This window comes from Coffea arabica, chromosome 11c (assembly GCF_036785885.1).
Source record: "Coffea arabica cultivar ET-39 chromosome 11c, Coffea Arabica ET-39 HiFi, whole genome shotgun sequence".
Lineage (NCBI taxonomy): Eukaryota > Viridiplantae > Streptophyta > Magnoliopsida > Gentianales > Rubiaceae > Coffea > Coffea arabica.
In genome coordinates, this window is record NC_092330.1 from 34,056,170 (window position 1) to 34,127,838 (window position 71,669).

General features: G+C 35.4%; 5 protein-coding genes and 1 long non-coding RNA gene across 7 annotated transcripts in view; 1 reads left to right on the forward strand and 5 right to left on the reverse strand.

Moving 5' to 3' along the window:
* Window positions 1–1,444: 1,444 nt before the first annotated feature.
* On the reverse strand, window positions 1,445–3,457 carry LOC113719715 (UDP-glycosyltransferase 83A1-like). The gene is made up of 2 exons (XM_027245004.2): window positions 2,835–3,457; window positions 1,445–2,502 (listed from the first exon to the last, which is right to left on the reverse strand). The coding sequence occupies exons 1-2, from the start codon at window positions 3,313–3,315 to the stop codon at window positions 1,616–1,618; spliced, it is 1,368 nt and encodes a 455-aa protein (XP_027100805.2). The 5' UTR covers window positions 3,316–3,457; the 3' UTR covers window positions 1,445–1,615.
* A 7,968-nt stretch (window positions 3,458–11,425) lies between these two features.
* Window positions 11,426–13,810, forward strand: LOC140016409 (uncharacterized). Its single transcript, XR_011822807.1, has 3 exons — window positions 11,426–11,690; window positions 12,999–13,090; window positions 13,743–13,810. It is a non-coding gene; the product is annotated as an uncharacterized lncRNA (long non-coding RNA).
* A 12,194-nt stretch (window positions 13,811–26,004) lies between these two features.
* Window positions 26,005–27,778, reverse strand: LOC113716078 (UDP-glycosyltransferase 83A1-like). Its single transcript, XM_072070108.1, has 2 exons — window positions 27,340–27,778; window positions 26,005–27,008 (listed from the first exon to the last, which is right to left on the reverse strand). Exons 1-2 carry the CDS (start codon window positions 27,776–27,778, stop codon window positions 26,734–26,736), a joined length of 714 nt encoding a protein of 237 aa, XP_071926209.1. The 3' UTR covers window positions 26,005–26,733.
* Window positions 26,122–26,595, reverse strand: LOC140016560 (UDP-glycosyltransferase 83A1-like). Its single transcript, XM_072070107.1, has one exon. The coding sequence runs from the start codon at window positions 26,593–26,595 to the stop codon at window positions 26,122–26,124; it is 474 nt and encodes a 157-aa protein (XP_071926208.1).
* Window positions 27,779–44,884: 17,106 nt separating the features above from the next.
* On the reverse strand, window positions 44,885–55,490 carry LOC113717005 (IAA-alanine resistance protein 1-like). Its single transcript, XM_027241619.2, has 11 exons — window positions 54,549–55,490; window positions 51,628–51,711; window positions 51,480–51,529; window positions 50,852–50,903; window positions 48,887–49,015; window positions 47,536–47,816; window positions 46,632–46,808; window positions 46,374–46,481; window positions 45,419–45,520; window positions 45,231–45,275; window positions 44,885–45,143 (listed from the first exon to the last, which is right to left on the reverse strand). Exons 1-11 carry the CDS (start codon window positions 54,931–54,933, stop codon window positions 44,991–44,993), a joined length of 1,566 nt encoding a protein of 521 aa, XP_027097420.1. The 5' UTR covers window positions 54,934–55,490; the 3' UTR covers window positions 44,885–44,990.
* Window positions 55,491–64,838: 9,348 nt separating this feature from the next.
* LOC113716344 (65-kDa microtubule-associated protein 6-like) overlaps window positions 64,839–71,669 on the reverse strand; it is a 7,044-nt gene continuing 213 nt past the window's right edge. The window contains exons 1-13 of one of the 2 annotated variants that reach the window (XR_003454126.2): window positions 70,847–71,068; window positions 70,107–70,310; window positions 68,703–68,966; window positions 67,860–68,075; window positions 67,633–67,788; window positions 67,373–67,532; window positions 67,138–67,289; window positions 66,921–67,008; window positions 66,759–66,832; window positions 66,592–66,666; window positions 65,919–66,270; window positions 65,348–65,449; window positions 64,996–65,216 (exon numbers count right to left, since the gene is read on the reverse strand). Coding sequence is in view for 1 of the 2 variants with exons in the window: in XM_027240641.2 (XP_027096442.1) it covers window positions 65,935–66,270; window positions 66,592–66,666; window positions 66,759–66,832; window positions 66,921–67,008; window positions 67,138–67,289; window positions 67,373–67,532; window positions 67,633–67,788; window positions 67,860–68,075; window positions 68,703–68,966; window positions 70,107–70,310; window positions 70,847–70,927 (1,806 nt within the window). In the remaining variant the exon portion in view is untranslated. Of the gene's footprint in view, window positions 65,217–65,347; window positions 65,450–65,918; window positions 66,271–66,591; window positions 66,667–66,758; window positions 66,833–66,920; window positions 67,009–67,137; window positions 67,290–67,372; window positions 67,533–67,632; window positions 67,789–67,859; window positions 68,076–68,702; window positions 68,967–70,106; window positions 70,311–70,846 lie in introns of both variants that reach the window. The other variant, XM_027240641.2, reaches the window with a different exon arrangement.

The window sequence follows — 71,669 nt, forward strand, 5'->3', positions numbered from 1 at the left end:
TAATTGTAATATGCACGATAAAGTTTTAATTGTTTTGTATATAATAAACATTTTGTACAACTCGCAATTGTTTAATTTTGTTTATTATATGGCTTCTTTGTCAACATTATACCAACAATTTAGTTTAAATATGATAATATTCCATTTTCGAAGTTTTTATAAATGTAGAATGCATAATAAACTTCTAATTACTTTGTATACAATAAATGCATTGTACAATTACCAATTGCTTAATTTTATTCATCATATAGTTTCTCAGTTTATATTCATAACAACAATCAAAGTTTTTCACAGAAATTTAATTTATTAAAGGTTTTATATCTTGAAAAGATGTATTCACGTGCAAAACACGTGACCTATTACTAGTATTAATAAAGTTGCAGAGCAACAACAAATTTTATTTAACTAACTACTTCCAAAATAGTTAGCCACCAAGAGAGATTAAATGCTTTATTTGGGTGTAGGTCAAGGGATCAAATCTTTGGTTTACATTCTAATATTCGGACTTTCCTGAAAATATTTTGCAAGCGCATGCAAGGTCTGGACCAGTGGTGATTCACTAGGTTTCTTTTGATTTCTTCAGGTCCCCCTCTTCTAATGTAGAGTATTCTAGTTGTTTCTCTTGTTCTCTTTAGATCCCTCCTCTTCTAGCGTGGAGTATTCTAGTTGTAACATAGAATTTATCGTGTCAAAAAAAGTAAATTTTTTTTTTTACATCAAACGCAATCACCATTGAACAAAAGCAAAATGTACGGTAAACTCATAGAGGTCCCACATCGGCTGTCCCGGGTTCATTCGGTGGCCCTCGTGACAGGCCCCTCATCGACCACTCTGGCTCTCCCTACCTCACCCTGATAGCCCAATCGCCATGGCGCACCTGGTCTCTAGTCACTAATTTCAGTCAGCCAGTAACGTGAACCACATCGGTCTTGGGGGGATTGGGGTTTGGGTAGTTAAGTCCCTGGGACATGCTCAAGAGTTGCTGGCTTTTGAGTATTGTTCTGGGATTAGGTTTAATTGTTCAAGTTCTCGTTTCCGTAAGAAGTAACGTGAACCAAATTCTACTTGGCCTGACAGAGACATTAACCCGTCCATTGATGTTGGGTGCCAAAGGCATATACCTTGAGAGGGGGAGATGCTTGAACAGAGGACTTGCGTTTACTAGGAGTGATTATATTTCAAGATCTCTCAGCAGAACCTTTCAATTTAGCAGCTAAAATTAGAGCAAACGTTGATGAGTATTCATGTATTGTGTTACCATTCTATCTCATATCCATTTGACTTGCAACTAGATGGGCAAAAAAATATCATGGAACATTGCTGCTGTATAGTATTTTTGTTTGAAAGGACTATTTCTACACTCGTGGGGTTACACATGAATACCAATGCAATCACTAGTTTAGAGAGTCATCACTGCAAAGTGCGAAGCACAAATAGGAGAAACTTGTTAAAGGAAGAAATTGAAATAGGAAATAAAAGCAGAAAATAATAGTTAGTCCTGCGAAGAAAAGAATACAAGAGGGGACAGGTCAGAGACCGAGGCTTAGCTAAGAAAAATTCCGGGTTGATTGAAGGAAATCACATATGAAATATGCTAATGTAGCAATAAGTTGTTCTAATCATCCTTAATCAACTTGACTAAGTTGTTGAAATTCTTGCCAGAACATCCATCTTCTTTAAGGCTATTCATAACCTTTGCTTTTAAATCCAAGGACCTCTCCCTGTAGCCTTTAACAGTGACTAGCTGCTCAATTTTGTTCTTAACTTCTCCTTGTGCAATGATTCCATTTTCATCTTTTTCCAATCCTAATCCAACCTTCCAAACATCACATACGTAGCTTCTGTTAGTGAACTGGTCAGTAAAGTAAGGCCAGCATAGGAAAGGGACTCCATTGCTTACACCTTCCATTGTAGAATTCCAGCCACAGTGGCTGAGGAAGCAGGCAACTGAAGGATGGCTCAGGACCTGTTGTTGAGGTGCCCAACTGGCTAATTTTCCTCGTCCTTGTATTCGATCTCTGAAACCTTTTGGATATGCATTATCTTTTCCTGCAGTTAAATTGTGCCTCACAACCCAAAGGAATGGCATATTCGTGCGTTCAAGTCCCAGAGCCAGTTCTTGGAACTGTGTGTGGTCAAAAACTGTGGTGCTCCCAAATGCAACATAAATGACTGATTGGACTGGCTGTTTATCAAGCCACGCCAAGCAATCCGAGTCTGCAGGCCAGTAGGAACCAACTGATTTTCCAAGCCGGTTGCTAGCTAGAAGAGGGCCAATAGGTAACATTTCTGGGAACGAGTTGAAGACTGATGTCTCTAACTCATTACTTGAGTTGCAGATAATCCAATCAGCCAATTTTAGTGTTCTGTTATTTTTTAATATAACATCAAAAAGAATTCCCTGTGTGGTCGGATCACCAATACAGGCCCAAACAAGGTGTGCAGAGTCCACGGCTAATATGGTGGATGATAACTGGACCATCTGCTTCTTCAAGACACTTCCTGCCACAAAATTTGCCTTAACAAAGGTCAAATTTGATAATCATTGTTCTGGCAAAGCATTTTTTTTTCCTTTGCTGCAAAAATTTCGTTGCACTGATAAAAATTTAATTCACTTGGACATGCTTTTCAACTTTCAACCTATTTTGCCACAACCAAATTTCACCACCCTGTTTCCTATGAGTTTGATACTTTGCTTGCATTATGATTTTAACTTCATAGGTTCCAATTCTAAATTAACTTTGTATTGTTTTACTGTTTTATGACTACAAAGAAGTAAGTGCTTATACGAAAATGATGAAACTGTAGAAGTATTATGCTGAGATGAGTCTTACCAGAGCTGTCTATGATTCCATCGTCTATGAGCTTTGGAATATTGAGTTTCAGAGCGATTTGAGCTGCTGCTGCGGGCCAGAAGGCTACTGTCCTAACTTTCATTTTCTTCGCGACCTCCAGTGCCCAACCCACGTTCTCATCAGCAATAAGGCATGTGATTTTGTCACTTTCAGATTGATTTATCTTCTCAATTAGAGCCTCCAGCTTTGCCGGCATAACACGAAAAATCGCCTTCATTAACTTCCCCGCATCATTTCTATCTTCCCACGATTCCAGGCCATCTGGGACAGATACCAGATGCATCATGTCAGGCACATTTTCTTCACCAGATAATGATTCAATGACTCGTTTGTGATCAAATTCTGTGTTCACAAATGTAACTTTGATACCATGCTTCACTAGGCACAAGGCAAGTTCCATCAGGGGAAGTACATGACCTTGTGCTGGATAAGGTATGGCTAGAACATGTGGACTGCCCATATTGTTTCTACAACACTATACTACCATTAATCTCCATATATATGTCCCTCTTTATATGGCACAATTCATTTGTTTTCTTATTAAGGAGAGAACCCATGGCACATTAAATGGCTAATCACTAATATGTGGTCAAGTTTTCCAGAGCCTGAAAGAGGCACCGTTCTTTGTCTTGATTTTGGTATCTGTCAACGTTTTTCACAATCTTGGAATTGTTGCTAACCAATACTTTTAGATTGAAATGAAAACAGAAGATGGATTGCAAGGGACAGATTGAGATTGGAGACTATTTTATTATTTTAATTTTCTCCATAATAAATGAAAGGTATGTTTCATTTTTGTAACTTCGTTACCATGATTAATAATTTGAGTAAATCTTTCCTGCACTTACAGGGTATACACTATCATTGTTACATTCATGACATGTGTGCAAAAATTGAATTTCAAATTCAAATTTTATATAGTTGTCATTCATCCAATGCTGATAGTGGATACACTGTCAGTGTAGGAAAGATTACTCCTTGATATTTTGAGTTAAACTTTATGCCTCGGGAGAATCTATGACCGAATTCTATTGAAACTCTAAAAAAGCTCATGATATTTTAAAACAGAGAATAAATTTTCGTTCTTTGAAATGTTTGGATGCATATACCTTTAATTTGAAGGGGCAAGCTTCATACAAATTTGAATGTTGTAACTAATGGAAACTCTTAAAAAAAGTTTATGTGATCCAAACTTTTGATAGGAAAGAAGTCTCAATATATTACGGGGAGTAGTCAATTTTCTAGAACTTGACTGCCCCTCATTGCCCTTTAAAAATTTTGTGAGATCAAAACTTTTCTATTTATAAAATCTTCGAAAAATCTTGCGAGATCATAACTTTTTATATCTAAAGAATGAATCCGAGCAGACAATTTTTTAGGACTTGTCTACTCTCTCGCTGCTCTATAGATTCGTTCATGATCCTTGATATATCACGTGATTTTGTTTTATGATTTTCACTTATCATACAACTCAAATTCTATTCTATTCTCACGTAACTATCTTTGAAAAAAAAAAAAATAGTCAGGAGATATTAGACATGATTTAAAGGGTCTTTTTTTATTTATTAGAATGATCTGGAAAAGCAAATTTTGGTGTTCTTGCCTTTAGTTGATAAGCAGTTTAGGTTAAGAGATATAATCTCTATTCACGTAACTCCCTTTAAAAATTAGACATGATTGAAAGGGTCTTTTTTTAATTTATTAGAAATTTGGAAAAGCACATTTTGCTAATCTTGCCTTTAGTGGATAAGCAGTTTAGCTTAAGAGATATAATCTCTATTTTCACGTAACTACCTTAAAAAAATTAATAATAAGGAGATATTAGACATGATTTAAAGGGTCTTTTTTTTCATTTTTTAGAACAATCTGGAAAAACAAATTTTGCTAATCTTGCCTTTAGTTGATAACTAGTGGACGAAATTAGAACCACGTAGCACCTATCCCTTCTTTTTTTTTTTTTTTTTTTTTTGTCAACCCAGGAATATCCCAACTTTGTCGGACTAATTTCCTGAACCTGGAGTACCCCGTCCCCCAAGAGCACCCAGGCGATATGTGAAGCCAGACTCGAACCGCGTCCCACGAGGATTACCCCGAGGATTCACCGGCTGAGCTGACCCTGACACTCCACCTGCCCCTTATTCACTATGTCCAAAATATAGCCCCTGTCCCTTATTCTTTTTTATTGGTGGGGGGGGTGGGGGGGGGAATGATCGGAATTTTTATTGTAGAATCAAAACTGTCCCTTATGCGCAATTATTGCACTAAACATCGTTACTAACAAGCACAATTATTGCACCAAATCGGATGAAAGTTCAACCAAACGTCCCTTATTATTATTATTTTTTTCAACAGACGTCCCTGTCCCTTGTTCACATGTCCAAAGTTCAACCCAATCGGAAAACATTCGTGTTAGGTTTGCAGTAATATACGAGGAGATTATTTCGTTTTGGCTTACGGTGGAAAGCGAACGCATGAGAAAGCCAATAAGTGCTTGGTGGGGCCGGGTAGAGGGAGGAAGCATGCAATTCACGTGGCTAAAAAAAAACTTTTGATATCATAGGGGAGCCCTTTTGCAAATTTAGTCAGGATTTGGGGCAGGGACGGTCATACTGATGACCGTCCCTGCACGGTTCATGGTCCAGATTGGACCATGAAAAAATGTGCGGCTCACATAACAAGTGGTAATTCGATTTTCGCGTCAAGTGTGGGGCCCACCACTATGTGTTGTGAAAATACAATCTGTGAAAAAAAAGTTACACGGTGAACAAAAGAAGTTACGCGCTGTTGATGAAGAGGGAATTTGCCCTGCAACCGTCCCTGCCCTGAGTCCATTTAGTCATCATAAAATGGTCCAATAATTAGAGATATTTTTGGAAACTCTCCTGATAGGTTGTCAGTATCTGTGTAATAATAAAAATAAGTCTAATTGCCAATTAAAGTAACCAGAACCCGATTCTAAATACTGGAGCAGGAACTCTAGATGTGTAATAGATTACTTGATTCACCATATTCCCGAAAAGTTTGCTTGATCCGATGTACCCGAATGGGTGGCTTTTTCACAAGTACTTATTAATCTGTAAATAGGGCAAGTAGGGTCGTATCCTCAGAGATTGAGGATAATTGTCTCTTTTTGATGTTCAAAGTAACAATGGAGGATTTTTTTTATAGCAATGACAATAAGTAAATGGTTCGAATAAAAATAAATAGTCAACAAAAGATTAAATGGCAAATTACTAAAATCAGAGTAATAATAACTAAAGGTCTAGCCAAGAAATAACTTCAGCAATGGTTCAACTAATTGATCATCGATGCAGAGATAATTCCAATTATTAACTAATAAATAGATTATAACTCTTAAACAAGCGATGACAGTCAGCTCTTGCTTACTGTGTCGATGACTGAGGTACGCTCGTCAATCACTACCATAATTGAGAAATAATTTTAGGTACACCCATAAGATTTAATTCCCCAATTGCCTTACGTATTAGAGGGACCTTATTCTAACCAAATAACACACTACCAGGGTTATTTTAAATTAGCCTGTGTATTCTCCTGACACAAATCTAATCATGTCAGTTGTCACTATTTTAGAGCAATTAAACAATTACGGATTTAACGCTCTAATCGACATCAGGTTACTAAATTAATTTAATGTCCAGGCCTAGGATATTTAATTAACAAAACAACCATAAACATTACAAATAGAGAAAATGCAAATACGAATAAGAGAAATAAATAAAATTAATCCGATTTCATAAATTTTAGATGAACCAAAACCTCCGTTATTCCTTGATTAGAAAAAAAAGGATTTAGTTCATCCCATTGAGGAGAAACCACGCAAAATTACAGAATTAATTGTTGCATACATCGTCTCTCCTTTAAGATGACCAGTCCGTTGGAATAAGGAAAAGAAAAGCAAAAACTACAAAGAATGGCTAATTGTTCCTTCTTGAGTCTCTGCCCATACGATGGAAAAGAAAGCTACCAAAAAAGTGTAAAAGTCAATAGCCCAGGAGCCGTCAAAATTGACGGCTATTTTCTCTTTTTATTTCCTATCTCATCTGCACTTCCTATTCGGCTACCAAGAAGGAGTAAAAGGAAGACTCCTAGTCTCCCTTGACTTCCTCCGCTGCTGGCTCTCCAAAAGCTACCAAAAAGATAGGAGTCCTGATACCAATTTGACTCCTTTCTTTGCACTTCCAAATGAGAGTCAGAGTGTTGTGTGTCTTTCCTGAACCTTCTGCACATGTTGAGATCTGGGTTGACGCGACCACGCCAAGCAGTATTTGCAATACAATTTTTGTATTTTTTTATCACATTTTACTCCAACTCCCTGTGATAAGCACAAATACCAAATATAAGTAAGATTTGACAATTAATTCACGTATGATAAAGTAACGGGGGAAATTAATTATAAAATAAATAACAAAATTACGACCTATCATCTCCAGATATGTGGGCCCCAACAAAAATGAAAATAAAAAAGTGAATGGTACCAAAGAAACATGAAAGAAAAAGAGGACTGGGTATTAAGAAAACGGTGGACTTTTCAAATATAGTGTTGCAATTTTGCACTTGAAACAAGAAAAAATAATGCCTCATAAGTATTGTAGAAGGATAAGTTAATTAAGTGGAGTGTAAAGATAATTGGAAGAACTGGAAATTTAGATGTGATTATATTATATGACAATTAGCAAAAGTAGTAAATGTTAGTATTGTTCGGTAAAAGTCAATTCAGACTGTCGAAAAAAAAGACATCGGCTTCTGTGGGGGAGTGAGGGTTCGAATAAGTTCGGCTGAAAGAGTCCGTGTCAGCGGGTTCAAAAGAGTCCGAGGGCAGGCTCCCTTGTGGAGGTTTGATATCCCACATCGGGGGTTGGGGTTGGGGTTTGTTGGGTTATAAGTCCCTGGGACATGCTCAAGAGTTGCCGGCTTTTGAGTACTGTTCTGGGATTAGGTTTATAATTTCGGTAAAAGTCAATTCAGACTGTCGAAAAAAAAAAAAAACAAAAGTGTAATTAAAAATTGGATGAAAATTAGATTTTTGCATATGCGCATGTTGGAGTTGAAGTCCCTGCATATTGTTTAAACGTAAGTAATAATATTTTATTGTAATAAAAATTAAAACATATTATGTTAGTAAATAAATTTTTTATCCAAATAAACGGAAAAAGAAAAGAATCAAAGAAAATTCGTACCATGACACAATGATGATTGTGACAAGTGTCAACTAATGAAATATTAGCCCCGGTTGTTAAATGAATTTTTTTGAGTGTTTGTCTAAAGTTTTATTGTAATTTAATGTAGAAGTTGTAAGAAAAATTTTTGAAGTGTGTAAATTTTTGGGTATTTTGAAGTGTATAGTTTAAAAATTTTGAGAAGTTTTTTGAGATGACTGTGTAGTTAAAGTTGTTAAAAAACTTGTAGAAGACAAACTTGGCCAAAAACTTGTTTGCCAAACATTGGAGTTAAAAAAAAGATTTAGGTATTAACATGAGAATTAGTTAGGCAACAACTGAAAATTTTGCTTGAATTTTCGGAATAAGTAGAGAGAATGAGAAGGACAAAAAAGCAAAAGAAAGTTAGTGGATTCGCTTAAGGATTAATATTCTATATTTTATATACTGACAACGTACACACTGTCAATTTTGGATAAATGACAACTATGCAAAATTTATATTTGGAATCGAACTTTTACACGTACGTCATAAATCCAACAGCAACGATGTATACATTGTCAGTGAGTATAGAATTTATTCTTCACTTAACAACCCATGAATATTTTAGTTCCAATCTGGATTTAGATTTAAATGAGTCATTCGAATCCATCAAATCAAAACTCGCTAAATAAATAAGTCTAAGTAGCAATGTATAAGCATAACAAATAATCCAAAATTGAATTTAGCTTGAAAAAAATACACGTGACATGCATTTGGACTAGTATATCTACTTTCAATAAAGAAAATATTAAACCTTTTTTGTACTATCTATACAATAGATAAAGTTAAAGATTAGGAGGATTATCATGTAGTGTTTGCACACGCTTAATATTTTCTAAACTTTCATTTATACCTTTATTATTAACAGTATTTAATTTTTCTTTAGATAAAAAATTATGATTTCAAGGGTAGTTGTGTCAATTAATTAATTACACTCCCTCCTGTTTTAAAATATGAACTTAAATTATGTTAGTAATTGGCCAATTGAAATTAATTACCAAAAAAATCACCATATCATAAATATCCTTGACAAAAACTAATTTTCATGAATAATATTTTTAGAAAAAAACCATAATTTTGATTACTTGTGCACACCTAGAAAGTGTCTTACGCACTAATATGATATTAAGTACCAATTGTTCGTTGACTTTTCTTTTTCTTTACTTGCAATTGATCATTGATTCATTTTGCATACTCTCAAAACATTAAGGTTAAAAAAAAATTAGTCATAGTTTGAGGATTGCATCACATATTTCTTGAATTTTCACAAAAAATTTATCTACACAAATTTTACCATCAACCAAGTTTAGCATAAGTCAATTTATTTCATGTACTTAGAAGGCATTCGGTAAGTTGGTTCCTTAAGGAATGAGTTTCAAAATTGGGGGGAGGGTCGGGTTGGATGGTACGGGGGGAGGGAGTGTAAGTGAGAGGTCTCGGATTCGAGTCCTCCTGCTTACACTAAAAATATATATATATAAAAAACAAAAAAAAAGAGTTTCAAAATTATTCATAGTGATACTTATCATTTGATTAAAGTTAACTAGAATGACTTAATAGATATCGTAGGCTCATTTTGTGATTGACTATTATTTTAATAAGGAATCAATATTTATTCACCAATGTAATTGATATTTTTCATTAAAAATAAAAAGTTAACAAATACTAGAAGAAATTAAGAGAGTAAAGAAAATTTAGAAAAAAAAGATTAGGAAAAAGAAAAAAATGTAGACCTATATGTATATTTTTAGTTATAAAACACTCGATGGGTTTCAACAAGAAAATCCATTACTATTAACTAATAAATAATACTTAGTGAATGTAGGTGCATTGTTATTATAATATAATACTTAAGAAAGTTTACGTGACAATAAATCATTAGGTGTTTAAAAAGCGTTAAATCAAGGTGAACTTGATATACTTTAAACTCTTTAGAGAAATAGATAGAAGACATACACTTCATGATAATGTGGAACAAATGGGATCTAACACTAGATTAAACTAAGTTAATGAATTTTGTACATGCTAAATAAAAATGTCTTCCGAGTTCCCAAAAGGATAAAGATGCCACAATAAAATAATTGGGAATGTTGCATTGGGTCAAGAAGATCTCACGGATGTTAGAACCGAAGACAGCAAAGTGGCATCTTTATTCCTTCTCCATAACAGGCTCTATTTTAGGGAAGTTCCAAAAAATAAAAATTGGTGGCTACCGCCAAAGCATTAAATCTTGATGGGGTTGCCTCCCACCAATTTGTCATAATTAAGTGTGGCCTTGTTTAAAAAATTCAGGCGGGTATTTAGTGTACCCGTTTGATCCGGTGATGGTTCAGTCCCCTTCGAATTATCTTTGGATCTCTTCAGGTTCTTCCCCTCCAGTGTAGTAAGCTATGTATTGACAAAAAAAACAAAAAAAAAAAAAAGAAAGAAGACAGGCCCTATTTTAGGGAAGTTCCAAAAAACAAAACTGTGGGCCCCTTGCTCATTACCGATTCTAGCCTGTCTAGAACTTCCTCTATTACAGAGAAATTGACATAAAGAGCACTTTGCCCGAGCTACAATTTTCATTTTTGTCTATCATTTGCCCACTTAGTTGTGTTGTTCTATTCCTGTTACTTTTTCCCACCGTGCAAAGATGACTCAGCTTTGCACCATAGAAGCAATTATTTATTGGTGGGACGATTTTTTTCTTTTTCTTTTTGTATTTAAATATCAAAAGAAAAAAAGAAACCTAGGGCTGTTTCTCCAAATTAGCCTCTGTCATTGAAAACAAAGGTTAAAGGGATAAATAAACATGTGAAGTTATCTTCTCTTTTCATTGTGTTTTAGTTGTAGTAAATAAAATCTAATGTGAAAGAATCCATTGCTTTCTTAGTGATTATCATTGAATAAAACACTTGGAATAGCTAAGGGCATTCTTAGTTCTGCGTTGAACTGGTAGAAGAGATGCAAGAAACTGGAAGCATAAAGATACTGCATGCTACTGTATTTCTTTCAGCATGCAGCATGTGTGAGACCTGAAAATTATTTTATATTTTTTTTTATTTTTGAAAAAATTAATTTATATTTTTTATTTTAAGTCAAGATTAAGTCAAGATTTTTCTCTTTGTTCTTTTATAATTTGGTGCATGTTAAGTTTCGTAGAATATTATGATAGATTGACTGATTAGTGAGGTGTGCGTATTATATTTGGTGGACAAAAATGAGCGTGGTGCTAGAGGAACTATGTGATTAGAATTGTTAATAGTGTATTAGATGAATACAAGGTAGATTGGTTATTAGAGACACAAGAAAAACAAAGATATAGGAATGGAACCATACAGTGCCAAGTGTCAACGCTTGAAGCTTTCATAGACGAAGACTTTTCTCTAGTCTTTCTCTTGCATTTTAACAAAAAATTTCTTCATTTTTTCTTGCTCTTGGTCGAAATTAAGAGAGGGAAATAGGAGAGAAAAACTTCCAAAGTTCATCTTGATTTCCTTGCTTGATTTGTGAAGAATCCAAAGACCAACCTTAATTCACTCCAATAAACCTTTAGTTAAGCTTGGAGGTGAGCCTTTGATGGAGTTATTTGATGAAGAGAACTCTTGAGTTGCTTGTCACTTGGGATTTTGAGGTAAATTTTCTAGATAACATCTCTTTTTACTTGTTTCTTGAGATTTATGCAAGATATGTTATGATTGAAGTTAAAGGAAGTATGTTTATGGTAATTTCATGGTTTTGCTAGGGTTTGATGAAGTTGTTGCTAGGGTTTGGTCAATTTCCAACTTTAATGTTCCATTTTCTAACTTTGAGATAAATTTCCAGCTTTCATAAGAGATATCCTAGCTTTGATATAAAATTTTAAATTTTGATATGTGAATTTTAGTCTTGGTATGCAAATTTCCAGTTTTGAGAGGTAAAATTCCAACCTTGATGTAGTTACTTGACGCTTTATATATATGTGGAGTTGTGATGGATTTTCTTGCCAAGAATATATGTCATAAGCCTCATGACATGTTAGTTGTAAGATATAGTGCATTTGCCATGGAATTAAGTAAGCAAGTTGGGAATTTTGAAGGAGATTTTTGCTGGAAAATTTCTGTTGTGGCTGGCCAAGAAGGAGAGAAGGAATTGCAGCTTTCTTTTCAGAAATTTTGTGGTAATTTTGATATAGTCTTGTTCAAGACATTTGTTAAAACCTTGCTCTTCATATGTATGTTGATTTTGAGCCAAAACAAAGAGGTTTAAAAGGAGAAAAACCTCAAACTATTTGCTTGCCAGAATTTTCACAGGAGGCTCTGCGCAATTTTGGAAAATTTGCTATAACTTCATTAGAAAAGTTAGAATTGAATTCCATTTGTTACGAAACTAGACTCATAGATCTTCCAACAGTATAAAATTCAGGGTTTGGTTCAATTTCTCTAAATACTAGCGAATCAACAAAGTTTCTTAAAAATCATGATTGTTCTATTTCTGCACTTGTGATAGTAGTGAGTTTTAAACTGAAATTTGACTAATCTATGAGGTGAATTTCATGAAGGTGTCTTCTAAAGTCTGTTAGTGCTTCGAGTCTATTTTCTAACAGTGTAAGTTTTATGATTTTTTGACTTACAGAACTCAAATTATATCTTTTCAAAGAATATCACTAAAGTTGGGAATTTTATCAAATGGATTGAGTGGGACTTGAAAAACTTTAGAAAAACTTTTCTGGGTTTTAAACCTGACATTCTTTGGTTAAATCCTGTATATTTTCATTTGAAATATTTAGTCTGTTAACCTTAGCATGCATGAATATTTCACTTGATTTGAACTTGATAAGAACTTGATTTAAATAAGGAACCATGGCCCTTCTGGTCTTTTAATATTAGGGTTAAACCTGTAACTTCTGTGGTTGCTAAGTGAAGTTTCGAATCTCATATTTTCTCATCATCTTGACTTTAAGTGACTAAACTCTTGATGGATTACATGATCACATGACTTGAAAGTGTCCAAGAGGACGAACCAAGGTTGAAGTGAAACGATGGTGATCAAGTGGTAAGTGTTCCTTGCATGTTTGTGCTTTAAATGACTAAGTGGAATGTTGTGTATGTGTTTGAGTATTAAATGCTTTCCAATGATTGTTAAATGGATTTTTAATGGGTGAGTGTATACTTTATCGCACTTGACCTAAGTAAAAATGGGTTTTCAATGATCAACTGATTGAACATTATTTATGCATGAATGTAAGTCATGCGGTACTGTACTGTACCGTACCGTATTGATTGGATTAAACCCTTGCCCTTCGTCGCTAGCCTATTCGAGCCAGAAGCAGATTCGGTCGGGTAGGTTGGTGACCTTGGGCCACTGTTTTGGTATACTCGAGCATGACCATGAAGTCTGGTGGAGTACTGGCTAGTGAATGAAATGACTGACTGAATGAAATGATCACTGTTAGAGTTTTATTTTCAAATATTTTCACATGTCGGAGGTATAAGGGAGAAATAGTTGGAGACTGAATGACTAAATAAATGAATGACTCCAAATAAGCACGTATCCTTCTACTGAATGTGTTATTATTATTTGAATGCTTCAAATGTTTTCCTTGGTTGGTTATTGCTAAATGTAATATGTTCGTGATTTATTGCTTGAATGCTTGTTTGGAAATCTCATTGGACTTTTAGCTCATTTTTGTTTATTTTCCTTACAGGAGTGGAGGTTCAGAACAAATAAGCATGAACTAGAGTGTATAACCCTCTTGTACTTGTACTTTGGTAGATAAAATATATTTTAAATATTTGATGTTGTATCTTACATTTCACTTTTGGTTTGTAATTAAACTTGAATCAATGGTTGAATTATAAAACTTAAATGTTATTTTGGATGTCTGAACGGTTATTTTGATAATTGATTGAAGTGAATGTAGTGAGTCCTGGCGAGAATTGGGCAGGAATTCTGCCAAACCATTGGATACACCATAGGGGAAGGTGGGATCGTCACAGCATACAAATGAAGGAGCAAAGTGAGGAAGTAAATATTAATTGTTTTCCAGCATTGAATTTGTCTACAACTACAATTTTGGCTGTGCTGTAATGACAATGAGCTACCCACTTCAGGGGTTAGGAGCCTTTCCAATTACTACGATGAGGGTCTACAATCAGTGGAGACAACGACAGACACAAAAGGGGTGGCCAGGGCAGCCATCTTCAAAATTTTCCAAAATGCTATATGGAGCATTAGATTTAAGTTTTTTTTTAAGATTAGTTAACACATCTACCTCCTTTAATTTCTCTTTGAAAACATGTTTTGTAATACCTCACTATAGTTTCCTTATATATATATATATATTAAATTTCATTATAACTTTAATGTATTTAGTATATCCTTACATTAGTTTGTTAGGGTGGTTATTTATATTTAACCTTTGGTGAAAACCATCACAGATTAAACCCAAAATCAATACGGCAATTATTAAGAAATAAATTACTGATAAAATTGCGGAAGCGTACCTGGATTCATATCGACAAACTGATATATGAATCTCTAAGGGTATTGGGGTGGTCTTCCAGGTCTACACGTATTCGCCGATCCTTGAGAGACTCCTTTAGTATCTCTCTGGTATTTTTCCTGACGATGGGATATCAGGAAATGGCCAATTTTGTGATACTAGAAAATACGATAAAATAAAAATACGTGTGACCTGGGGACCATGACCCTATTTATAGGTAACATTCTTGTTATCCTTTGGAACCCTATTTCAGCCCATCATAGAAATAGAAACCCTTAAGTCTCTACACATTAAAGGCCCACACCCTATTAGACACATTAAGTCCAAACTATATTTGATCACTTTAATTGGGTTTAATCTTAATTGACAATTTGCAATAAATAATTATTTACATATAAGTCCAATGTTGGATTAAGGATCCAACATAGTTAAGGTAAGAAAACAAATAATTGATAAATAAAAGGAAATTCAACCATGTTTAGAATTATATTTATATGTAATCAACTTGATGCACTAGTCAAAAACCAATACCCAATGATTCAATCAGGTCAAAAAGTAACATCCAAAGGAACAAGCAAGTATTTATCTTTCCTTCAAGAAAAGTCTAATTTTTTCTCCTTTACAATTGTATTATATTTTGATTCACAATCATTAATTTATGACTTAGATTTTTTTTATGATTATTAATTTATCAGCTGTTCTTATCTTAAATTTGTATCTTTGAATTTTTGTGTTAATTTGTATAGGGTTAATGTCTATTCATTGAATTTAGTTAATATTTATGTGATTTTGTTTCATAAGTTAGTTTTCGTGTTTTACTTTATGCTTTTGTCTCTTATTATTAAAAACATTTAGTTGTTAGTTATCGTTTATTAAACTTTAGTTTTAAGACTTTGATTTCAAGTTAGTATTCATCATTTGTTTTGATAATATTTTGTTACTTAGTGTTTGATCATTTGCTTCCTTTAAACCAAAATTCTGTGTGCGTCCCTGAGTGGAGTCATGACTTATTGCTTATAAACTTAATATGATGTTATTAATATACAAAGTAGAAACTTTATTTACGATTACGTTTTTTTTATTGCGAGTATTCTTTTGCATTTAAATTTTAAGTCATTTTAGTAGTAACTAAGTTTGTGTTGTAATAGCTCCAAAATAATTGTATCATAGTAGAGACATCTAGAAGGTAATGTGAGGTAAGTTGGGAATTTATCATAATATCGAGGGCAATGTTAAAGGAAAAAGACATTTTCTAAATTTCAGGGGAGACAACTATAATTAAATTTGTAAAAATTTGTAACTGTTTTTCCACCTAATCTTTAAAATTTGCAAAGTTGAACGGGGCAGTTGTCAACTCTCGCAAAGCATGGCTCCGTCCTTATCTACAATACGTATGCTACAACAAAAAATGTACACTCTAGTGACAAACGTTTGGCACTTACTTGAATCATTCCTATATAAAAAGTATGACGAGACTTGCTAACAGGAAGTGTGAGAATGTGAGCATATTTTGATCTTAGTTTTTGCAACTAAATTACCCTTATATTCTTTAATTAGAGTTATTACACACCTTTTAATGAGAGTTATTGCATTTTAATCATGATACTAATAAGAAAAAAATAAAAAAAAATTACATCTCAAAAATGTTGGTAATTAAGATTAAAAACTACCCATCTACAACTATATTCACCAATCATATCCCTCATTTCCAATTATTGTATGTATTAAAATTATCTCCAATTATTATATAATTAAGTATGATAATTAAAGTTAACTATATTTTATATATGTATTGGTTTAGAAGAAAATTATGATTAATGAGAAGACAAAATGTCATAAACAATCAATGGAAAAATAAAATGTTAATTGATGATTAAATTCACTACATTATATCATATTAATTAAGAAAACTCCCAAAAAAATTTATTGATAATTATAAAAAATTACAACATAAAAGGCTTACAACTACTGAAATTGATAAAAATTTGTTGTATCCAAATCAGAATGTTTTAGTAACTATTTTGCTCAAGTTTTGTTGCATGCACTGGTTTGAGATGGCATAGAGAATTTCCCCTGTTTACTGTCACAATCCAAATAAAATATGCAACAACTTAATTTAGATACGATAATATTCCATTTTAAGAGTTTTCATAATTGTAATATGCACAATAAAGTTTTAATTGCTTTGTATATAATAAGCATTTTGTGCAACTGGCAATTGCTTAATTTGTTTATTATATGGCTTCTTAGTCAATATTATACCAGCAATTTAGTTTAAATATGATAATCTTCCATTTTCTAAGTTTTAATAAATGTAGAATGCACAATAAACTTCTAATTACTTTGTATACAATAAATGCATTGTACAACTACCAATTGCTTAATTTTATTCAATATATAGTTTCTCAGTTTATATTCATAACAACAATCAAAGTTTTACACAGAAATTTAGTCTATTAAAGGTTTTATATCTTGAAAAGATGTATTTAAGTGCAAAACACGTGAGTTATTACTAGTATTAATAAAGTTGTAGAGCATCAACAAATTTTACTTAACTAACTACTCCTAAAATGGTCAGCCACCAAGAGAGATTTAAAGCTCTATTTGGGTGTAGGTCAAAAGATCAAATCACTTGGTTTGCATTCTAATATCCAGACTTTCCTGAAAATATTTCGCCACGCGCGTAGTCTTGACATGTGGTGGTTCACCAGGTTTCTCTTGACTTCTTCAGGTCCCCCTTCTCCTAATGTAGAGTATTCTAGTTGTTTCCCTTGGTCTCTTTAGATCCCTCATCCTTTAGCGCCTCCTCTTTTAGCATAGAGTACTCTAGTTGTAAAATAGAATTTATCGTGTCGAAAAAAAATAAATTCTATTTATTTTTTTAGAAAATTATGTTATCAAACGCAAGTAAAATAATTTATTTCACAAATTTCAATCACTTTTTATCTTTCCAATCACTTTTTCATCTCACATAAATTACATCACAAAAAGTGCTACAATAATTATCTCAAATAAATCATCCAAATAAACTCATATCCAAACAAACTCAATACTATTGAACAAAAGTAAAATGTACGGTAAACTCATAGAGGCCCCACATCGGCTGTCCCCGAGTTCACCCGGTAGCCCTCATGACAGGCCCTCATCGACCTCTCCGGCTCTCCCCACCTCACCCTGATAGCCCAATTGCCATGGCGCACCTGGTCTCTAGTCACTAATTTCAGTCAGCCTGTAACATGAACCAAATTCTACTTGGCCTGACAGAGACATTTACCCTTCCATTGATGTTGGGTGCCAAAGGCATATACCTTGAGAGGGGAAGATGCTTGAACCAAGGACTTGCACTTACTAGGAGTGATTCTATTTCAAGATCTCTCAGAAGAACCTTTCAATTTAGCAGCTAAAATTACAGCAAACATTGATGAGTGAAGAGGTGACTTTCGGATCAACCGGCGGTACCAAAAGGCGGGAATGATCTCCTGGTGTGTGTACGGCCTCACGGAAGTCGCCTGCTCAAATTATCAGAGGTGGGGCTGGATCTCCCGATTTTCCGCTGACGATCTAGTTAGTTTTGATTGGGATGGAAATTAGCAAGAATTTCCAGAGAGTAGTTCTTACCAGGTATCTTTTCTTGTGTGTTTTCTGACTGAAATTCCCGTATTTACACGGGACAATTGGGAGGAATGAACAATTGGGAGGAATGACAGTAAGATTCAACTTTCTAGGACCTGACAGATTGAGCATGTCAGTCTGTCTTGATGGATCCGTGTTAGGACAGGCCTTTTCAGACGTCCCGTCTCTCTGCAGATGTCAGTCTGTGATCTGATTTCAACGGTCCCATCAGGCACAGTAGAACTTCATGATAGTCACCGTGGTGGCCGAGGTGATCGAGATGAATAGTGGAAACTCAGGTGTGCGACTCACCTCGGTATGGTAGGCCGAGGTGAGAACAAGCAAAGCCTTGTTATTGAGAGGGAGCCGGCTTAAAGGAGCCGAGGCATTTAAGCTGAGCTGAAATGACCACCTTCAATGAGTATTCATGTCTTGTGGTACCATTCTATCTTGTATCCATTTGATTTGCAACTAGATGGGCAAAAAAATATCATGGAACATTGCTGCTGTATAGTGAAGAGGTGATTTCTGTGTTGCTGAGGTGAGCCCTTCGAACTGGAGAAATGTTCTGGACGTGGCGATCACCTCAGCTAAGTCACCTGCTAAAGTTATGAGGGGGGTCTGAATCCCCCGGTATAACTCCGACGCTTAAGTCAGTTCGGCTATAGAGTAGCAAAAAAGTAATGGGTGAAGTTAGAGTGGTTTTACCAGAAATTGATCATCCCCCCTCTTGGTAGATACGCTGGGTATTTATAGGGGATTTGTTGGGAAGAGGGACTGGCAGCACGGGTCCCTAGAGATCGGAGATGGTCAGTGCATCTGGTGGATTTGACTGGCCTTTATGAAAAGGTTTGATTGGACACGCCGCCAGGTTCAGGCGGCGTGTGTCAGACCAGCTGTCCATCATACGTCAGGCATATCAGGAATCATTTCCTATCTTTTGTAGGTGTCCATTAGTCAGCTGTCACCTCAGCTAATGGCCTAGAGATTACAGCCGAGGTGGCACGCAGGGTACGATCACCTCGATAAGTAACGGGCCGAGGTGGAGCCTCAGGAGGTATCAAAGTATGAGGCCTCGGATTATCTGGGCTGAAATGATCATCCTCACCAAGCCCCCCAAGCCTCGAGAAGGGCGAGGTCGTGGTTTCCCGAGGCCGTTCCTTCCCGAAGCTAACGTCGTATAGAACACGCAACACAGCAAGGACACGTCAGGACTATATGGATGGGACTGAGAGAGGGGTGAAATGATGGCTGTCAGTTATAACGTCGGATCCGTAAAATCAACTGTCAGATGAACAGTATCTTCATTAATAAGGAGAGAGAGGGGTGCTCTAGGGAAGCTCAAAGGTGCCGCCTTTTCGGTTTCCCCCAGTTGCCTATAAATAGGGGCCCTTTTAACCGTCTCATTCTTCACCAAAAATCTTGAATCACCTCAGAGCCCTGTTCCTGCGCTTTTTCACTTCGGCAATTTCTAAAACAGTTTATTCAAACTAAGTTTACTTCTTTTTCTTTTGCAATAATGGTTAGAACGGCTCGTACACACAAGGAGACGGTAAGGCCCGACTTTACCGAGGCAGAGAGGCCTGACCCCTCTGAAGAGAAGACGGCTTCCGACGTCGGGGAAGGAGGTGCGGAGACATCTCACCGAGCTGGGACATCTGCGGGGCAGCCTGAGGAGATCGAGGCCGAGATCCTGTACAAAGATGACCTCGGGAATGAGATCCGTATGGATGAGGGCGTACAAGAGCCGTCTACTCCTCCGAACGTTGATGCTCTTAATTATGGCCAGATGCCAGCCTTCAGCAGTGTCATGGAGCAAGCATCGGTAGCCGAGGTGGTGCGCAAATATCCCTGGAGAAGGGACTACAGCATTTATCTGCCCCGGCCACACCAGTCAGCCGCGCTACCACCGAAGGGCAGGGTAGCCATTTACGTGGACCAACTGGAGGCCGGGTTCAGAGTACCAACGACAAGATTTCTTCGAGACTGCTTGAGGTATTGGGGGGTGAGAATCACCCAGCTCACCCCTAATGCAATTCGAGTCCTCGTCGATTTTCAGTTGCTCTGCCGACACCAAAAGATAGAGCCGACTGTCAACCTCTTCCGCCGATGCTACTCGCTGAAGAACAGCGGGAGCGAGAAGGGTTGGTTCTACTTCGGGAACAAAGTCCCGAAGTTGGTGGTGGATGCTCCGAGCTCAATAAATGAGTGGAAAAGAAATTTCTTCTTCGTTCCGGCAGAGGACTTTCCCAGGGAATTCTGGTGGAGACCACCCACCTCGGTCAAAGAGACGTCCCCGGGCAAGTTGGAGGAGCGCAACTTTCAGAAATTAACGGGGTCAGGTCTCAGAATTAACTGTTGGGACTTTTCCGAAGTTGTGCTTGTAAAAGACGGGATCAGCCGAGCACTGATCAGCTCGAATCACCCCGTTTTCTTCTCTACTAGGCTCCAAAAACCTTGTACTTTTCCATTTCCCCTTTTTTGTTTTTCCTTCTTAAATTCTAACTAACTTTTCTTCATCCTTTGCAGTAGTGAAGGTTTCTGACTTGATAATTTCGGGAAACGTCGAAGTGGTGAAGAGGGCAACCAAAAAGCGTAAGGATGCTGTTGAGCCCTCTACCAGGCCGACCAAGAAGACCACCGCAGCGACGGGCGACCGCGAACCTGCCGTGGTGATCGTGGGCGAGAGCTCACACACCTCGGTCACTCCAGGAGGTTCCCGAGCCTCGGCGATTTCTGTGAGAATCCCTTCTCGTGGGGTCACGATTGCCACTCCACCTCGGGGTCAGGGCGTGACCGTATTCCTGGATAACCCCGTCACGGGGTCATCTTTGTTCAACCTCCACCACGTGCCTTCCAAAGCGGCCGAGGAGGACAAAAGGCACCCCGGAGCGCATTGGTGTCCGGAGTGGGAAATTAACGTCAACGACCGCTGCATGAACCCTCTGGTCGCTCAGGAACTTTTGGTGCATTCGGTGTTGCCGCGAGATAGCACTTATGCCAGAAAGCTCACCCCAGGGGAGCTAATGCAAAGTGCCTCGATCTCATGGGCTTCCACCACGGCCTTCTTTGCCGAGATGATCCAACGTTATGGAAAACTCATGGAAAACTATGAGCCTCCTGCTGAGCTCCAGAAGAAAATTGCCGACCTGGAAGAAAAGCTGAAGGCAACCGAGCTGAAGCGCGACAAGGCCGAGGCGGCTAAGAAGAAGGCCGAAGTCGCGAACAATTCCCTGGTGACTGCTCTTGATGAGGAGAGAGAAAGAATGGCCTAGGAAGAACAGTCGACCAAGGAGGCCATAGACAAGGCCGGGGTCACTGCCGTGGAAGCCTTCCGGACGTCGGAGTCTTCCACCCATGACCTCGGCGAGCTCACCCTGCCGAGTTTCATGTTCGGCTATACGTCGGCCATTAACGATGCGACGTCCTTTCTTTCTTCTGAGCAGCTGGGGTCCCTTCAAAGCGCTCCACACTATAATGAGGATGCCAAGGAACTGTGCGACCGGATGGTTGAGGGTATCCAAGCTGGAAAAGACCTAGCCGATATCCGTGCCGAATTCAACAAGTGGTTCCAGGAGTTTGAGTTGGATGGTGACAGCGCTGAAGGGGGCCACGCCGGCGGAGGAGCTGAAGGGCAGCAGGAAGCCGAGGCGGGCGGAGGAACTACGGGAGGGCAGGGCTCCGGGGCAGGGAATGCTTAGAAGCATCCCTTTTTTGTAATTAGGGCCGAGGTCATGGGTAGCCGACCTCGGTCCTCCATCTTCCGTACTTCAATAAAATTGATTTCATATTTTTGCATTCTTTCTAATTGAGTTCAGTTTTCTTCTCTTGACTACTGTTTTGTCCCCTTATTTTTCGCTTGTAATGGAATGAAACTAAGTGAGAAATAACTTAAAACTTAGGATTGAAAGTACGTACCCTTCAAGGGTAATACAATTTGAGATTTTCGGCATGTCAAATTCGGGGCACCCGAGACCCATCTCGGTAGGCCAATTTACAATATCCATTTTGGCTGGACTCGACAACACGGTAGGTCCCTCCCACTTGGGATTTAATTTTCCCTGAGGTTCAGCTCAGCTGACTGAGTTCTTCCGGAGAACAAGGTTTTTCGGATTGAATCGCAAGTGCTTGACCCGGGCATTGTAGTAGCCAGCTAAGATATTTTATAAATGGCGACCTTGGCTGCGGCCATATCGCGCTTCTTTTCGGCAAGGTCGAGGTTAACTCGCCGTTCCTCTTCGTTGATCTCGGCAGTGTATGCAGCCATTCGTGGGCTGGGAGTGATGAATTCGGTGGGGACGACAGCCTCGGACCCATAAGTTAAGGAAAACGGGGTCTCTTGGGTTGCTGACCTCGGCGTAGTCCGGTAGGACCACAGCACGCTGGGGAGCTCTTCCATCCAGGATAATCCTGCCTGGTCTTGAGGCCATGGAGGAGAGTTCGGTTGAAGTTTTCAGCTTGTCCATTTGCCTGAGGGTGTCCAATCGAGGTGAAATGCTGCTTAATCCCCAAGTTTTCACACCATGCCTTGAAAAGATTATCCGCGAACTGCCTGCCATTATTCGAGATGACCACCCGGGGCAGGCCGAAACGACAGACCACACTTTTTCAAAAGAATTTTTGAACAGCCGCCCCGGTGATGCTTCTCAGAGGCTCGGCCTCAACCCATTTGGTGAAATAGTCCACGGCCACCACCACGTAAGCATAATTACCTGGAACCCTGGGGAATGAGCCAATGATATCAGTTCCCCGCTGCTCGAAGGGTCATGGCGAGGTGATAGGGATCATAAGATTGGTCGGTTGGTGGTGCTCGGGGGTATGATACTGGCAAGAGGGACAGCTAAGGACCATGACCTGGGCATCTACCCTCATGGTGGGTCAGAAATATCCGAGCAGTAAGGCTTTTTTAACTAGCATCCTATAGCCAACGTGAGCACCACAAAATCCTTCATGAATGTCTTGCAGGATCCTCTCACCTTCTTTCGGCGTAATACACCGAAGCCAAGGGCCGAGGTATGACCTCTTGTACAGATAGTTGTCCCGAACAGCATACCGAGCTGCCTTACGTGGCAGTTTCTTGGACTCAGCTCGGTCCTCTGGAAGTTCACCCCGGCTAAAAAATCGAACCAGCGGTCCCATCCAGGTGTCCCCTGGGTAGATGGGGTATACGACCTCCCCAATATATCCCGATTCGACCAAGACTTCCACGAGAACCGTCTTGTTCAAATCAGAAAACGAAGTGGACGCAAGCCGGGAGAGGGCATCAGCCCTTCTGTTCTGAGACCGCGGTATCCTTTGGATTTCGAAGGACTCGAAATGCGTCACCAACTGGAGGACTTTAGAGAGGTAGCGGTGTATCACCTCTTCTCTGGCCTCGTATTCACCCAGTATTTGGCACACAACGAGTTGGGAGTCGCTATAGACCAAGATATGCGCGGCCCCGAGCTTACGAGCTAGCTGCAGGCCGCCGATGATCGCTTCGTATTCGGCCTCATTATTAGAGGCAGCGAAGTCAAATCTTAAGGCATATGAGCACACTTCTCCTTGGGGGTTTTCAAGGAGCAAGCCTGCTCCACTATCCTCACTATTGGACGAGCCGTCTACATGCAAGACCCATCGTTGCAGTTCGGCGGGAGCTAGAGTAGTATCTTGAGTGGTCTTATTCACCTCATCGAAGGTGAGTTCGGCTAGGAAGTCTGCAAGAGCCTGAGCTTTAATTACCGTGCGAGGTTCAAAAGATAGGTCATACTCTCCCAGTTCAATGGCCCACTTAGTGAGGCGTCCAGAAGTCTCAGGCCGTGATAAGACTTGCCGGAGTGGTTGGTCAGTTCTTAGGCAAACGTGGTGGGCTAAGAAGTTGGGCTTGAGCCTTTGAGCTGCATGGATTAAGGCCAGCACGAGCTTCTCCGCCGGAGTGTATCTGGTCTCTGGACTTCGGAGGACTCGGTTGACATAGTAGACAGGCATTTGTACTCCTTCCTCCCTTATTAGCACGGCACTTATAGTTTCGACCGCAGCAGATAAGTACAAGAATAACTTGTCCCCTGGACGATGTGAGGTGAGTGTTGGGAGGTGGTGAAGGTATTCCTTCAATTGTTCGAAGGCCTGTTGGCATTTCTCAATCCAAGAGAAGCTATCTGCCTTCTTTAGTACCTTGAAGAAGGGCAACGCCTTAGAAGCTGACTGCGATAAAAATCGGTTCAGGGCTGCTAACCGCCCGATGAGCCTCTGGACATCACGGATGCACCGAGGTGGAGACATCTCTTGAATTGCTCTCACCTTATCCGGGTTCGCTTCTATGCCCCGCCGGGAGATGAGGTAGCCCAAAAATTTCCCCGAAATGACCCCAAAGACACATTTCTTGGGGTTCAACATCATTCGCGTCTTCCGGAGGACCTCGAGGACCTCTTTTAGGTCGGAAAGAAACGTGGAGGTCGTTAGGATTTTAAGAAGGATATCATCTACATAGGCCTCAACATTTCTGTCGATCTGAGATTTGAATGCTTGGTTGACCAAGCGTTGATACGTGACTCCGACATTCTTTAGTCCGAAAGGCATGGTAGTGTAGCAATAAGTGCCTTTGTCAGTGTAGAAGGCCGTCTTTTCTTGGTTTTCCTGACTCATTCCAATCTGATGATACCCCTTGAAGGCGTCAAAGAAACAGAGGATCTCATAACCCATTGCTGCCATGTTCCGTGCTCTACACGCTTGTTAGCCTCGAGAAGTGACGACCTCTAGAGACCACAACCTCGCTCTTCCCGAAGCTTGGGGGGCTCAGTGAGGATGGCCATTTCAGCTCTGCCAGTCCGAGGTCCTATCCTGTGGAGTCTCCTGAAGCCTCACATCGGCACGTTGAATACCAACGTGAATGCAACCTATTTATCACTTCGGCTAAGAACCTCGGATCGTACGCCGAGGTGACACCGGAATAATAAACAATTACTGAAAGCGGGAAAGGGCGTCTGACACAGGTCATTGGAATGGTATAAAGCTGCTCTGACACCCGCCGTCCGTATCTGACCACTGCCCTTGCACAGCTTTCCACACTGACCAGTCAGATCAACCTGATACGATGTCCTTGTCAAATCTCTGAGGACCTGTGTTGACAGTCCCTCTCTCCAAGTTGTACCTTATAAATACCCAACACCTCCATTGAGGAAGGGGATGGTCAATTTCTGGTAAAACACTCTAACTTCACCCATTACTTTCTTGCTATTCTATAACCGAACTAACTTAAGTTTCGGAGTTACAACGGGGGATTCAGACCCCTCTCATAACTTTAGCAGGTGACTTAGCTGCGGTGACCACCACGTCCAGAACGTTTCTCCAGTTCGAAGGGCTCACCCCAACAAGATAGAAATCACCTCTTCATATAGCATTTTCGTTTGAAAGGATTATTTCTACACTCGTGGGGTTACACTTGATTATCAATACCAATGCAATCACTAGTTTAGAGAGTCATCACTGCAAGTACGAAGCACAAATAGGAGAAACTTGTTAATACCATTCTTTCTTGTATCCATTTGATTTGCAACTAGATGGGCAAAAACATATCATGGAACATTGCTGCTGTATAGCATTTTCGTTTGAAAGGACTATTTCTACACTCGTGGGGTTACACTTGATTACCAATACCAATGCAATCACTAGTTTAGAGAGTCATCACTGCAAGTACGAAGCACAAATAGGAGAAACTTGTTAAAGGAAGAAATTGAAATAGGTAATAAAAGCAGATAATATTAGTAGTCAGTCCTGCTAAGAAAAGAATACAAGAGGGGACAGGTCATAGACGGAGGCTTAGCTAAGAAAAATTCCGTGTTGATTGAAGGAAAATCACATATGAAATATGCTAACATACCAATAAGATGACATAGTTTTGACAGTAGCCGTATAGACTATTATTCCTGTGTTCTGAAATACAACAATAAGCCGTACACACATAGTTGTGCTCAGAGCACACATAGTTGTTCTAATCATCCTTAATCCACTTGACTAAGTTGTCGAAATTCTTGTCAGAACATCCATCTTCTTTAAGACTATTCATAACCTTTGCTTTTAAATCCAAGGCCCTCTCCCTGTAGCCTTTAACAGTGACTAGCTGCTCAATTTTGTTCTCAAGTTCTCCTTGTGCAATGATTCCATTTTCATCTTTTTCTAATCCTAATCCAACCTTCCAAATATCACATATGTAGCTTTTGTTAGCGAACTGGTCTCCAAAGCAAGGCCAGCAGACAAAAGGGACACCATTGCTCATGCCTTCCATTGTAGAATTCCAGCCACAGTGGCTGAGGAAGCAGGCAACTGACGGATGGCTCAGGACCTGTTGTTGAGGTGCCCAACTGGCTAATCTTCCTCGTCCTTGTATTCGATCTCTGAAACCTTTTGGATATGCACAATCTGTTTCTGCAGTTAAATTACATCTCACAACCCAAAGGAATGGCATATTGGTGAGTTCAAGTCCCAAAGCCAGTTCTTGGAACTGTGTGTGGTCAAAAACTGTTAAGCTCCCAAATGCAACATAAATGACTGATTGGACTGGTTGTTTATCAAGCCACTCCAAGCAATCCGAGTCTTCGGACCACTAGGAACCAACTGGTTTTCCAAGCCGGTTACTGGCTAGAAGAGGGCCAATAGGCAACATTTCTAGGAATGAGGTGAAGACTGATGCCTCTAACTCATTACTTGAGTTGCCGATAATCCTATCAGCCAATTTAAATGTTCTGTTATTTATTGCCATAGCATAAAAAACAATACCCCGTGTGGTCGCATCACCGACACTTGCCCAAGCAAAGTGTTCAGAGTCCATGGCTAATGTGGCGGGTGATAACTGAACCATCTGCTTCTTCATGATAGTTCCTGCCACAAAATTTGCCTTGACAAATGTCAAATTTGATAATCATTGATCTGGCAAAGCTTTTTTTTTTTCGTTTGCTGCAAAAATTTCCTTGCATTGATGAAAACTAATTCACTTGATATGTTTTTCAACTTTCAACTTATTTTGAAGCATCCAAAATTGCACCACCCTGTTCCTATGAGTTTGTTACTTTGCTTGCATTTTGATTTTTACCTTCATAGGTTCCAATTCTAATAAACTTTTTATTGTTTTACCATTTTATGATTACAAAGAAGTAAGTGCTTATATGAAAATGATGAAACTATAAAAGTATTATGCTGACATGAATCTTACCAGAGCTGTCTATGATTCCATCATCAATGAGCTTTGGAATATTGAGTTTCAGAGCATATAGAGCTGCTGCTACAGGCGAGAAGGATACTACCCTAACTCCTATTTTCTTCGCAACCTCCAGTGCCAAACCCAAGAACTCATCAACAATAATGCATGTGATTTTGTCACTTTCAGATTGATTTATCTTCTCAATTAGAGCCTCCAGCTTTGTAGGGATTACACGAAAAATCGCCTTCATTGACTTCGCCGCATCATTTCTGTCTTCCCACGATTCCAGGCCATCTAATCTTCCCCAGGTTTCCCCCCTCTCTCCTCTCTTTCTTTGGTTTCCTTTCTTCCTCCCTTCTCCCTTCCTCTCTCTCTCTCTCTCTCTCTCTTCCTTCGCTATCCCCAGAAACCCTTTTTCCTGTTTTCCCCGAAGCTCTCCCTCTCTTTCCATCTTTCTTGTTTTTTGTCTTCTGATCTCCACCACCCCCTCTCAATCTCTCCTCCCTCTCTCAGTTATTTCTCTTCCTTGTTTCTCCTTTCCCTTCAGCCGTTACCTCCTCTCCCGGTTTCTTTTTTCTTGTCCGAAGCCTTCTTGACCGCAGCTCCCTTTTCCTTTCTTGCTTGTTCCAGATTTTTCCCTCATCTTTCTACACCTGTCTTGCCACCTAGCCCCTTGCATGTGTTGTGCAAAAAACCAAGACGCATGTCTAATGCTCACCTAATACACTTAGCTACCATGTATGCCTTCCACCTATTTTGTTTTTTTTTTTTGTTTTTCAAAAAAAAATTTAAGGTAAACAAAATATTAATTCCTAATTGAGATTGCCTTGCAAAAATTTTATTTTATTTGGAATAAATTGAATTTGAAAAGACTAAAAATAAATTTTTTCTGAGAATTTTCCTTTTTTCAGAAATTTAATGCAAAAAATATTTCAAAAATGATGAACCTAATTCAATAACAATAGGTAATTATCATTTTGTGAATTTTGATTAACTAAAAATAAAATCAAATTAAAATCGAATTAAGAAGAATTGAAATTTTGGTGTCTACAAGTATAAAGAAAACAGTGAACCTTTCAAATATAGTGTTGCAATTTTGTACTTGAAACAAGAAAAAATAATGCTGGATAAGTTAATTAAGTAGAGTATAAAGATAAATGGAAGAACTGGAAATTTAGATGTGATTATATTAAATGGCAATTAGCAAAAGTAGTATATGTTAGTATTGTGAACAAAAATGTAATTAAAAATTAGATGAAAATTAGATTTTTGCATATGCGCATGTTGGAGCTGAAGTCCCTGCATATTGTTTAATCATAACTAATAGTATTTTGTTGTAATAAAAATAAAAACATGTTATGTTCGTAAATAAATTTTTTATCAAAATAAAAGGAAAAAGAAAAGAATCAAAGAAAATTCGTACCATGACACAAATGATGATTGTGACAAGTGTCAACTAATGAAATATTAGCCTCGTTTGGTAAATGATTTTTTTTTTTGGTATTTGTCTAAAACTTTACTGTAATTTAATGTAGAAGTTGTAGGAAAAATTTTTGAAATATGTAAATTTTTGGGTATTTTGAAGTGTATAGTGTAAAAATTTTGAAAATTTTTTTGAGATGACTGTAGTTAAAGTTGTTAAAAAACATGTAGAAGATAAACTTGGCCAAAAACTTGTTTGTTAAGCAAAGTCACTACTGGAGTTAAAAAAATTTTAGGTATTAACATGAGAATTAGTTAGGCAACAATTGAAAATTTTGCTTGAATATTTGGAATAAGGAGAAAGAATGAGAAGGACAAAAAAGTAAAAGAAAGTGGATTTGCTTAAGGATTGATATTCTATATTTTATATACTGACAACATACACACTGTCAGTTTTTGATAAATGACAACTATACAAAATTTATATTTGGAATCGAACTTTTACACGTACGTCATAAATCCAACAGCAACAATGTATACATTGCCTGCGTATAGAATTTACTCTTCACTTAACCACCTATGAATATTTTAGTTTCAATATGGATTTAGATTTAAATGAGTCATTCGAATCCATCAAATCAAAACTCGCTAAATAAATAAGTCCAAGTAGCAATGTATAAGCATAACAAATAATCCAAAATTGAATTTAGCTTGAAAAAAAATACACGTGACATGCATTTGGACTAGTATATCTACTTTCAATAAAGAAAATATTAAGCCTTTTTTTTACTATCTATACAATAGATAAAGTTAAAGATTAGAAGCATTATCATGTAGTGTTTACACACGCTTAATATTTTCTAAACTTTCATTTATACCTTTATTATTAAGAGTATTTAATTTTTCTTCAGATAAAAAATTATGATTTCAAGGGTAGTTGTGTTAATTAATTAATTACACTCCCTCCTGTTTTAAAATATGAACTTAAATTATGTTAGTAATTGGCCAATTGAAATTAATTCCCAAAAAGATCACCATATCATAAATATCCTTGACAAAAACTAATTTTCATGAATAATATTTTTACAAAAAACCATAATTTTGATTACTTGTGCACACCTAGAAAGTGTCTTACGCACTAATATGACATTAAGTACCAATTGTTCGTTGACTTTTTTTTTTCTTTACTTGCAATTGATCATTGATTCATTTTGCATACTCTCAAAACCTTAAGGTTAAAAAAAATTACTCATAGTTTGAGGATTGCATCACATATTTCATGAATTTTCACAAAAATTTATCTACACAAATTTTACCATCAATCAAGTTTAGCATAAGTCAATTTATTTCATGTACTTAAAAGGCATTCAGTAAGTTGGTCCCTTAAGGAATGAGTTTCAAAATTATTCATAGTGATGCTTATCATTTGATTAAGGTTAATTGGAATGAGTTAATAGATATCGTAGGCTCATTTTGTGATTGACTATTATTTTAATAAGGAATCAATATTTATTCACCAATGTAATTGATATTTTTAATTAAAAATAAAAAGTTAACAAATACTAGAAGAAATTAAGAGAATAAAGAAAATTTAGAAAAAAAAAGAGCAGGAAAAAGAAAAAAATGTAGACCTATTTCTATATTTTTTGTTATAAAACACTCTATGGGTTTCAAAAAAAAAATCCATTACTATTAACTAATAAATAATACTTAGTGAATGTAGGTGCATTGTTATTATAATAGAATACTTAAGAAAGTTTACGTGACAATAAATAATTAGGTGTTTAAAAAGTGTTAAATCAAGATGAACTTGATATACTTTAAACTCTTTAGAGAAATAGATCGAAGACACTCACTTCATGATAATGTGGAACAAATGGGATCTAACACTAGATTAAACTGAGTTAATGAATTTTGTACATGCTAAATAAAAATGTCGTCCGAGTTCCCAAAATGATAAAGATGCCACTTTAAAATAATTGGGAACGATGCATTGGGTCAAGAAGATCTCATGGATGCTAGAACCGAAGACAGGAAGGTGGCATCTTTATTCCTTCTCCATAACAGGCTCTATTTTTGGGAAGTTCCAAAAAACAAAAATTGGTGGCCACCACCAAAGTATTAAATCTTGATGGGGTGGGAGGCAGTTTGCCACAATTGAATGTGGCCTTGTTTAAAAAATCCAGACGGGTGCACTGGTGGTTCAGTCTCTTTCGAGTTACCTTTGGACCTCTTCAGGTTTTTCCCCTTCCTCATAATATAGGAAGCTCGACAAAAAAAAAAAAAAAGAAGATAGGCTCTATTTTAGGGAAGTTCCAAGAAACAAAACTGTGGGCCCCTTGTTCATTACCTTTTCTAGCCTGTCTGGGACTTCCTTTATTACAGAGAAATTGACATAAAGAGTGCTTTGCCCAAGCTACAATTTTCCTTTTTGTCTATCATTTAGCCCACTTGTTGTGTTGTCCTATTCCTGTTACTTCTTCCCACCGTGCAAAGATGACTCAACTTTGCACCATAGAAGCAATTATTCGTTGGTGGGACGATTTTTTTTCTTTTTTCTTTTTGTATTTAAATGGCAAAAGAAAAAAAAGTAACCTAGGGCTATTTCTCAAAATTAGCTTCTATCACTGAAATAAAAGGTTAAAGGGATAAAAACATGTGAAGTTATCTTCTCTTTTCATTGTGTTTTATTTGTAGTAAATAAAGTCTAATGTGAAAGAATCCATTGCTTTCTTAGTGATTATCATTGAATAAAACACTTGGAATAGCTAAGGGCATTCTTAGTTCTACGTTGAACTGGTATAAGAGATGCCATAAACTGGAAGCATAAAGATACTGCATGCTGCTGTATTTCTTTCAGCATGCAGCATGTGTGAGAACCCAAAAATTATTTTATATTTTCTCTTATTTTTGAAAAAGTTAATTTATATTTTCTTTTATTTTAATTTATATTTTCTCTTTTCCCTTTTATAATTTGGTGCATGTTAAGTTTCGTAGAGTATTATGATAGTTTGACTGATTAGTGAGGTGTGTGTATTATATTTGGTGGACAAGAACAGGTGTGGTGCTAGAGAAATTATGTGATTAGAATTATTAAGAGTGTATTAGAAGAATACAAGATAAATTGGTTATTGAGACGAAAGAGAGACAAAGAGATAGGAATGGAATCATGTTGTGCCATGTGTCAATGCTTGAAACTTCCATTGACCAAGACTTTTCTCTAGTCTTTCTCTTACATTTTAACAAAAAATTTCTTCATTTTTTCTTGCTCTTCGCTGAAATTAAGAGAGGGAAATAGGAGAGAAAAACTTCCACAGTTCATCTTGATTTCCTTGCTTGATTTGTGAAGAATCCAAAGGCCACCCTTAATCCACTCCAATAAACCTTGAGTTAAGCTTGGGAGGTGAGCCTTTGATGGAGTTATTTGAGGAAGAGAACTCTTTAGTTGCTTGTCATTTTGGGATTTTGAGGTAAATTTTCTACATAACATCTCTTTTTTACTTGTCTCTTGAGATTTATGCAAGATATGTTATGATTGAAGTTAAAGGAAGCATGTTCATGGTAATTTATGGTTTTGCTAGGGTTTGGTCAATTTCCAGCTTTAATGTTCAATTTTCTAACTTTGAGATGAATTTTCAACTTTCATAAGAGATGTTTTAGCTTTGATATGTGAATTTTAAGCTTGGTATGCAAATTTCCAGCTTTGAAAGGTAAAATTCCAGCCTTGATGTAGTTACTTGAAGCTTTATATATATGGAGTTGTGATGGATTTTCTTGCCAAGAATATATTCATAAGCCTCATGACATGTTAGTTATAAGATATAATACATTTGCCATGGAATTAAGTAAGAAAGTTGGGAATTTTGATGGAAAATTTCTGTTATGGCTGGCCGAGAGGGAAAGAAGGAATTTCAGCTTTCTTTTCAGAAATTTTGTGGTGATTTTGATATACTCTTGTTCAAGACATTTGTGAAAACCTTGCTCTTCATATATATGTTGATTTTGAGCCAAAACAAAGAGGTATAAGAGGGGAAAAACCTAGTTTTCCAAACTATTTGCTTGCTAGAAATTTTCGAAGGAGGCTCTGCACAGTTTTGAGAAATTTGCTATAACTTCGTATAGAAAAGTTAGAATTGAGTTTCATTTGTTGCTTTTGAAACTAGACTCATAGATCTTCCAACGATATAAAATCCAGGGTTTGGTTCAATTTCTATAAATACCAGCGAATCGGCAAAATTCTCTTAAAAATCATAACTGTTCTGTTTCTGCACTTATGATAGCAGTAAGTTTTAAACTGAAATTTGACTAATTTATGAGCTGAATTTCATGAAGGTGTCTTCTAAAGCTTGTGTGTAAGTTTTGTGATTTTTCGACCTACGGAACTTGAATTATACGTTTTCAAAGAATGTCACTAAAGTTGGGAATTTTATCAAATGGATTGAGTAGGACTTGAAAAACTTTAAAAAACTTTTTTGGGTTTTAAACCTAACTTTCTTTGGTTAAATCCTGTATATTTTGATTTGAAATACTTAGTGTGTTAACCTTAGCATGCATGAATGCTTCACTTGATCTGAACTCAATAAGAACTTGATTTAAATAAGGAACCGTGGCCTTTTTGGTCTTCTAATATTAGGGTTAAACCTGTGGCTTTTGTGGTTGCTAAGTGAAGTTTTGAATCTTATATTTTCTCATCATCTCGACTTTAAGTGACTAGACTCTTGATGTATTACATGATCACAAGACTTAAAAGTGTCCAAGAGGACGAACCAAGGTTGAAGTGAAACGATTATGATCAAGTGGTGAGTGTTCCTTGCATGTTTGTGCTTTAAATGACTAAGTGGAATGTTGTGTATGTTTGTTTGAGTGTTAAATGCTTTCCAACGATTGTTAAATGGATTTTCAATGGACGAGTGTGTACTTTATCGCACTTGACCTAAGTGAAAGTGGGTTTTCAATGATCAACTGATTGAACATTACTTGTGCATGAATGTAAACCATCTGGCACTGTACTGTACCGCATTGGTTGAATTGGGCCCTTGCCCTTCGTCGCCAGCCTATTCGAGCCAGAAGCGGATTCAATCGAGTAGGTTGATGACCTTGGGCCACTATTTTGATACACTCAAGTATAACCATGAAATCTGGTGGAGTACTGGCCAGTGAATGAAATGATTACTGTTGGAGTTTTATTTTCAAATGTTTTCACATGTCGGAAATATAAGGGAGAAATGGTCGGAGACTGAATGACTCCAAGTAAGCACGTATTCTTCTACTGAATGTGCTATTGTTATTTGAATGCTTCAAATGTTTTCCTTGGCTGGTTGTTGCTACATGTAATATGCCCGTGATTTATTGCTTGAATGCTTGTTTGGAAACCTTACTGGGCTTTTAGCTTATTCTTTTAGTTTGTTTTCTTTACAAAAGTGGATGGTCAGAGCAAATAAGCGTGAATTAGGGTGTATAACCCTCTTGTACTTGTACTTTGGTAGATAGAATATATTTTGGATATTTGATGTTGTATCTTACATTTCATTTTTGGTTTGTAATTAAACTTGAATCATTGGTTGAATTATAAAACTTAAATGTTATTTTGGAGGTCTGAACGGTTATTTTGATAATTGATTGAAGTAAATGTAGTAAGTCTTGACCAGAGTTGGACAGACGATCTGCCAAACCCTTGAGTACGCCCTAGGGTAGAAGAGATGCTAGAGATGGACGCATAAAGATACTGCATGCAAATAGGAGTAGAGTGAGGAAGTAAATATTGTCTACAAATACAAATTTGGCTGTGCTGTAATGACAATGAGCCACCCACTTCAGGGGTTAGGAGCCTTCCCAATTACTACGATGAGAGTCTTCAATCAGTGGAGACAATGACAGACACAAAGGGGTTGGCCAGGGCAGCCATCTCCAAATTTTCCAGAATGCTATATAGAGTATTAGATTTAAGTTTTATTTTAAGATTAGTTAATATGTCTACCTCCTTTAATTTCTCTTTGAAAACATGTTTTGTAATACCTCACTCCAGTTTCCTCTTATATATATATTAAATTTCATTATAACTTTAATGTATTTAGTATATCCTTACATTAGTTAAGGTAAGGAAACAAATAATTGATAAATAAAAGGAAATTCAACCATGTTTAGAATTATATTTAAGTTTTTTTTAAGATTAGTTAACATGTCTACCTCCTTTGATTTCTCTTTGAAAACATGTCTGGTAATACCTCACTCTAGTTTCCTTATATATATATATATATATATTAAATTTCATTATAACTTTAATGTATTTAGTATATCCTTACATTAGTTAAGGTAAGGAAACAAATAATTGATAAATAAAAGGAAATTCAACCATGTTTAGAATTATATTTATATGTAATCAACTTGATGCATTAGTCAAAACCCAATACCCAATGATTCAATCAAGTCAAAAACTAACATCCAAAGGAACAAGCAAGTATTGATCTTTCCTTCAAGAAAAGTCTAATTTTTTCTCCTTTACAATCCTATTATATTTTGATTCACAATCATTAATTTATGACTTAGATTTTTTTATGATTATTAATTTGTCAGCTGTTTTATCTTAAATTTGTATCTTTGAATTTTTGTGTTAATTTGTATAGGTTTAATGTCTATTCATTGAATTTAGTTAATATTTATGTGGTTCATGAGTTAATTTTCGTGTTTTTAAAAACATTTAGTTGTTAGTTATCGTTTATTAAACTTTGGTTTTAAGACTTTGATTTCAAGTTAGAATTCAATATTTGTTTTGATAATTTTTTATTACTCATTGTTTGATCATTTGCTTCCTTTAAACCAAAATTCTGCGTGCGTCCCTGAGTGGAGTCATGACTTATTGCTAGTGGAAATTGGATTGTAAACTTAATATGATGTTATTAATATACAAAGTAGAAACTTTATTTAAGATTACGTTTTTTTATTACGAGTATTCTTTTGCATTTAAATCTTAAGTCATTTTAGTAGTAACTAAGTTTGTGTTGTAATAGCTCCAAAATAATTGTATCATAGTAGAGACATCTAGAAGGTAATGTGAGGTAAGTTGGGAATTTATCATAATATCGAGGGCAATGTTAAAGGAAAAAGACATTTTCTAAATTTTAGGGGAGACAACTATAATTAAATTTTAAAAATTTGTAACTGTTTTTCCACCTAATCTTTAAAATTTGCAAAGTTGAACGGGCCAATTGTCAGATCCCGCAAAGCATGGCTCCGTCCTTATCAACAATACGTATGCTACAACAAAAAATGTACACTCTAGTGACAAACGTTTGGCACTTACTTGAATCATTCCTATATAAAAAGTATGACGAGACTTGCTAATAGGGAGTGTAAGAATGTAAGCATAGTTTGATCTTAGATTTTGTGACTAAATTACCCTCATGTCCTTTAATTAGAGTTATTATACGCCTTTTAATGAGAGTTATTGCATTTTAATCATGATACTAATAAGAAAAAAATAAAAAATTTCAATAAATTACATCTCAAAAATGTTGGTAATTAAGATTAAAATCTACCCATCTACGACTATATTCACCAATCATATCCATCATCTCCAATTATTGTATGTGTTAAAATTATCTCCAATTATTATATAATTAAATATGATAATTAAAGTTAACTATATTTTATATACGTATTGGTTTAGAAGAAAATTATGATTAATAAGAACACAAAATGTCATAAACAATCAATGGAAAAATAAAATGTTAAATTGATGATTAAATTCACTACATTATATCATATTAATTAAGAAAACTCCCAAAAAAAATTATCGATAATTATAAAAAATTACAACATAAAAGGTTTACAACTGCTGAAATTGATAAAAATTTGTTGTATCCAAATCAAAATGTTTTAATATATATTTTGCTCAAGTTTTGTTGCATGCACAGTTCTGAGATAGCATAGAGAATTTCCCTTGTTTACTGTCGCAATCCAAATAAAATACGCAACAACTTAATTTTGATACGATAATATTCTATTTTAAGAGTTTTTGTAATTGTAATATGCACGATAAAGTTTTAATTGTTTTGTATATAATAAACATTTCGTACAACTAGCAATTGTTTAATTTTGTTTATTATATGGCTTCTTAGTCAACATTATACCAACAATTTAGTTTAAATATGATAATATTTCATTTTCAAAGTTTTAATAAATGTAGAATGCACAATAGACTTCTAATTACTTTGTATACAATAAATGCATTGTACAATTACCAATTGCTTAATTTTATTTATTATATAGTTTCTCAGTTTATATTCATAACAACAATCAAAGTTTTACACAGAAATTTGGTTTATTAAAGGTTTTATATCTTGAAAAGATGTATTCACGTGCAAAACACGTGACCTATTACTAGTATTAATAAAGTTTGCCGAGCAACAACAAATTTTATTTAACTAACTACTCCCAAAATAGTTAGTCACCAAGAGAGATTTAAAACTCTATTTGAGTGTAGGTCAAGGGATCAAATCCTTAGTTTACATTCTAATATTCAGACTTTTCTGAAAATATTTCGCTAGCGCGTGCAAAGTCTGGACCGGTGGTGATTCACTAGGTTTCTCTTGACTTCTTTAAGTCCCCCTCTTTTAATGTAAAGTATTCTAGTTGTTTCTCTTGTTCTCTTTAGATTCCTCCGCTTCTAGCTTAGAGTATTTTAGTTGTAACATAGAATTTATGGTGTCAAAAAAAGTAAATATTTTTTTTTCTTTTTTTTTTACATCAAACGCAATCGCCATTGAACAAAAGCAAAATGTACGGTAAACTCATAGCGGTCCCACATCGGCTGTCCCGGGTTCATTCGGTGGCCCTCATGACAGGCCCCTCATCGACGTCTCCGGCTCTCCCTACCTCACCCTGATAGCCCAATCGCCATGGCGCACCTGGTCTCTAGTCACTAATTTCAGTCAGCCAGTAACGTGAACCAAATTCTACTTGGCCTGACAGAGACATTAACCCGTCCATTGATGTTGGGTGCCAAAGGCATATACCTTGAGAGGGGAAGATGGTTGAACAGAGGACTTGCGTTTACTAGGAGTGATTATATTTCAAGATCTCTCAGCAGAACCTTTCAATTTAGCAGCTAAAATTACAGCAAACGTTGATGAGTATTCATGTATTGTGTTACCATTCTATCTCATATCCATTTGACTTGCAACTAGATGGGCAAAAAAATATCATGGAACATTGCTGCTGTATAGTATTTTTGTTTGAAAGGACTATTTCTACACTCGTGGGGTTACACATGAATACCAATGCAATCACTAGTTTAGAGAGTCATCACTGCAAAGTGCGAAGCACAAATAGGAGAAACTTGTTAAAGGAAGAAATTGAAATAGGAAATAAAAGCAGAAAATAATAGTTAGTCCTGCGAAGAAAAGAATACAAGAGGGGACAGGTCAGAGACCGAGGCTTATCATAAATTAAATGTTTGAAAATAAAATATCCATAAAGAGCCGATACTTTAAATAGGTAATGCGTACTGCATATAGTTTAACATGCAAATAGTTTATTAATTAGTTAGTTAATTAATTAGTTAATTAGTTAAGCAGTTAATTAGTTTAACATGCAAATAGTTTGTTAGTTTCGGACAGACAATAGCTTTAGTTAATTAGATAAATAGAAATTAGTTAATTAGTTAATAATTAATCAAATAATTAGTTAATAGTTAATTAGTTTAACTATTAACTAATTAGATAATTAGTTAAACAATTGTCAAGCAAATAATAATTGTCAAGTAAGAAGAGGGCAAAATTGGAAGAAATTTATTATCTCACTTCTACAAAAGCTGTCAGAGAGGTTTCTGTAACAAATTGTTACTGTTCAGGAGAGGTGAATGCAATTTCTAAACTTAGAGGGGAAGTCAGTGCAAATATCAGAAATCTCAGGGGAGGTTTTTGCAATTATCCCTACCAAAAATGTACTAACAAGCACAATTATTGCACCAAATCCGACGAAAGTTCAACAGCATATTCCCTGTCCCTTATCCACATGTCCAAAATAGTGTTCGAATATTGAGCACTTCAAAATTTAACACCCGTTGAAGTTAAAGGATGGCAGCAAAAATACCGAAGGTAAGAAAGACTAAGTGCCTGTTTGATAACATAAAAAAGTGTTGAAACTGAATTCATTCAGGTATTCAGATATTGTGGGTGTTTAATAAATAAAAATTCACCTGCTGAACTTATTAAATGGTGCTGAATTTGTATGTATTTTGTTCAGCACAAGAATCGTAGTTGAATGCTTAATTTGATAAGAATCAAGAGATTTACTTCAACTACTTTATCTTATCTACCAAATATATCCCTGTTTGTTAATTATATTCAAAATCCTTATCTAATTAAACAACCTAATATTCCCTATTCAAAATCCTTATCTAATTAAACAAAACAACCTGATATTCTCTATTCAAAATTTGTTTTTAACAATAGTATTTTTTTGCAGTAATTTTCATCCACAAACATTTATATTTTGATATATATATTTTTTGTGCAGATAAATATTATTTATGTGATGCAGCTTATCCACACACACGTGACTTTATGACACTATATCGAAATATTAGATATTGGTTGTCTGATTTTCGAAATGTTTTTCGTCCAAGATCAAAAGAAGAACGCTTTAACCAAGCACATGCAAGATTGAGAAATGTAATTGAACGTGCTTTTGGAGTATTAAAAGCTTGTTTTCCCATTCTCAAAACGATGAAACCATACCCTTTTCCCACACAAAGAAACATTGTCATTGTATGCATTGCTCTTCACAATTATTGTCATTTTCATACCTAACAATTTTAAGTTAATTAAATCATAGGTTCTATTTCCTTTTTGGATTAAAAAATAGAAGGGCAAAATTGTACAATTTAGCTTATTAAGCATTAAGTTATGAATATTTATCAAACAGTATAAATAGATTCAGCATTAAGATTCAGATATTTATATATCTCTTTTCAGTGCTTAAAATTCAACAAATTAATTATTTTAGTATTCAGAATTCAGATTCAGTGTTATCAAACGAACCTAAGCACTAGTGAGAAACCTACGCCGGTAATTGGTATCGCTACTACCACACATCCTCTGCTGGAACTGGAAGCTGCAAAATCAGCCGTAATCAGCCGTCAGCTGCCAAAACCCATGTTTAAGCTATAAAGGTTGATCTTGAGCAATTTACCAGTTCTTCCATTTCATGCATGATACAACTACCTCCTGCTCATAGTATAGCCTCTTGGTAAATGCAACATGATACATAGATATTACCCAAGTACCCCAAGAGAATTGAAGTTAGTGATGACTTTTCAGCAGATTTCAAGTAAGTGCGTGCATTTAAGTCCGAAGAAAAAAAGAGCAAAATTTCTGTTGTGGTACAAATAGGTTTGGCGGTCATATTTCTTTTCTCTTTTTTTTTACCCCGCTGCCTTCCTACCCTCAATGTTAGACGCAGAATTCGAATTCTGAATCTGACGACAATTGAAAAGACTTCAAGAGCCCTCCCTGACACTTGAATATGATCAGGTTTGGCAGTCACTTAATAGCATCATTGGATCTAAACCATCCCATAACTTCTAGGACAACTTGAAGGCCATACGAATCATGCTGTCATTATTTCTAGGACAACTTGATGGCCAAATTCTTATTAATTTGAAATATATAGGATTTCCAATTTGTGTTGTGGTTCAAATTAATATTTAGTTCCACAACAGATGTTTCTTACTTTTTTTGATCTTCCTAATATACCCGCACTTATTATGATAATAGCTTAACTATAGAGGACAAAATTGTCGTATTTAATAAACATGGTGAAATAATATAGTCTTACCCTCCTATCAAAATATGAATTCTTAATCTTGAATCTTAACATGTCAAATTTGGCTGAATCAAACTCTACAAGAACCAATTAAATCAGCATAACTGTCCCCGAACAATGGCATCAAAAAGAAAGAAAAAAGGTAATATTTAAAATGATCTTATCCGAAATACAATTTCATAGAGTCATTGGAATAAAATAAATAGAGATACGGGACAATCCATGTTGACAATTGAAATCCACTTTCTTAGATGAAGTTGTAAAGAGGCCAGTTCCTCTGATATTACCAGTTTAATCCACCACAATGATGCTCCTGTCCATGGAACAAATCAACGTAGTTGTTTATGATTTCAACTAACGGATTTCTCCCTTGAGACAATAATAAAATAATTGGAAACAAAATGAATGCTTCCATAGTTATGATCCGAGAATACATTTAAAAACAAGAAAAGAAAAGATGGTACCATTTAATAATATCCCCAATATGTAAGTGATTGACCAGACATATGATTGTCTATGTATGCAGATATGTATTTGCCAAGAGTAATTGAGTTTAAATTGCTCGTTGTATTGGAGAAATATTATTATCCTTGAGCTACCTAAATTATAGCATTCTTTATCTATATAATCACGGGTAATTTATTATTATTTATGATAATTTAACCACAAATAACTTTCTTTGAGCTTATTTTCACCGTTGCAGACTATAGTTCAAGCAAAAGTTTCCATTTTAACTTAATGTTTAAAGTACAAGGCTATAGTTATTATCAATGACATATAGTAACGCTTCTCTTCAAAAAAAAAAAAACACATAGAAGTTCTTTCCAATTTCAAAATGGAAACTAGGAGAAAAATGCCTCACATAACGTTATAATTGCAATTATTACCTTGTAGAAATTTCGATAGAAGTTTTCTCAAGTTCATAGTGGATACAATTAGCAATTGCAGCTTAGAGAAGAAAAGATAATTGAAGATTTGTGTATGTGTTATTATGTAATTCTAATCTTAGATCTCAAAAGTTTCGTAACATATCCGCACCAGTAATTAGATCTGTCAATCGAGTTTTGTGAGGTAGATTTTAGTAAGCCCGAACTTGGCTCACAAATTAATAGGGTTTCAGGTTTCAAGCCCAAATTAGAAGGCTTAAGTTTAGCTCATATTTTACATGAGCTTAGGGATCAAATCAAACTCCGCCCAAGCCCATAATTAAATACATATGCCTTAATTGGGTCAGGCCCTATATATATATATATATAATTATATTTATATATAAGTCTAGAAAGGTTCAAACTCGATTTATACTTAATTTGAGCCTAATATTCAGGCTAAAGTTTTATCCGACCCAAGTAAATATTTGGCTCAACAGTCTTTTTTTTTGGACCAGAGACAGTCCTGTCAATAATAGGTTAAAAGTTATTAAAGTTGGATATCATTATATATAAGTTTCCAATGATATTAAAAGTATTGACTCTAAACAATTTACAGGACTAACAATAAGAAAGTTATGGGTTCACATAAATAATTATACAGACTTAAGATCATCATGCCTGCCAAAAACAAAACTATTTGGTCGAAAATTTTTTTAATTAGTTCCTAAAACCTAATATTTTTCCCCTTTAGAAGGTGGTCGGAATTGGAGATTATATCTAAATTGACTCATTTGTTTTGTGAGAGACATAAATTTGCAATTTAAATATGAAATATGTTAAAATTCTTTTGGCAACATATTAGGAATGTTTTGTGCTATTTCTCTATGAGAAAGAAAACACAAATGTTAGTTTAGATTCAATCTAATTAATTATATCCAACTCAAATAACTTCCATCTTATGGCAATTATTACTCAAGCCCAATAAGAAGTAAGAACACTTGCTTAATTACCAAAAAATTGTTAATTTGGTTCTTAAAATAATTTTCTTAATTGTATACATGCATCGCACGTGCTTTTTGTCAGTATCCTAAAATATATTAGTCTTTAGATCTAAATTTTTTTGTTAAATTTTGATCATCAACGTCATAATATAGTACTTTTACGTTCTTTATTTTCTTTAGCCAGTTACTTTTAAAAAGTTTATTAATGGAAAGAGACAGAAAGCATTCCAATGTAGTTAACATATACCTTAGGATCAAAAATTAAAATCATGAACCAAACATTTTTTTATAAACAAAGCAATATAGTTAAGTTAGAAAAATAAACATACACGTAATTTGAATTCTTTGTATTCTTTTTATTGTTATTTTTGTCAATAATGAAGTATAAATGATCCATCATAACTTTTTTTTTAACGTGTACATTCTAACAAATGAAATTTCATAGATAGAAATAATTGGACTTTTTCCATTTTCCTTTGCTTTTATTCATATTTTTTTAGCACAACCCAATGCAAAAAAAAGTAACAAGTCTACTTTTTTCATATGAGCGCAATTGTTTTGGTTTCAGTAGTAGTGTTTCTGATGATCATAGAATTGGAACACGAATTGTGGCTAATTAACAATTTTAATCTCAATTTTTAGTATATTGGAGTGTTTTGTTTTTTGAATTGCTAGCTTTTAATCCATAACAACTACCATTTTTGTCAATTATTGGAATGCAATAAATCTGTCTAATTACAATTGTCACTATAAATGAAATTTACTTAAGTTTAAAGCTTTTCATTTCATAACCGCTATCATTATGCACTGGTATTTCAATACAATAAATATATGTAATCATTAGAAAACAAGGGTAATTTGGACATCACTGAAAACAATAAGGATATTATTCTTCATTTTAAGATTACTCTTACTATCATTTTTGTTTTATCATTGGAGGTGACTTCTACAAGGGGGGTTGTATGGATTTGGTTTGGTCAATGCAATACAAATGAAGCATTTCTTTGCGATAACAATAATATTTGTCTTCCCTTGGACTTTAGTGATCAAAATTGGGATTCTAGTGATTTGGATGTTATCTTTGGTATCATTTGAATTGTATTTCCAACTTTTTGATTCATTTGCTATTCAATTTATGTCATTTTATGAATAATTTTCAGTTTTTTCAGTTTTTTCTTATTTTGAGGGGTTGATATTAATGATAGTAACGGTTTGTATGATGCCATTTCAGATTTTCGTTTTCAATTGAATATTACTATTTCAATTATAAACGTGTCAGAATTTTTTGTACATTGTAGGGGTGCAAACGAATCGAGCCGCTCGCGAGCGGCTCGATTCGATCTCGAGCTGCTCGAGCCAGAGTCGAGCTCGAGCTCGAGCTCAAAACATTAAGCTCGTTAGCTCGCGAGCCGGCTCGCGAGCTCGAGTATATATATATTTATTTTTTTTATTTTTATTTTTAATAGTAAAATTACATAAATATCCTTAATATTTTATTATTTATTAAGAAAAAATATTATTTTATTAATTTTTTTAAAAATAAAATAATTATTTTTTATTTTTTTCGAGCTCGAGCTTGAAAATTACCAGCTCGTCGAGCTCGAGCTCGAGTTCGAGTTCGATGAAATTAAGTTAAGGTTCGACTCGATAAGGCCAAAGCTCGACTCGGCTCGGCTCGTTTGCACCCCTAGTACATTGAAATTCCATTTGATGCAACAAGAAAAATTCTTCCCCTTCCAAATTTCATCGAGTAATGTTTCTTAAAACATTTCACTGTTTCTAACTTTAAGGAAATGTTTCTTTCTTAATCAATATGACATGATGCAATACAGTGACCTTGACAATCAACCATTATTTTTTCTAAACCACCCTCAATTAAAATGATATGAAACTTTTAACCACAAATTATAAATGGCATAATTGAAATAACAAAAACTAAATTCACAATAATACTTGCACTCCAAAATACCAAAACTCATGACACTTTGTATAGGTTTCTCCAAATGAGCTTTTGTCATTGAAAGTAGAGATTAAGGTAAAAAAGAACAGATGAAGTTACCTTTTCCTTTCCATGCGTTTCATTTGTAGTAAATCAAATCTAATGTGAAAGAATTTGTTGCTTTTAATTTTGGGAAACTGTGTTCTAAATCAACCACAGCATTGCTGTTGAGCAAAAGTAAAATGTAAGGTCAAAGTATAGAGGCCCCTCATCGACCTAATCCCTGCTCACCCAGTAAACCAACGCCATGGTGCACTTCGTCAATAGTCATTCAGGAAGCCAGAGGACATGCATTTGCTAGGAGTGATTCTATTTCAAGATCTCTCCATAGAACCTTCCAATCTAACAACTAAAATTACAGCAAACATGGATGAGCATTCATGTTATGTAGTCTTGGTCTATTTTGTGTCAATTTGACTTGCAACTAGATGGCAAAAACATCATGGAACATTGCTGCTGTATAGCATTTTCACTTGGATGGACTAGTTTTTTAACTCATTAGTGTTACACTTGATTACAAAAATACAAATCACTAGTTTATAGAGGTCATTCAACAAGGGAGATCCATAAAGCTACAGCCATGCCCGTCATCAATGACAATAATTGGATAGTTGTACTTTTTAAGGTTGAGCTGCTGCTATTCATCTCTGCCAGAACTCCAGCAACAGCAATGTAGATAAATCCACCAGCCGTAAATCCCTGAGGAAGAAGAGAGATGGAATGAATGGTTTTCCTAGAAATACTCAAAACCAAAACTAAAATTTTGTGTAAACTAACCATTCTTACCTCTATCAAAGACGACTGCCCAGGATCTTGACCAAACATCAAAACCTGTAAGGAAACAGAATCGAGATTATATTGGTTAGCTAATTTTCATCACCACTAGTACAAAGCACAAATAGGAGAAGCTTGTTAAAGGACGAAACAGGAATAAAAGCAGACTATATTTATAAATAGTCCTGCTAAGAGTTTACCAATGCAGTTCCTGCTAGTGCCACCAGTGCAGAGAGGAAGTTAAAAAAGAGGGCCTTGGAGACAGAAAAACCAGATCTCACCAATATCCCAAAGTCACCTATCTGTGCAACATGAATATACAAACTGAAATCCTTTAGCAATGATAGAGGACTACTCGTAAGATATCGAAAACAACCAGAGAGGTACAAAATAAGGGTTGAGATAAGATCAAAGTTGGCAGTTTCAACTGCTTCATATTCCTGTTTAACATGGAACTACAGTGAATGCGGTAGAATATTTTGTCAGCTCTTTCTTAAGCAATAAGAAATAGTTGATACTTGTTTTATCTAGAGAACAAACATATTCTACTGACGACTAATTCAACTAAAATACAACGTGCAAGATCATATGACTTGGCATAGCACTAGCACTAGAAAGCCAGAAAAAGAATGACTAAATTCATTCTGGGGGTGGCTGGCTAATTTTTGAGGAACGTAGGTAGGAGGGAGACAGGCAGACAATGAGCAGATAACATTATTGTAAAAGCAAGATGGAACTAAGTTGCAACTAGGTTGATATCAAAACAGTCCAACCCTATATATAAGGCATAGTACTGATAGTCTGCCCAGGACAAGATTTAAAAGAAATAATGTCAAAGAGTATGTAGACAAAGCCTGAGCAAAATAATTTGGAAAAAAAAAAAGCAAATGTCAAAACACATTCTTCTTTTCCCCCATGACTTCACCTTCTTCAGCAAAAGATGCACACAACTTTTCTCCTTCTGAAAAAAAAGATCCCTACGCAGAATAGGGGGTTATAGGCTTGGTTTTACCCTTACAATCAACATGAGTGATTGCTTTGTTGTAGGAAATGGAACTCAACTCATACCTCATCTAATTGTAAAGTGACAACAACCAGCACATCAGAAGCATGTACACAGAGAGAGAGAAGGAGAGAGAGAGAGAGAGGTAAGACCTCTTGAGGGAGTTCATGTGCAAGCAGAAAGAGAGTTCTCGACCATCCTCCAACGGATCCATATAGAAGGAAAGCACTACCCAGAGCCATACCATCAGTAAAATTGTGCTGCACAATGACAGACATTATCTTTGAGAATGAAAAAATTTCATGGGCGAATGCTAAATGACAAAAAGCATCTAAAAATCTCCATGCTAACCTTAAAATCAATATTAAATGAATACAGGCATCAAGAAGTAAAAGAAGTAAAAATCATACCACACCATCAGAAATAAGGTTCAGATAACCAAAGACAAGATTTGATGACGATTTAGCTTCTTCTTTGTCTTTCAATTTGATATTATTTTTGGAGCCATTAGCGACAACTAGGTTAGTTTCATCTTCAGTAGCCCCTGCATTAGCTTTATCTTCAGCGTTACTTGTACCAATATTTCTCTGCAAGATCAAGCACAATAAACAACTAAAATTAGCCATGAAAGTATAGGTTGTTTCCTCATCTGTCATAGGTATAAGATAGTTTGGAAATCATCATAACCATTGATGTGCAGGTCATATTGCTATTGAAAAGAAGCAGAAGATGCAAAAGAACAAGTACAGGGTATGTCATCCCAATTGTCCCTTTAAGCAAAAAGTATTTACGAAATTGATTGTGAAAACTGTACTAAATTCTCCTTTGCAGCAAGAAAAAAAACTACCAAATCCACAAGATCCTTGTGGAGACAATTTATGTAGTGGTAACGAGTTTAATATGAACAGATGCAATACAGATGATGTTCCTTAACTTGCTATGTTTTCTTAAGGTATGCTCTCTGGTGGTTCTTAAGAGAAGAACAAGAAAATGCCTTACGAATATAAAGTCGTGACTGTGATAGCAGAGTTCTTGATTCAAGTGATACAACATATGAATTGTTCCCAATTCAATCAGGATCTGTGAGTCTTAACTAATCACAAAAAATATGATCATGAACTGCTCTACCGTCTTTTCTGTTAGTGAAGTAAATCTTATCTTCCCCTAGACACAGTAGAAACTGAACATCATGAGGTTATCATAATACAGTTATAAAAAATAAGAAAAGACAAACGTGAACCCAGACACAACAGCACCCAACTGAATCTTTGCCAGCTATCACACAAGCAAAAGAGTATCATGAATTTAACCTACCTTCCGGAGAACAGTATGTTCAATTTGCTTTTCCTCTCCAGCAAGATTATTGGAAGAACTTCCATCCAACGCTTTTTCCTCAGATGGCTTTTCAGTCGAAGTTCCATGTTTCTCATCTTCAGAAAACCCCTGAAGATCCTCAGAAGCATCATTTTCAGTTTTTAACTTCGTAGTTTGTTTATGATGATGATGATGGCTATGACCCCACACATTACCAGCTCCAGATGAATCTTCAACATACCTCACAAGCTTCTCAACAAGAAGAAACAATATAATACCAGCTGCAACAACAGAGATATCATTATTGCTTTGAACTAGTGTTAAATTAAGCCCAGATCACCAGTATTAATAGTTTAGGAGGATAATAAGATATTTTAAGCAGTTGAGGAAGTCAACAATACAACTTCACGTGGTCCAATTCCCAGGTTTAAGAATTTTTCTTTGCTTGGTTTAAAAAAAAAAAAAACTCTTTCCCATTTAGAAGGAAATTTTACACTGCACTATGATTTTTGTGGTGCCATGTAATTTGTAATGCTGCTGAAAATCAAATAATCACTCAGAAAGCATTGAAAAGTCAAAAGAGTTTTTTCCCCCTAATAGATTTTGATGGTCTGAAGAACCAAAAGCTACATCCAAAAAGGCCAGCTCATAATCTCTTTGTGTAAGTCTAGAGAAAATTCAGCATTTGAGAAAGTGAACCATGACCCATAATTCATGTACAGCGTGTCTTGGAGACGATAAGGATGTCGTCACCCAAATACTGCATTTTGGACATCTGAACGCTCCATAAAGTCACAGAAGAAATGTGGATTGGTCAATACAACACCCAAGTGATTTTCATATTAATGTAAAGCACCACCATCAAATAGTGGTAGCTAGAGGCAAGTCTCCCAACCCAAATGGAACAAATTACAAGACTACTATTGTTTAAGGTAATGATCAGATAAATGAATTTCTTAATCCTATCCTCAATCAGAACATATTTTAACTGCCACAAGAAAGTACTCTTCTTGATGTAATACCATTTCATATTAAGATTTCAACTCGATTGCATATTTACTTTAACTAAAAATTTAACAGAACTTAATCATCTTTTTCCTCTTCTCTTTCCAACCAAGAACATCTTTATGTGACAAGCAAACAAAAGTTACATGCCAGAAATCTCATTTCCTAACAAGTCATGCATTTGAAAATAAAATCAGAAATTTCACAATTGGATTTGGATGTTTTGAATCAAATCCAAGTGAAAATAGAAGCAATATGAGCTATGCAAATGCATACTTCAAAATGGCACAAAGTATATATAACCTCAGCAAGTAAGTAGTCTCTGTTTCACATGTTCCTCACTTACCCAAAATGGACAATCCAACAGAAAGATCCTTCAGCGAATGTGCATGTGATTGAAAATGCTCATGTCCAGAATGAACATGAGCATGAGCATGGTCCAAATGATGATCATGAGAATGAGAGTGTTCACCACCTACAAAAATATCACTTAAAAGTTCAGTACCTGATTTAAACCACAATAATCCACAAGTACTTCACATCTGGAAATTCAAGAAGCTTCAAAAGATTGAGTTTAGCCATCATCGAGCAACGAATAAAGGCAGAAAGAAATTATTTCTATAGGCCTAACAATAAGAGGAACAAAACTTTTTGGTCCTAGGCCCGTTTCTCCAATCAATTGAAGTGAAAGGCAGATATAGTGCATCTTTAAGATGTCAAGATTTACTTCAGTGATGGAAATTTTAAACGTGCTGTACATGGTAAATCACAGTTCGCAAATCTCCTACTCATACTGGATTTCACAAAGGCTACAACAGGTAACCTAACAGTTAATTGCAGCACACGCAAATCATCTTGTGTTCAAACAAGGTCTTCTACTCAACACTGACATTTACATGTGAATTTATAAACCATGGGACTACTAGAAACACAATTTCACTAACTAAAAAAATTCTGTTTTGAGCCAAATAATTAACAAACAAAATCTTTGCCCAAGTATTTGTTGATCCTGAAACCAAAAAAAGTGTCACAGATTTCAACTAGAAAACTTTCCATGCTGAAGCCACCATTCAAACTTAAAACAGCCACTCAGCAACTTGAAAAGCACGCAAACCTCTCTGTTTGTGTGTTCAATGTGTGCCTTTTGCAGTTTTACTTATTTATTTATTTATTTTTCTGTATCCATCAAAAACCCAGAAGCAGTGTGGGAAATTGTCACTACCTTATTTAATTCACTTAACCCATATACATGGTTGTTTGCAAGGTAAGATATACAGATCCAAGAAATATAAAATTTCCTGCATCTAAAAGCACTCCCCCCCCCCCTTCTCCCACCTCTTCTTTTACATTATTACATATTTTCCTACTCTTTCATTTTCTTGGCCTCAGTTATGCCATTACCCGAGTCAACCAATTCTTTCAATGTCCATGGGAGATTTCCAATCATAAGCAATGCTCTGTATCTTCAATATACTTCCACTGCTATCCTGCAGTATAAAGCACTTGAAAAGTTTTTATTGTAAATAACTTTGTTTTCCAGCTATAAACTCAGGAATTCTAGATCAATGAAACATAAATCCTCAACTGAGTCGCAAAAGCTTTAAGACATGTTTTCAAAGTCACATACAACACAGAGATTGTTCTAATCTAGAAAATATGAAAGGGAGTTAACTGATAGGGTGGGTATTATTCAATGACATCGTGCAGAAGATCCAGGCATCATGTTCATCTGTAATTTGGAAGAGGAGGGAGATGAGGATGAAAGGGATGAGACAACAACCTATAAGAATGCTTAGGCTGAAGATATAGAAGTTAAGATGATTTTCCACAAACTGGCAGTTTACTGTGAGAGTGAACAGCTGTAAACTAATTTTAAATTGAAATAAAAAAAAACTGGGAATTTTTATACAATGGTCGAACATGAGGCTAAAATACACACACTATTCACCCTGAAGAAACAATTAACAACAAAAAGAAAGAGGTGTGCGCAACTAGACACCAGCAGAACTGACAGACCCACTTGTACAAACAATAATCTCCCCCTCTTATGGCCTAGCCAAGCCAAATCACAAACTTCTAGGCTTTCTCCAGGTATTAAAGTAAGCACCCATCTGGAAAGGAGCAAAGTCCGCATACACAGTATGTAGAAAAAGTAAGTATAAAAGAATCTCCCCCTCTTATGGCCTGGCCAGGCCAAATCACAAACTTCTAGGCTTTCTCCAGGTACTAAAGTGAGCACTCATCTGGAAAGGAGCAAAGTCCCCATGCACAATGTGTAGAAAAAGTAAGTACAAAATACTGATGGAATTACCAAAAGCATGAGGTAATTGGTGAAGAAAAGCATCCCCCAACATAGCTCCAGCCTGCAGGTGCAAAGCCAGACACAAGAATAAATTATGTATCAACTTAATGAAAAATCTACAGATAAGTGTCTCAAATCAGCAATAATAGCAATACCCATAGTAACTAGCACATACTCACTCGAAACCTTCAGTTATTTGAAGATTTAAGCAAAAAAAGGTTACAATCTTACAATGTCAGCCTGAACAGGATTTGCTTGAAGGCTAAAGAAATGCAACATATATTAACCTATATAAAAAAAAAAGCAACTTATATTATCCCTCCAAATTAGCTAGACCACAAACAAAACCATTTTTGTGATGACTGGACATGGATATTGTCATACTCCTCAAACAGAAGAACCATAACTACAGCTTTAAGATAATTGAGATTCCTAAACTTAATTCTCAAATCAAGATTCTGGGGAAAGATATACAACAATGATAACTAATTTATTTGCCATAAAACCATACTTGATGAGGTTAAAACAAGAAACAGCTGAGCAACTAGAAGGCTAAAAAATCAACGGCAAAGCAAATTTATGTTCTTTAAAGTACAAAATTGTCGGACTAGAGGGAAGAAGGTGTAAAGAATCCAACCCCAAATAGAGCCAACGAGTCAACGGCCACTTTTGATGGCTTTCCTTGTGCTGCATGAGTGGCAAATTCAAGTATTCTGTTATCAGCAAATAGGATATAGCCAAAAGAGATAAAAATAATGGAGCAGTACAAAATTCAAGCTACTTACTAAACAATATAGGCAAAATAATCAGGCAAATAAGAGAAGCCAAGCTCACCAAAAGTGAGCAGCCCATTGCATGAATCCAAAGGCCTGCCCAGGAATCCAAAGAAATAAAACAGATTGAGCCTGTATTAGGAACTGTCTTATATGTATTTAAGAAAAAAAAAATTAGAAACGCCCTGAACATGAAAGATGAAAAGCCCACATTAGTTGTAATCAACATAACCACAAGACCACGCACTACTATTTCAGGAACATGATGACCACCACCACAGAACAAAGGCAGCAAATTAGTTAAGAAGTAACACCTTGGTCAAATTTTTTAGTTGAACAATCCAGACATATTCTGCTAACAGGGTAATGAATGCACAAGGCCACATAAGCAGTGATGTGAGAGCTGCCAAAGAATCCTACACATTATGTGCTGAGCAATAGCCAGAACAGAAGCAGCCCGCCAAATAATTTTTCAATCAAAAGAATCATTCTCCAATGCAAAGGAGCCGAAAGTAAATGATAAATACATCCACCAAGTAAAAAGAAAAAATCTTAACTTAAACTCTAGTTCAAGCAAACAAATGATAGGCCTAGAGATGTCAAAATCACAAAAATTGCCACATCAAACAAGTTAGCTGATATTTTTTTAAAATCCAGAGCAATAACAAAGATTGCAACAAAAATCCTCTTGCCTGAACAGGCTATATGAGCAACCTTCAGAGAAATTTAAATGCCATATGAATTGCTAACATTTTCTTTTCCACCTAAATTCTTTGGTGAACTAACACCACACCGTAATTATCGCAAAATTTCTCAATTAACATGAAGTCAGCATATAAAAAAAACAATTGCTCAGCTATCAATTTATCAACAAAAACACAATGGATAAAACAGATTCCAGGAATTAAACCATGAAGCCAAGAAGCAGGTCATATCTCGAAACAACTTTCTGATTAACTCTAAATTAACATGAAGCTAAAATCACTTGAGTCAAAAAGTGCTTCGCCGAGACATTATAAACCACCGAAATGTGCTTAAGGAATCCAAATTAACCAAAAGCCTCACAAAGTACAAGAAGGGAGCTATAATGATTCTGGAGACAATTTAGGTCAATTGAGTCATTGCTTTTAGGGATCCCCTTTGAGCACTTGTTAAACCTAAAAAGATGCCTACCCACAGCATTCCAAGTTGCCACATATTATAACAAACTTTTGAATGAATTACAAATAAGTTCATAACAGCCCACCCAACTTCAGCTGTGTTTGTAGGTGAGGCAGTTCAAGAAGCACTGGGAAGCTTATTTCTCTTGGGGAACTGCAGCTACGACCACAACATATGTTGACATCCTTTTTAAGTAGGACAAAGTAATTTTGCCATCTTTCTCTTTTTCAGTGGCATAACTTTACTTCGGCATTCATTTTTATGTGGAAAAATGCACAGTGCAAGTTATACCAGGCACTTGAGTTCACACCTATAAGCTACTCCAAGCAAAGTAGCGCAGTACAAGACAAATTTCTTGACAACCATACAAGAAAGACAAACACAAAAATAAGCAGAACAAAAGTCAACAGCAAGAGAAAACCTTTACATGTATCAGTTAATTCAATCTGTACCAGAGGAGCAGGAGCTTCTGTAACAATAATCACAAGTAATACAAGATCACAGAGAAAGCTATTACTTGACCATAGAAACTAAATATGACAAAACAAAAGAGCATCCACAGGAGATAAGGCTCACATAAACCAAATTAGTCTCTTGGCAGGTGCACATGAAGGCCCTAACCAAGAGGCTCTAGAATATGGACCCAATAAATAAAAGTTTTCCTCCTCATTTCATAGCAATGCCAGCCGAAACTAAGAAAACCCAAAACCATCAAGTCTAATATTTACAATGCATCCTAAGGTTACATATTAGAGCAACATTCAGACAGCCTTTGCAGCATAGAATCCATTTTCGACCTGTTTGGCAACCAATCTAGAACAGCTTTTGGAGGGACAAAATGCTTTTGTCAAATGTAACCCTTGATTCTCAAGAATCCTGTTTGACAAAAGCAACAGACCCTTACCTCTATTTTTGACAGTGTTATGGCTCCATGGATGGTCCAATACTAAACAAACAAGCATCGCCTCCAGATGGAAGCAGGTTCTCTCAGATGAGTAGTTTTGAACCATCTGCTAGGGCTTTGCAGCCCAAAAGCTAATCTTTTTACCTATCAGGCAACCTGTCGCAGAAAGACATCTCAGGTGCCAAAATGCTAAAATCCCACATTTTTTCAACCCGACAGATAAATCTCAATAATTGCGTCTGACCATCTTCAGGCCAAACTGAACCCAAAATACCCTAAGCCCTGTTTCAGGCATCCTTTGCACCTCAAATGCTGATAAATGTTACCTATTAAGCAACCTGTCATAGAACTGCCAAAATGCTATAATACCACCTTTTGTCAAACACAACAGCCAATTCTCAAGAATTGCGTCGCGTGAAAGCCATACCAAAATGGCCCTAAAATACCCTAAACCCTATTCAGGACATTGTTTGCAGGCCAAAAAGCAATCCTTTGCCTACTTGGCAACCTGCCTTAGCACAGTAGCTCTGTTGCCGAAATCCTAAAAGTCCCAGGTTTTGTAAAGTGTGACCCCTAATTTTTTCCCCTATTTCTCTACCTGTCTCAAAGTCAAAACATTGTTTCTGCCAAAATGCTAAATATCCCCTCTTCTGTCAAACGGGACCCCAAATTCTTGAAATTAAACCAACAAATGCTACACCCAAATGGCCCTAAATCAAGAACAATAGTTAAATTCATCCTCAAATGCAGAACGATAAGCATTATGTTCACCAACAAACAATTAAAGGGAAAATGACAAAAAAAATCGAATTACAAAGAGAGACAGAGAGAGAGCAGTGCTGCTACAACGCTAGTAGAAGAAACTTACCAAGCCCAGAAAGTTCCTCATCTCCGGCAGCCATACCATGATGATGATGCTGATGCTGATGCTGATGGTGGTCCCCACCTCCGAATCCGTACAATTTCAAATCCTCCTCTTCCGCCAACTCCTCCGGCAACTTCCGCCTCCCCTTTACCTCACCTCCCACGTCATCATGACGTCCATGATGATGCTCTCCCTCATTATGATGGTGATGGTGATGGTGATGGAGATGGCCATGGCCACAATGATGATCATGGTCATGGGGTGAGTGTACATGGAAATCTTCATGGGCCGCCGTTACACCCAATCCATAAATCATCAAAACAGCAACAAAAGACACTCCAACTTTCAACAGCAAATTTTGGATCCGAAGTTCAATTAAACTTTCCATTTTCTTGCTCTTTTTTTTTTCTTTTTTCTTTCCCCAATCCAATTTTGGGTGAAATAAAAGGTATTATTTTCTGAGACTGTCGGTTTTGAAGAAGTAGCAGCATTAGCAGGGGGAGTTGACTGAAATGGAAAGTTCGGGGGTTATTAGAAAAATTAAGGGCGTGTTTGGAGGATTACAATTAAGAAGGGCGGTTTTTGCAGGTGCCTTCAATGGTGATGAAACAAACGATACAGAAAAAGAGTATAATGATTCCTACAATGATGCCAAATGTAACTACATCCATTCTAACCCAAAATTCATAATTTTCGTTACACACAAATTATTATACTGAAATGCTACTAAATTTCTAATTGGAGGGCACTGCTTTTTAAATTAGGACAATTAAAACAACTAAAATGAAAAAAATTATAATTTGAGAAAAGGCCGTCATATGTGCAAAGGTGGAAGCTTTTTTGTATAAGCAGTGGAGCTAAGGATTGTGAGGGGATAAGAGCTGTAAGTTTGCTTGTTGGAAGTGTGGAAATAAGAAAGGGATGCGTTGATGAGTTGGCGGAAGATTGCAGTGGATAATAGTAGCAAGTTGGTGAAGTGGAGGATTCATGATTAATCATGGTGTGAAATTTGGAATTGAGGGTGGACTTTTTGTGGGCTGGTTTTGTATTTCTTCCTTTATTTAAGTAACAAACAGCATGTGGTGGTTAAGACCATCTTTAGTTATTAATAGAGCTGTTAATCGAGCCGAGTCGAGCCGAGTATTTGGTTGCCGAGCTCGACTCGAGTTTAATTCGAGCCGAGCTCGACTCGAGCTCGTTAAGAAAACGAGCTTTAAAATGTGTTCGAACTCGGCTCGTTAAATGTACATGTGGCTCGAGCTCGAGCTCGAGCTCGACTCGTTTATCACAAACGAGTCGAGTTTCACGAGCTCGAGCTCGAGCTCGTGCAAATTAACATTAATAAAAACCTATAATTTTTAATTTATATAATTTTAATTTTTAAAATGACAAATATGCCCTTCATTAACGAGCTCTAACGAGCTACTCGAGTATTACTCGGCTCGTTTACTAAACGAGCATGTTTCGAGCTCGAGCTTGACTCGTTAACTAAAATTAACGAGCCGAGCTCGAGCCTTAACGAGTCGAGCTCTAACGAGCTTTCGAGCTACTCGATTGGCTTAACAGCTCTAGTTATTAAACTAGTATTTTGTTCGTATCTTAGTACGGTCTATGTTTTTATTTATTATGTATTTGTATAAGTATGACTAATTTAAATAGAAAAAAATTTAACAATGATTCCACATGTTGATTTATATTAATTTTAGAAAATTGATGTATTTTAAATGTTTAATTATTATACTAATTTTTAAAAACTTCTTTACATACTTTTACTATAGTATAATAGTATTCGTTATTAAGTTTCAAAAAAAAAAAAATTTGTATTCGTTAGATATTGTAACGCATGTCAAAAAAATAGATAGATATTCCCTTTTTTAGATATTCTTTTACATAATTAAATTCTTTTAATGAGCATAAACTTAGAATTACATATCCACACTTAATTAAGTATTAAAGATCTAGCAATTTATTTTCTTCATTAACAACTATCAATTTCCAACAATAATCTATGATGTAACAATTAAAAAAAATTTACACTAAATTAATTTACATGGATTTTTAAAAAAAAAATTATAGGGTTGATTGCATTTACCTCTTTTGAGATTTGATCAAAATACAAATTAATCCCTGAGGTTTGGCCATATTATGCCATTGCCTTATTGATAACGATGTCAAGGCCCAGCAAACAGAACTTATGGAATGACACTAATGCCCTCTGCTTGCTAGATTATATATTTAAAGTGAAATACTAAATTGAAGATTTGTTCACCCATAAATCATACTGTATGAACAAAAATAAGGAATAGCATCCATGGCTTCTACTGCTATTCTGTTTCCCTCAACCTACGACAATGTCTGGAGAAAGAAAGAGGTAGCTAGTGATGGCTAACAGCTAGGTATAGAGATTCAATTGGAACCCAAAAAAAATCCCTGACTGGGTATAGATACTGCTCATTCCGGGAGTTGAAGTTAGAATTACATCTCACACCACAGTTTTAAGAAGCCTAGTGAGTTGCAAACTAGGTAGAGAACTTCTTGAAGGAAAATTCTTCTGTCTTCATCTCATTGATTCTGAAGAAAATCGAAAATGACTTTGTTCATGACACTCTATATCCTGTAGATGAAGCATATATGACACTGAAGAAAGGAGAACCTAGCACCTCGTGGATTAACTTGATGATGCTAACCACTGAGACAATGAGCATGTACAACAGCATCCACAAATGAATTATCTTCCATCATCAACAACCACTCTTCGTCGACATCATAGTTGTCAAATGAATTATCGATTTCATCCATCAACTTACTACTCAACCTTTGTTATTTCTTTCGGGTCTCGTGTGCTTCTGCCAAATGGTTGGCTGTAGTTTTGAGTCTCTTTTCGAACACATACACCAATGAAACATCATTTATACATTTAGTAAAAGTAGGAGAACAATTCATGAATATAAGCAAAAAAATGAAGAGTATCCAAGAGGTACCTGACTTTAGTAGTTGATTTAAATGCCAACTAGATTTCTATGTGATGCAACAGTAGAATATGAGGAATTCATTTTGGCCCAGATAATTTCGAAAAAATGACTTGGTAGCCACTACTTCAATAAGGATTTGAGAGATTGCTTAAAAGAAGGGTTGAAACTTGAAAAATTATCTCAGAGTTCCAAGCATATATGATTTGTGTGCATGAGAGAGCAGAGCAGAGAGTTTCAGCAAGAAATTGGAACTTTTTTCCTCGATGCACTAGACAGGGGGGGAAAAAAGATGTTTCCATTATTGTAAACTTCTTGTGTTGTTTCCAAGCTGTTGCAAAAAGTTATTTCCGTCATTGTAAAATATTTAAAGCTATTTTTACAAGTATTGCAATTTATGTGTAATTTTAAATGTTTGAATATTTCTTGTACAACCAATAATAGAAAAACCATTAAAGGGTCTTTCGACCCGTTATCAACTTTTAAATTTCTATTCAAGAACCACATCGATCAAATTTACAAAAACTTAAGAGATAAAATTGGTGTGTTTTGGCAATTAAGAGACCACAAGAAAAGAAAGACAAGCGAGATTTTTTAAAGTTCGAGGGTAGCAATTGATACTATATGAAACCTCAAGGGAGGTTTCTGAAATTATCCCTTTAATATCTATAAGACAACATTTACGAATAAAGTCTACACATGTTGCTACAAAACCAACAAATAAAAACAATGCAAAGAAACATAAACATTTTCTTCTCAAACGAGAAGACGAACCCTTGCACAAAATTCAGATTACAGGTACGCAAAATGTATATAATAAAGATAAAGAAACTACGAGACACATGTTGCTCCCTGAGCAGTGTGTATAGAAGTAGATGCACAAAATATACAATACTCAAGCGCAACTCAAAGCAGGACTGCCAATCTAAATAGCAAGAACAACGCAAATGGAAGTTCACCAATCTGGTTCTAGGTTTCAAAACTACCAAGTTTATTCCATCGCGTGCAGAAAAGAGACACACTTTTTTCCCGTTTTCAATATGGTTGGAGGCTTGAAGCCGCCCGTCACCTTAAACTATTTTGGAGCCCCTAATCCATTCTGATTAAGAACTTTTGACTTCTCATCTATTTCAAATCTCAGATTAGTCTCTTAATGGAAAACAAAAAAGAAAAAAAAAAAAAGGATACTGCAAACTGCAACAAATTGAACGAGTAGTAGATTGGATTGTGCAGAAGAACGATATATCTACTCTTCATGATGTTTCACTGTGCTTAGACTAAAACATGCTCGACAATTACCTTGGCACAATGTACTAAAATACCATTTGCACTGCACTCACAAGGATTATTGATGTGAGATTTAATTATTCGCTAAGCTAGTTTTTCATGACTCCATTTTTAGGTTCCTTCCTTCCTACAATAGTGGAACTAAATCATAAGGCAACCATGGCTGGAGCGACGGGGACTAATGAGGGGTTTGCAGCGCCTTGCAAGGGCTGGGATCGGGCCAGGAGGAGGCCGAGTTCCGTCCCTACGCAAATATTTTTCCGCAAGAAAGTGCAGGGATGGGACTTGCAGGACTCTTCTAGGCACTAAGAAACTGCCGGTTAAGGACAACCTTATCATTTATTTAGTTTACACAACCAAAAAAAGTTTTTAAAATAATAAAATTGTTTTCAGATATAAGTTAATTACGAATGCTCAATTTAGCGAAATTATGCGTAAAACTTTCAATAAATGTGAACATAAATGAGAATGAGAATATAATATATTGTAATAGTGATGGGTAGTTGTCCATATATTACGAGAGTCACCAATAGTAAAGGGTACTTGTAATTTATAGTAACACGCATTCATTTCTTAAGGCCTTTATTTTCTTTCTCAACTAAAGAAAAAACCAATATTTATGTTCAAGAGAGTGCTAATAGCCCCAGTAGGAAATTTCCCTGCATCCTCAATCTTTTGTTTGGATAGCCAAATAATGGCAAAAAAATTATTTGCTTACATCACAAACACAATTTTTTTATTTTTCTAATCACTTTTTTATCTCACATACATTATATCGCAAAAAGTGCTATAGTAATTATTCCAAATAATATTTCAAATAATCTCCTATCCAACGCTTTGACAAAGACCAACTTATCTTTATTTTGGCACAAAAGCAAAACACTATAAATGGGTAAGTACGATAGCCATAGGTGAAGCAACATGTATCTAAGTGGGAACAATTGCTCCTACTTAAATTTGAGAAAATCAATTCTTCGGTTTAGAAAATTTTAAAAATCTAAAAATCATTTTTTATATGACCCCACTAAAATTTAATATATTCTCTCTTTTTTTATATCTATATGGACCCCCAAATAACTAAAAATTCATAATTATTACCATTTACAAGAATTTTTTATCTTCTTAAAGTTAATTGTGGAAGTTATTTTAAGAATAAATTCTTTCAAAGTTTCCAATTTTAAATAGAGACAATGATTTTTCGCTTCTAAATCCAAGAAGTATATGAACTTAAAAACCTATTAAACTTAAAAAAGAGAATATATATTTAACAAAAAACATCCGTTGATTTTATAAATACCGAAATTTGACTGTACTATTACTTGATTTCATGTAATATCGAAAATTGATCCCTCTTACCTATGCTAAAAAAGGACAAATGTCTATTCCCTTGAAACATCAGTGTGATTATCAGGCATCAAACCCAAAATGCGTAAAAATTACCACTTTACTATTAATGGGAGTGTCAAAACCCAATAAACAGATATAAGGAATGACACAAATTCAGTGATTTAAAATTTTTTTTAAAATTCAAAACTAAACTTAATAGAATGGCATCTTTTCTAGAGTGAATAAATTTGCTCAACAGAAAAAATTAAAAAAGAAATAGACTAAAGACAATAATAAATTAAGAAAATAGGGAAAAAGTAACAAAACAGAAATTCCAATTACGAGTTTATATAAGTGTACGTGAGAAGAACAAATTCCATGAAAAAGGAAATGAATAGCTACCTTCATATTTGAATTTTTTTTTTCTTTGGGCAAATGATAAGAATTTAGACAATTTCGTGTTTGGATTACTTGGTTTCAAGGATTTAGGAGGAAGAAGCAGGAAGAAACGAATTGGGATTGATGGGTAAATTAGGAATTGCGTTACAAATTTCTGCTGACTTCAGTTATCAGTTTTATGGTCAACGTTAACGGTTTAAGAGTAGAGGGGGATATGTAACGGATTTATGACCATACGAGGGACCTTTGTCAGTTTTTCCAATTCTAAGGGTTTAATTAGTAGCTTGGTCAAACATCAAGAGAGGTAAATATAATTAACCCGAATATTTAATTTCTACCTAAGAAAAACAAGGAGTATTTAATTTATACCTGATATCATTTAGTGCCTTCAAACTTTGAACAATCTCATATGCCTCCCTTATGTTTTTGGCAACATTCGCAACTTATTTCAAAAGGAGAATATGACCTCATTTCAAATTTGCTCTTTTGTTGTCTTACTTTTTAGTACAAATACTTGAGTATATCAATAATAAATAAAAATAAAAAAATCATGAAGGTTTGATTTTGATGGGACAAAATTAGTATGTATTTGAAATACAAAGAGTTCACATTTAAAACTTCATTTGAGATTTTTGCAAGTTAAAAAAATTACTTTCTTTACCGTATAGTGTTTTGAGTTAATTTAAGGAGTTTTATAAATTTTTTAGTTTTTTGTCCAAATTTATGGCTTGAAAACTAGAAAAATACAAAATATAGAAAACTATATATAAAGTTATTTATGTTGTTTCAAGCTAATGCAAAAGTTGTTCTAAAATATTTCAAGTTTTATCTACGAGTATTGTACAATTTTAAGTATTTTTATAATTTTTGTCCAAACCAATGAAACAAAAATTATTAAATTTTATTAAAGAATCAGATCAACCAACTGTACTAAAATTAAGAGATAAAATTGGTGTATTATGATAATTATGAGACCACAATATGGAAATGTATTTTTTCTCCGAAAATGAATTTTTAATACTATTCATTTTTAAAATGGGTTGTAACTCACCGTCATCTCCACCCCCCACCTTCTTAAGTCTCATCCCTTTTCTGCTAGAAAAAATTTTTTAAAAATAAAAAGAAAAGAAATGGGTTCCAAATGTTATTAAAAAAAGTTTCATCTAGGCAAGTGAGATTTTTGAAAATTTAAGAATGCAAGTGATAATATCATAAACATCAGGGGAGATTTTGGAAATTATTCCTTAAGAAAAACAAGTGTGAAATTGGGGTTTTTTTCCCACATAAATTTCACTCTATTTATGGTTGGACCAAATTGGCCCTAATATTTTTGTAAAGCCTAAAAGAATTTTACTAATATGATATAAACATATATAAAATTTTTCTTTTCTTTTTTTCGAAAAAAAAGTAATAAGTATGCTAATTATTTTTAGTACATTGGCTAGTGAAAAATGCTTTTAGACAATCCCTCATTTATTTTATCTCATTTGCACAATTACACAAAGAATATAGTAATGTAAATATATTTTTCTTATTGACATTAGACAAAAACATGACAGCTTTTGAAAGAATAGTATATAGACTGTGCCTAATTGACACTTCTGTAATTAAAAAACGTACTTAAAGAAAGTTCAGAACTGAAGATCTTATGATCAACAAGGATACTAATGAACTAGACAAACAAAACTTGAATAGCTTAGATTGTGCAAAAGGGCAGTAGGCCTTCTCTCTCTGTGTCTCTTTTTTTTTTCTTGATACTTAAAAGTTTGGGTGAATTCGACTTCGATCACCACCACAGCCAGGGTATGGAGGCCTTCTCTTTACAATGTTTCGCTGTGCTATTATCATAAAAGATGTATGATGATTTACCTTTGAGTCTTTGACACAATGCACCAAGATGACCATTTACACTACACTCACAAGGCTAAATTATTGAAATGAGATTTAAAAATTTATTAATCACTAAACTAGTTTAATATGACTCGAGTCATAGGTTCCTTCCTACAATAGTAAGATTCAAATTATTGAATAGAGATTTAAAAAATTATCAATCAATAAACTAGTTTAATAGGACTCAAGTCATAGGTTCCTTACTACAATAGGGGGCTTGAATTGTAGAGCAACCATGGCCATGCCAAGGTTTTCTCTGATTGGGGTAGGGGATGGGGGAGGAAACCTTGTTGTATTTCCATTTCTATGGCTTTTTTTAATTCTAAAAACAATATTAAAAAAGATAGAAAGAAAGAAAGAAAGAAAAGATCTTCTAGGCACTAAAAACTGCTAGTTGAGGACGACCTTGTCATTTATTTGGTTTACCCAACCAAAAAAATTAAAAAAGTAAAATTGCATTCAGATATACTTTAATTATGAATGCTCAATCTATTGAAATTATTGTAATAGGGATGGGTAGTTGTCCTATGTATTAGAAGGAAGATTACCAATAGTGACGATATTTGTAATTTATAACACAGGTTCAATTCTCATGGCTTTTTTCCCTCAGAAAAAGAAAAACCAGCTTCAATTTTCAAGATCCGTTTGTCTAACGGGTGCTCTGTGAGCATCTGTTAAGATATATTTCATGTGTTATATTTTTAAAAATATAAAATTAATTTTAAAAAATAAATAAATATAAGAAAGGGTAGACAAGATTAAATAGACAAAGTATTTAAATACAAAAAAGGAGAATAATTATTAATATATATAGGGTTATTATCACTTTACCCCCTTAAACTATATCACTACTATTAGTTTACCCCTTAACATTATCTTTTAATCACTTTACCCCATAAGTAATTCAACTCAACATGTTAAGAAATTTTGAACAAAAATACCCTTTTATTTTATAACATTACTACATTGTTATTATCACTTTATTTGTTTCGATTATAGTGATACAATCATTTTAGTTACTAACATTATTTTTTAAACATTTTACTTCATCGTTAATTTAACTAGTACGGTCAAAAAATTTTAAATATATTTACCCTTTTTAATATATAATTAACAAAAAGTTGGAATGGTTATTCTTCTCCCTTTTTTTCACTTTAAGAGATCAAAAAACATAAAAATAAAAGGGTTTTCTCAAATTTCTTTTTTTCACACTTATTAATACTAGGAAAAGAAAAAGAGATAGCAAAGAAGAAGAAAGAAAATTAGATTTTGCAAAGAAAGAAAATAAAGAAAAGTCTAACATTATTGTATTACATTAAGGTTGTCCGGATTAGAATTGAAATTTGGTAGTAAACAGAAAAGTGAAATAATTTTAAAATAATAAAAATATTTAATTCTTTCTTATTTGTAATTTTTAAAAAAAGAATTGAGCTCTCTCCCTCTCCCCCTCCTCCTCTCCATCTTTCTATTCTTTTTTTTTATATATATTAATAAGATTGCCAAGAAAAAAGAAATTAATATTTTGACTTTTTTTCTTGATACTAAAAAGGAGAAGAGCCACTCTAAATTTTTTTTATTATTTTTATTATGCAAAAAGGAGGGCATTTTCTTCTAAAATTTTTTAACTTGCTAAATTGGTTTAATGATAGGATAAATTGCCTAAAAAATAAATCTCTGGGATAAATTGATAATGAGATTATAATTTATGAAAATAAAGTGTGATAATAATTTTAAGGGTTATACATGTCTTTTCACTTTAATTAACAGACTCCGTTAAGTTTGACCGTTAGTCTTGGAGTAAAATGACTAAAAGATAACGTTAAGGAAAAAATTGATAGTGACACCAAACGTTAAAGGGATAAAGTGATAATAACCCATATATATATATATATATATAATAAATTAAATGATTACTATGTGTATTAACAAGTGCCCTAAAAGTACCCGTTAGGAAAATCATTTCACGATTACCACAAGTCTAATTCATTGACACAAAAGACTGTTAATCTCAACTGTTTCAATTCCATGACATTTGCTTCTCCTTTTCTGCCATTAACTTCGGAAATAATTATGTTAACCTGCCGCTACAGGAACCAGGATTATGATGTAAATGTCTATTGAGAAAAACAAAAAACAAAAACAAAAGAAAGGAAAGATTCAAAATCACTTAAAGTATCAATCTTTTGAGTAACTGGAAATTATCCATTGGAGAAGATATTGTACCAAAACTGAAGGACTGAGGCAATGACAACCACCCAGAAAACCTTGATAGCTAAAGATAGCTGCCATAGAGTTTAACTGTGAACATCAGCCTTTGGAAATATCAATCTTGATCAGACACCTTCTAAACATAACTGCTCATATCAACATTTTTATGCAAAATTCTACCCAATGACCTCGCATTTCAAGTCGTAAAGGAAACTGGAGTACAAAAGATCTTCCACTACAAAGAAAATTCAAGGTCTCTATCAACTCATGCACTTTCACACCGACTATATATACATGCAAATAGAAATGTGATAAGAAAAGCTCTCAAAACAGACTATTAGTATCTCCTACTTTAACCGAGAAGATCTAAATTTGCCTAGTATATCCACAACAATCTACCATTACCACGGCTTCACCATACCAAACAGTTGGATCTATCAAATATGTTACAAGCGGAATGTTGAAATGTTAGTCACCACTTCCCCAGTATCTGCTAAAGTTTACGTGATTCATGCACTAGTGTACATTTTCTTCCATATTCACAAGCTTCCAGCCACTCCTTTCCAGCATAGAGACGCACAGTTGCACAACTCTGCATATGTTAGTTAAAAGTGGATGTTAAAACAACAGAAACATTAGGAAGCAATGAATATTTCAAGAAATTTGACCAAAAAGGGGTATTGGAAAAGAATGGTGCAAGTTCTGGGGGTTAAGGATTAATACCAGCAAAGCCAAATTTTACAGGCTTTGACTTCCCAGTTTGGGGTTTGAGATTGATAAACAAGCTGATGCATTGGTTTGCCAGTGGTCGTCTTAGGGTATACACTGCATGATCCAGATGATTAAACAGTGTTCCAAGAGGGTTTTTCATCAGGTGGTTCCAAGTCAGTTTTATTTTCATGAAAGAACAGAAAACTTTTTGACATTAGAAGAAAATAAAATTTGCCACACAGATAAAAACCAAGATGACAAAAATCAGTCAACAGCTTCCTTCCTAACAGTTGAAACCAGCTTAGATAACATCCTTTGACAGATAAACTGAAAGGTATGTTCCTTCTAAAGTAGAAGAGAAATGTAGCAAACACTTCTAAAACTCTCTTAGGACAGGACAACGTAAAGAGCTAACTACAGTTAGAGAAGCACAACAGTCCAAGTTCCATACTAGTTATATAACTTGCATTAATAAAGTTCCTTGAATACGCAATTTTGTTACAGACACCACCCAGCTTTAGATATCAATGGGACTCTATCCATTCGCATATATAACTGGAAAAAAGGGTATCACAATACATACCAGTTATGGTTTCAACTTAGGATTGAGGTGGAGACTCTGGCTCAGAACCACAAACAGACGAAAACGACATGGTATCTTCTTTCGGTATTGCGACGAAGTTCAATGGTGCAGTGGAAAGCCTTCTCGTTTCCTTAAAATAACCATTCTGCCGACCAGAATAAGAACGAGGTGTCAGAAGCTCTGGAGTTGCACAGCCGATTGAGTTTCTACGAGGTGAAGGAGTTACGGATCCGTTTCCATTTACATGATAACCATTCACTTTTCTAAAACTGTTGCTTCTTCTTGGGCTTGGCTTGGAGCCAAATCTGGCTTCTTTCTCTGCAAGTAGCATGTCCTGGAGTTTCTTTTGATCCTATACAGAATACAAGAGGGAACCCTTGGTAAGATACAAAATACAGGAGAAAATTAACATTAAATACATTGTATATCCCTGTTATGCAAAATAGAGTGCCCAAAATTGAGTCTCATATTTGACACAATCATACAAGTAATAATGTCAAAGGGCTATCTTTGCAAAGATCAGATTCATTTTCTTTTTCACCCTTTTGCCCTGTCATAAGATAAATCAATTTGAAATAAGAGTTGAAAAGATAAGACTCCTCGATACTTCTGCCACACATTGCTGTCTTCTATGACAGTTGAATGAGTATCAATATTCAATAATAAAAATTACCCTAGCTCGCTTTTTCTCCTCTTCCTTCTGTTGTCTGGTTCGTTTGTAATCCTCCAGTATTGAAGCCAACCGCACCTAGAGACAAGAAGCTGCAATTAGCAAAAGAGTCCCTTTCACCAGAATATCGAAGTAAAAGCAGAAGCAAATTACAAGTTAACATGACTCACTCCGTCATAAAGAAACAACTTCTTTTTCTCATCCTCCCACACTAGCGTCTTGCTAATTAGATTGTCAACCATAACTGGACCAAGAGAACAATTGTAAGCTCCAATGATATTGTAAGTTCAGGCAACAAATGATACAAGGTTATAGCAGGTATAGATAGATACCTGGAATCTTATTGACCATCACTCGAGCTCGTTCTGCACGTTTAAGGTTTATGTGAGCACCTCTTCCAGCACTATACCGGTTTTCATCCTGGTAACCATGGGAGCCATTAGAACATGCCAAGCACAAGTTAGAACCCCATATATTTTATAAAAGCTAGAATGCCAATATAAGGCCAATACTATTAAGTTCATGCTGCATGAGAACTATTTAGCTTACTCGATTGTAGTCTTCAAGCCAGTTTTCCTCCTCACAGGCACAAAGCCATCGTTCAATTCTATCCATAATTTCTTTGCGACTAAAAGCTTCTTCTGTTGCTTTGTTAATCTGTGTTTCAATGTTTGCTAAAAGTTCACAAGGATCCAGGAGACCTACAAGAAAAGGTTTCAAGCTTTTTAATTTGCAACTAAGTAGAAAAGCATTTACATCTTATAGAAAAAGGCAACCAACATACCAGAATCTATCATTGCATTAGCTTTATCAGCAGCGGTGCTTGGATCAGGTTGAATGTGGGTCCTACAGCAAATATCCTCTAATTCTTGCCTCCTCTTCATGACCAGTTCCTTCATCCTACTCGCTTTCAGCGTAGTAAGTCTCTCAACTTCTGCAGTTATCTATCAGGATTTAAGACAAAAGTAATGTTAGAGAGTCTAGCTGCTTTATAAAATAATATAATAGCAAGAAGAAACAGTTTTAATCCATCTGGTTTCAAACCTGTTGAATAACATCCAGTGAAAGAGCCCCCGGCTCCACAATATCTGATTCTGCTGAACCAAGAATGAAATTTATCCTCGAGAACTTAACCTGCTCTTCCTTTGTCGTATCCATCAAATTCCAAAGTTCAAATAGAGATGCAGCAACATCCTTCAGCTGCATTACTGATAATGTTAACAACAGAGATGAGCAAAATGTTGACAATGAGTTGTGAGTTGCAAAAATACCTTCTGAAGTCTGACTTTTCTCTCTGTTTTTAACCTGAGAATCGTCTGTTCTAGGCCTTCTAATGTTGTGTCGCTGATATTTGTAGACTGTTCCAGGCTGGTTCCCTGTAAACTTGGATGAATTTCACTGACAGTCTTGCCAAAATCCAAGCCAAGCACTCCACACAAGGAGTGGACTTCGTTTACAAACTCCAAAACCTTTTTGAGACGTTCAGACTGCCAAAGACAAAACAAAGACGTCACAACCTCCCACCAGAGAAAATTCTAGTAATTGGCAGGAACTACAAGCACATTCATGAAATCACAAACTATATACAAGGCAGCAAAAGTCGAATTGCAATATCAAGAGGTGGAGATCGTGTTAATCAGATCCACAAAGGATGCTATTTCTCAGGAGTTACAAAACAGTGACAAAAATAACTGCATTATGTCTTACCTCACCCCCAAAAAAAAATACAGTGACCAGAAGTCTTTTGGTTATCATTGCCACTTACAAAAAGCTGCAGTAATTGTAGGCCTCAATTGTAAGGCACTAAGTCAATCATAGTTTTGCTTCCTTGGTGTCTTATACGCCAGATGTGCATCTATCAAACAGGAATACTAAATAACAGCCAACCTAGCTTGTTCCATTATTGATGTAATTGGTTACATTGTCCAATTGACTTATTACAATACATAACTAATCAAAAAGGCTGACAGTCTCACATTTTAAGACATAGATAAATTGATTAAGTTACAGTTGATTAGGATTACACAACTAACAAGCAACAAATGGAAACAAAAATAACTAATAAAATTTCAGTTACACAAGACAGTTACTACAAAATTAGTAAGGGTACATACCTTCTCCTTTTGGAGGTTACGAAGATGTGATTGGTATTCTGTAAGCTTTCTTAGTGAAAGGTCTTGCTCATCCAGGTTCATCGAATTCACTGAATTGATAATGTGACTATATCCCAAAATCTCACCCATGATCTTCTCAATTTGTGCATTAATATCAGCAAATTGCTTGAAGCGTTCCTCTTTTCTTAGTTTCAGATCCTCCACGAGTGGTGTGACATATGCAAGCTGCTCTTTCAAAGATGATGGTTTCTTCTCTGACTGAACCTGCTTATTACATAGTACACTTAGCAACCGACAGTGAAAACCAAACACAGAATTTGTCTGAAGATTAAAGAAATCCAAAGTCTTGATAAAGCATTTTGCAGCTTCTATTAGTTTCAAAATACAGATACCATTCCAATAGCTAATCCGGGATTGATACTTAATAAACATGTACTTGGGACTTCAAAATTTAATATCAGCCTAGGACAAAAGAGAATAACACCAACAACATTTTTTTCCAGTGCAATAATCTCAAACCGGTATGTTTGAATCTATAAAAAAGTCAATAAATTGACAATATTCAAAATCTAGCTGAATTAGTATCTCTTCAATTTATAATGATTATTCAACAGTCAGGTTTAAGCCAAACGAAATTGAAAAGCGAAACTACAAAAGGCTCAGGAGAAAGTGTGACTACTACATTTGATCTAACAGCTACATCTCTATTTCTTGAAATTATATGGCCAGAGATAATATATACACCTGCCCTGTGTGAAGATTTACAAGGATCCCTAGGCATAACCATTGGTCCAATGCACAAAAGAGCAAGTGTAGCCTACATCTGCAGCACTGCAGGGGAGCTTCATGATGTCTTAATTTCTTTTTGTTAGAAAGGCATGCTACCTAAATATTGGACAGAGGCAAGCCAGTGTAATAGTGAGGGTTCAGTATATAATACAACAACATTATGCGGCTTCACCCATTACAAGCTGGTTAACATATTTCCAAATATTGTTGCTGTTGAACAATGAACAGTATAAGTAGGAGACATCACTGCTTTTCTCTTTGAGAAAATCAACACCAATAAATACTTCAATTATAACCCTTTCCTAACATGACAACTAGAAACTAATGACCTAAATGGCCTTCAATTGAAAAGATTAAAAGGATAACAATCTAAAAGATGGAGAAATTCACAATACTCAGCAAGTCATAAAATATAAAAAAATTACAATCACCTTTCAGAAAGAAGGGAAAAAGGGAATACTTTCTTATCCTTTAAATCATGCTTGTTGAAAAGCTAATAAATTTTATATAGTCAATCAATTTTCCAACTCTAGAAAAGGCATGCCAAACATGGACACAAGAAAGAAACATCAGATAAAACAGAAACATCTGCACTTAGGTTCATGGTTTCATTACCGGTGAGCTAGCATTCATTTGCCCAAGAGAAGCCATTAGTGTTGCTATTTCTGCTTCTTTGGCAGCAACAGACTGATGAAGACGGGCCTTGGAGTTGGCAGCCTCATCAACCTTTCTTCTGTAAACTTCTAGGCATTCTTTCTCCAGTTCCAACAGCATACGGCCCTTATCAGCTTCAGTCTCACCAATATCAGCCCATAGTTGCTGCTCCACATAAGAACAAAGCCATGTTTAGTAGTAATAATTAAAGAAGTGCGACGGTTGGCCAACATCATCTACACTCAAATTCAAGAATCAAAACAGTTACAGTCCAATACAATGGGGAGTCAACAAATTCAACTAAGATAAGAATACTTTTTCAAAAACCATTTTTCCTCCTCAAACTCCACAAAATAAATTAACTCAGGAAATTAAAATTTACACTTATTCAGAAACGAATTTCTCACATTAATACCAAAGAAAAACACAGATGAACAGACCTAACAGGGTCTTAATTTTATGTGTCAAAGTCAAACCCCAAATTATTCACAGAACCCATAGAAATTGAAGCAAGAAAACCTGATATTCTCAAGAAACCAAAGTACAAAAAAATGCAGAAAATGTAGGTCATGACTTAAATTTACCCAAAAGTAAACATCATTAATATGTGTAAAGAGAGTGCTTTTTCACGGCAAAAGACGTGTCTCTCTCACACACAAAACACACTCACGCACGCGCGCACACAGAGAAGAGAGACAGACCTGAAGTTCTCTGAGCATAGCATTGCAAGAACTAATGCTTGTCCTCTCACTGCTGCTACAAGGACTCCCGAATGCCAACATCTTTCTGACCTCTCCCACTACTCAAAAAAACTCTTTCTTTCTTGAAAATCACCTCAACAAAACAAAACGCTTTCAGGAAATGCAAACTCTTGAAAACCCAAAAGCTTTTCAAGAACCCCAAAAGCTTCCTAAAAACTCAAAAGACACCAAAATCCCACTTCAAAGCAAGCAGCTTTTTCCTTGTTCTTTGGGTCCTTGGGTCTTCTTTTTTCTCCCTATTTCCTTTTCTTCTTTCACTTTTTCTCTCTCCCCCCTTTCTATTTAAGTCAAAGCTAAAACAACTCCTGAACTACAACTACTAATAATGATGAGAACAACAATGATGAGTTATAAAAGCCTTCGTACAAACCCATTTCTCCATTTCTTCCACTTTGTACAACAGATCTGAAGCTTCCTTAACTCTCAAAAAACAGGGCCTTTAGCTTTAAGCCATATACACTACTACCACTTCCAGTGCTACTACCCACCAAGCCACCAAACCTGTATTGTTGGTGCAGTTGTTTTTTGGAGCTTTTGGTGCTAAAAGGGAAGGAGAAAAATACAAGAAATGGGATCTGTTTATTTATCTGTAGAAATCATTAGGTACACATAAGAAGAAAAAAGAACTGGTACAAGCTGTAGTTAAATAAAGGACTGCTACAAGGGCCACACCAACCAAAGTAATACCAACCAAACTGCTGACAGAGACAGAGAAATGTCAGGGGAAATGGGGTTGTTTTGGCTTTAGGGTTTGGGATGTGGG

What these genes read in the sequence shown, in the direction of transcription:
- LOC113719715 (XM_027245004.2), bottom strand. Translation starts at nt 3,315, where the DNA reads ATGGGCAGTCCACATGTTCTAGCCATACCTTATCCAGCACAAGGTCAT. An exon ending in TGGAATCATAGACAGCTCTG is followed by an intron (nt 2,503 to 2,834) that starts GTAAGACTCATC and finishes ATTTTGTGGCAG; the next exon opens with GAAGTGTCTTGAAGAAGCAG.
- LOC140016560 (XM_072070107.1), bottom strand. Translation starts at nt 26,595, where the DNA reads ATGCCATTCCTTTGGGTTGTGAGATGTAATTTAACTGCAGAAACAGAT.
- LOC113716078 (XM_072070108.1), bottom strand. Translation starts at nt 27,778, where the DNA reads ATGGAAAGAGAGGGAGAGCTTCGGGGAAAACAGGAAAAAGGGTTTCTG. An exon ending in TGGAATCATAGACAGCTCTG is followed by an intron (nt 27,009 to 27,339) that starts GTAAGATTCATG and finishes ATTTTGTGGCAG; the next exon opens with GAACTATCATGAAGAAGCAG.
- LOC113717005 (XM_027241619.2), bottom strand. Translation starts at nt 54,933, where the DNA reads ATGGAAAGTTTAATTGAACTTCGGATCCAAAATTTGCTGTTGAAAGTT. An exon ending in CCAATTACCTCATGCTTTTG is followed by an intron (nt 49,016 to 50,851) that starts GTAATTCCATCA and finishes ATATTTTTGTAG; the next exon opens with GTGGTGAACACTCTCATTCT. An exon ending in CACATGAACTCCCTCAAGAG is followed by an intron (nt 45,521 to 46,373) that starts GTCTTACCTCTC and finishes CATGTTGCACAG; the next exon opens with ATAGGTGACTTTGGGATATT.